The 58,123-nt window shown below is 50.5% G+C and overlaps 3 protein-coding genes, 1 long non-coding RNA gene and 1 other non-coding gene across 5 annotated transcripts in view; 1 reads left to right on the plus strand and 4 right to left on the minus strand.

The window, feature by feature from the left end:
• The window catches only part of ABI3 (ABI family member 3), a 5,492-nt gene extending 4,199 nt beyond the window's left edge, over positions 1–1,293 (minus strand). Inside the window, exon 1 of the mRNA XM_075036385.1 lies at positions 905–1,293. Coding sequence (XP_074892486.1) covers positions 905–1,198 — 294 coding nt within the window. The 5' untranslated portion in view covers positions 1,199–1,293. The remainder of the gene's footprint in view (positions 1–904) is intronic.
• Positions 1,294–2,440: 1,147 nt separating this feature from the next.
• GNGT2 (G protein subunit gamma transducin 2) lies at positions 2,441–4,246 on the plus strand. The gene is made up of 3 exons (XM_075036396.1): positions 2,441–2,484; positions 3,549–3,638; positions 3,940–4,246. The coding sequence occupies exons 2-3, from the start codon at positions 3,555–3,557 to the stop codon at positions 4,063–4,065; spliced, it is 210 nt and encodes a 69-aa protein (XP_074892497.1). The 5' UTR covers positions 2,441–2,484; positions 3,549–3,554; the 3' UTR covers positions 4,066–4,246.
• LOC142034696 (uncharacterized) lies at positions 2,760–6,411 on the minus strand. Its single transcript, XR_012651724.1, has 3 exons — positions 5,653–6,411; positions 4,299–4,379; positions 2,760–3,321 (listed from the first exon to the last, which is right to left on the minus strand). It is a non-coding gene; the product is annotated as an uncharacterized LOC142034696 (long non-coding RNA).
• Positions 6,412–6,771: 360 nt separating this feature from the next.
• TRNAQ-UUG (transfer RNA glutamine (anticodon UUG)) lies at positions 6,772–6,843 on the minus strand. The gene has a single exon. It is a non-coding gene; the product is annotated as a tRNA-Gln (tRNA).
• Positions 6,844–14,103: 7,260 nt separating this feature from the next.
• On the minus strand, positions 14,104–46,704 carry IGF2BP1 (insulin like growth factor 2 mRNA binding protein 1). The gene is made up of 15 exons (XM_075036398.1): positions 46,119–46,704; positions 44,891–44,951; positions 24,353–24,401; positions 23,806–23,857; positions 22,946–23,009; positions 20,998–21,279; positions 20,167–20,301; positions 19,802–19,924; positions 19,138–19,273; positions 18,915–19,037; positions 18,482–18,598; positions 18,184–18,258; positions 17,743–17,874; positions 17,442–17,555; positions 14,104–17,117 (listed from the first exon to the last, which is right to left on the minus strand). Exons 1-15 carry the CDS (start codon positions 46,291–46,293, stop codon positions 17,025–17,027), a joined length of 1,731 nt encoding a protein of 576 aa, XP_074892499.1. The 5' UTR covers positions 46,294–46,704; the 3' UTR covers positions 14,104–17,024.
• Between the last annotated feature and the right edge of the window lie 11,419 nt (positions 46,705–58,123).

The raw sequence follows: 58,123 nt of genomic DNA on the forward strand, positions 1-58,123 counted from the left end.
GCATCAAACTTCCTCCGGCTCCGCCAGGACACACGGGCACCCGTCAGGCAGTGGTGCTCGGCTTTTCCAGCACCAGGGATTCACCGTGATTCCTGCCTGGGATGCTGCCGTTTCGGCAGGTGCCAGAGCCAAGTGCCCAGCTCAGTCTCCGGCCACCCTTGGGGACAGCCGGCCATGCCACCAGCTGTGGTAGGGACAGAGTCTCAGTTCTCTGAATAGTTCAGCACGTTTCCCCTTCAGCTCCGCTCCGGCGGGTCCAATCCCTTGGGAGCAGCCTTGGGTCTGGCTTGAGTCAGCGAAGCCGCTGACACAGATTCTGCAAAGCACCCAGGGAACGGGGGGCCAAGACACCCTCCCCAGCAAAGAGGGCCAGAACGAGCCTTTTCCCTCCTATTTCATCTCAAAAGCTCCTGCCCCCCCCTTCTCTCAGTGGGGGCCAGGCAGGGAGGAGGGACACAGACAGCAGCAGAGCTTCACGCTTGCTCTGCGTGTGCAGGCACCCAGCTCGCCTCTGCCCTGCCAGGAGGCACCTCTGAAACCCTGGGAACAGCCTGGGGGGGGGGAACTGGTGTCCCTGGTCCCCTCCCAGAGCTTCTCTGGACCCCCGGAGGACTCTCCTTTCATCCCAAACCCACCCTGAGAGCTGAGCAGAAAAGCTGCTGTGCAGCAAGCGGGGAAACTGAGGCAGGAAGGGAAAAAAAAACCCCAAACAAACAGCGGCATGCAACGCTCGGTAGGAAGCTACCAGGGATGCTCAGGCTTCCATCTCCGGGTGCAGAGCCTTCATCATCACCCACCAGCCACCCCTCCAGGACCACCATCTCACCAGGGCTCCCAGCTGTCCCCAGCATCACGCCCAGCCCCAAATCCGCAGCTCGTCCTGCGACGTCCCCGTCCCCCTTACCTGCAGGTAGTTGCTCTCGCAGTAGTCGGCGACCCTGTGGAGGTTGCAGTGGTGGTCTCGCAGGACCTGCCGGCCTGCCGGGATGTCACGTTGCTGCAGCTGCTCCAGCTCCGACATGATGCCGGGCTCGGTTCCCACTTCCTCCCCAGCCGCCCCGGCGCTGGGTTTTGAAGCTCGCGGTCGTGCTGACGCAGGGCCCGCGGGCGCCGCAGTGTCCCCGTTCCCCCCAAGGGACACCCCGCAGGCATGGAACCCACCCTGGCCACCTTTACTGGGGGTGGTGAGGAAAACCATCGTGGCCCCAGCTCCACGAAGGAGGCGTTGGGGGGGGGCCAGCCCCTGGCCATGGCTGGTGGTCACCCCACCAGGGCAGGGGCTGAGAGCGGCTGTGACGGTGGAGGATGTGAGTCACGGAGGAACCGGCAGCGCAGGGTGGGGGTGAGCGACTGAAAAAGATCCCAACTCCCCCATCTCTGCCACCCGCGCCCACCCTCCGTGAGCCGCTGCCACCCTCCCGGTGGGTTTGGGGTCGAGCCAGGAGGGCGATTCCCTTCCCTTTGCCTTTATCGGTCAGGCAAGAGATACAGCCAAGGGCAGTGCTTCAACTGCCAGGTCCTCCTCCCTGGAAAAGCCCTGCGCACCCCACGCAGCATCGCTCCGGTCACCCGGATCTCACTCAGCTCAGGGCACAGAGGGATGCGACAAGTGACCCCACGGAGGCACCCATCCTTCCTTTGTCTGGGATAGCGTGTCCTTCTCCGTGCCTTGCTAACAACGTTTCACATCCCCACGGGTGAGGTTGTGTGGAGGGCAGGAAATTCCCACTTTCCCAGTGCTTGGAAATCCCCCTCCACCCTCTCCTCCTCCTCCTCCTCCTCCTTCTCCTCCCCCCGCAGGTGCTTCCTTGGGGTCTCCGGGGCTCCGTCCTCAGCCCCACCGACTTTGCTCTGGCCAGACAGGAGCAAAACCCACGTTAAGGGCTCAGCCCTTCCTGAGCCCGCAGCCCCACCAGCACAAGGACAAGGGAAATGATGAATTTCCTCCAGCACCAGCCCAGCTCCTCATACCCTGAAGGACCAAGAGCCGCCCGAGCTGCTCCCGGCCCCCAACGAGGCTGCGCCAGCCCCCCGAGGTCTCCTCGCCCCAGCTCCCCCCCTCTCCATCCCCTCCAAAACTCAATGAAAGCTGCTCTGATTCTCACAGCGGTCAGTCCCTCTGCCCCAACTGGGCACATATATCAGACACCCATAGCAGGGGCTCAAGGGCTTCCCGGGTGCCCCAGCCACCCAGTCCCACAAAGCACTTCACCTCACACTTCCTCCCCCATCCTCACCCTCCCCACAGCCCCACCACCAATTACCCCTGGCTTTGAGGCTAATTCCCAACACCTGACCAGCTTATTCTCCTGAGTCTATTATCAGCTTAAGGACCAACGACATCTGCTCTCCGCTACCCTCCCAGAGAGCTGAAAGAGTCTTCAAGCCTGGAGCAAGAGAGCAAGGGCTCAGTTGACAGTGTCTCCTCGCGGATGGATCTCTGAACATCTCTACTGCTGAGAGGGGCAGTCCTTCTCCCCAGAGGTAAGTGGCTTTGCTCCCTCCAGGTACAAATGGCATCATGGGGTCCACCTAGTTTAGGAGCCACCTTCTCTGTGGGTCGGTATTACAGCTGTAACAGCTTTCGGCTCCTCGCGCTCTGCCGCGAGCATCTCCTGGGGTTGGCTGTGCCCCAAGGGCATCGATAGGGAGAGGAGCACTGGGCACACATGCCATGAGAGGAGCTGCAGAAAACCAGCAGGGTTTGGGACATGCAAGCCTCATGCCTTCCAAAGCAGGGCCAAGGTACATTTCAGCTTAATCACATTTATTTTTTTTATTTAAAAGGTTGCGGCCAGGCTTTTAAACCCAAGTTTTAACACAGGAACAAATCTCAGCAGCACAGGCCAGCTGTGCAGGAATCTCACATAACCCTTGGATGGGCTTTCATGAAAAAAAGAGCTGGGCTTTTCCAACCCAGGTGGCCCCAAAAACTTTCAGTCCCAACAAGCAATGCCTCTGCGTTCAAATAGGCAAGTTCACAGCAATAAAGGGGCCGTAATCCATGTTATCGCTTACCTGGGGGGGAAGGGACAAGAAGAAAAAAAAAAAAATGCTATTTAGTTCCTTAGAAAACCTGCAAGGACGCTCTTGCCCAGGCACAGGACCCTGATCAGGAAGGTCTAGTTTGCAGACCTGGGCATCCAGGTTCTCCTACAAGGCTGCTGTGCTGATGGCCCCAAGGCAGCGACTTTTCTCAAGGCTCAGCTGGCCACCTCATGTCTTGAGGAAATGGCCTCCGTGGTAGCAAAGTCCTCTTTAAAAACCACGCTGGATCCTCCTCTGCTGCCCTCAAAGTGCATCTGTCGCTCAATGTGCCTGCTGAGAACAAGCAAACAAAAATCTGGTTACAGCAGATGTTAGAAGAAGGGTTTTGAAAGGTGCCTCCTGCCTCGGTTTTCTTTTAGCATCAGCCCATCTCTCACCATGGGGGTAGCTGAGATGTTAGCGGTGTTTGCAATACTATTAGGGCCGAAGCAATAGTCCTAATGTGCCTTAGGAGAAGCCCAGCTATACGCTAATAACGAGCCATTTCCCTGCGGTTACAGGGCAAAATGGCTCAGGACATGACAGAGAAAGAGCTGCTGAAGATGGAGCTGGATCAGCTGAAGAAGGAAGTGAAGAACGAGAGGCAAATGGTGAGTCTTCCACCCAAAATGCAAAGGGGCTATTCCCCAGGGTAACTTTCTGGCCTGACCAGCACGATTGCTGCAAAGGAAAAGCTTTGCCCATGTCCCAGAGTCCAGGGGCTGCAGCCCCGCACCTGGTGAGGTCCCCATATCACCCTGGGGACATCCCATGCTGGGTGGGATGTTCATGGCCATGGTTCCCCTCTCTTGGCTGCACAAATGGGTCTGTAGGCAGCTGACGAGCAGGAGCACAGCTCTGCCATCAGGATTCGATCCCGTAACCCACACAGAGTGTTTCTTTCCTTGGCAGGTCTCCAAGACTGGCAAAGAGATCAAGGAGTACATCGAGTCCATGGCGGGCGAGGACCCGCTGCTGAAAGGAGTCCCCGAGGACAAGAACCCCTTTAAGGAGAAGGGGGGCTGTACGATAAGCTGACCCCCTGCTGCTGTCACCACTGGGCACAGGGATGTTCCTATGTGCAAGCCAAGACTGTCAGAAACCTGCTTTCCCTGTAGTCTGACCTCGGCGCTGGGGAATCCAGAACCAAAGCATAGCGCATGTAAAGGACAGCAAAAGGAAAAGAAAAAAAAAAAGAAGAAAAAAAGAAAAAAAGAGGGGGGGGGGAAGAAAACAAAAGAAAAAAAGAAAAAAAAAGGGAAAAAAATTACCCCGCTGCCACCGGAGATGAGGTTCAGCAGCCAACGCAGTGTGTGCTTTTGTGCTCTCACGGCTGATCTACGTTTGGTTTCCTGCAAGCAAAACTTCTGCATTTTTTAGCAGCCAGCAGCAAATGGGGCTTTAATGAAACCACGGAGCTCTGTCTGGTCCCAGACTTCTCCAAGCAGCCCAACCCCAGAGCCGAGCCCCAGCTTGCAACAGAAAAGCCTCCCAAGCAGGACCTTGCTCAAATCAGTTTCTCTCAGTGCCTGTTTTCCCATCTGGCACAGGAGGGCAATACCCACCCTGCTGCTTTGAGGCTTCCAGGGGTCTGAAGCTTTATTCTCTTCATTCCCATGCATCCCCCTCAGACGGTGACCACTGCTGCCTGCCACTCCTACAGCCTACGCCTCGCACCCACCATGCACCTTGCATCAAGAGCCAGGGAACGGCTAGAGCAGGGCTGGGTGGGCTTCACCCAACACAGGGCAGGGCGTGTGAAGAAGCGAGGCCCCAGGCATCTTGTTTAAACCCTCACCCAGCCTCTCGGTCTAGCTTCCTTCCCTGGAAACCCCCTGGCAGCCATGGGAAAGCAAGCCCAGGACTGTCAGGTCCTGCCTGTGGCTGGGGTAGCTCCAAGCACTGCCTCTGCTTCGTCAGCTCCCGTCTGCTGCTACAACCGAGCCTCATGTGGGCAGAAGGGCTGCGAAGTCTCATCCCACCATGTCCCATGGAGATGGCAATGACTCGGAGCAGGCAGTTTGGGGGGCAGCAGCTCCTTGGAACAAGACAGGACTCCTCAAGCCATAAGCTAGCAATGCCAGGCCATGATCCTCCTGCTCCCAAGGACAGCTTTTCTCCTAGGACAAATTTCATCCCCTGCTTGATAGAAAAAAGCACATCGGCTGGTGCACAGCCAGCTTCTGAGTTCAGGAGGGTGATACTTCAAGGAGGATTTGTGGGGTTTGTTGTTTGGGGGTTTTTTTGAGGGAAGTTTGGGGTTTTTTGTTCTTGTTTGTTTTTTAAATCCATTACAGCTACAGATTATCTTTGGGAAAACTTTTCAAAACTTCCCCAGACAATCAACCCCAAACAGAAGCAGCAGCTCTTTTTATTTCTCGGGTCCTGTCCCCGCCGCAGGCTGTCCACATCCCGCTTCTGCTTCATGCTCACCCACCTCTGACATTGCAGCAGCCCTTGGGGCCCACAGTGAAACACTCCCCTGAGGCTCAGACAGCCTCTGCTCAGAGGTTACACATGTCCCATGGCAGATTTAGACACGGAGAAGACAATGGCTGCAAACTCAAGGCAGGAACAAACCTCTTCCAGCCAGTGTTTGGGAAGAGGCCAGAGTGTAGCAGGTACCTGCTGCATGGTGGGAAGGGTGCGGGGTCTACGGCGACGCTGGTGGCTGCTGCTGGAGCTCCAGAAACGGGCGGAGATGGGCCTGGGATTAGTCTAAATGCTATGCTTGGAGGGAAATTGCTTTTGACCCCACTTGGAGTGGCATCTTCCTGCTTGCCAGGCCATTGCTTGATCTCATCGATGGACCGGCCCTGCTCAGCACTGCATCCGTGGGGCTGAGGGGGTCCCGTGGCACTTCAACCCCAGAGACACCCCAAGCCGGGGGGTTCCCTGGCAGAGCACAGACACAAGGAAAAGAGGCTTTTCCCCACCGCTCCCCTCTGCAATACCTCCCTAGCCAAAAAAAAAAAAGACAAAAAAAAAAAGGTGGTTTTGTTCTCTCTTACAGATGCTAAATAAACCTGCCAGCTCGAGCGTGGCCTCTGTCTTTTCTGCGGCAGCGAGGGGCAGGGTTGCAGGGCCGGTGGCCCTGAGGAAAGCAGCTTCACCGGGGTCCGGCTCCTAGGCCAAAGCAGAGCACCGGAGCTCGGGCTGCCCCTAATCCGGGGCCGATAACCCGGATGCGGCCCGGTTTCCTGCTCCCGGCGGGGATTGACCCCGTTAATCGATGTTAAACGGCTGGAAACCTGCGTCAGAGCCGGCTAAGCCGCTGCCGAGGGGATTCGGGACGCTTCTGGCCCAACAGAGGCTTAAAACCAGGGCCGGGCCTTTGGGGTCGGTCCCCGCCCCGAGGTCCCCTCACGCCGCCCACCCGCCTTGGCGAAACCGCGGCGGCCTCCACACGGTGTCGCGACACTCTATACGCGGCGTGAGGCGGAGCGGAGCGCGCTTCCAGCCAATAGCGGCGCGGGGTGGTAAGAGTGTCAGCCCGCTCGCCCAATCGAAGCTAAGAAAGCGCCCGCCGGCCTCTGCTCCGCCCCGCCGCTCCCGCGCATGCGCCTTGAAGAGCCGGCGCCCCCGCACAAAATGGAGCCCGGCTGGGGCCGGGAGGGCGTTAGGAGTGGCGGAGGGGGGGGGGGACGGTGACACACACCCGGTGTTGCCCGCGGTCCCGGTTGCCGCCGGATATCCCGTCGCTTTACCGGCCACGGCATCGTCGGCGGTGCAAAAAGAACCACGAGGTCCCACCGAGATTTGAACTCGGATCGCTGGATTCAAAGTCCAGAGTGCTAACCATTACACCATGGGACCGCTACGTCCACAGCGCGGCCCCCGCGCCCTCAGTCTACCCCACCGATCACGAGTGGACACCCCCCCACACACACTTCCCCTCACCGGGTCCGGTCCCGCTTCCCCCCCCCACGTCTCACCGTGGCGATGGGGCCCTGCTTCCCCCCGCCTCACCACCGCCTCCGGTACCGCCCGTGCCCGGTTTGGGGGGGGGGGGGCGACACACGCGAGTTTCCCGTGTCCCACCGCCCCCCCCGCGGGTCCACCGGCAGCCTCCGGACCCTCCCGGGAGGCTCAAGGGCACCGAGAGCGACCGAACGGTCGCTCTCGGTGCCCTTGAGCCTCCCGGGAGGGTCCGGAGGCTGCAGGGCGCGGGGGAGCAGCACCAGTTTGGGGGGGGGGTGCAGAGACCCCAATCCCACCTCTCCCAGCACCCCCAGTAAAGCACGATACTGGCCCCGATTGGGGGCTACCGGCCCCGCGGAGTAGCCGTAACATTTTCGGGGATGGCCCCAAGCTTCACCGCTGCCGGCCCCCCCTCCTCGTCCCCAACCCTCAACGCCCCTTTCCTCCCTTTATTTCTCTATTTTTTTTCTCTATTTCCCCCTTTATTTCTCTATTCCCCCCTTTATTTCTCTATTTTTCCCTCATTTCATCTGTTTATTTCTCTATTTACCCCTTTATTTCTCGATTTTTTCCTGATTTCATCCCTTTATTTCACTATTTTTTCTCTATTTCCCCTTTTCTCTATTCCCCCCTTTATTTCTCTCTATTTCCCCCTTTATTTATTGGTCTATTCCCTTTATTTCTCTATTTTTTCCTCATTTCACCTCTTTATTTCACTATTTTTTCTCTTTATTTCACTATTTTTCTCTACTCCCCCTTTATTTCTCTTTTTTCCTCATTTCACCTCTTTTTTCTCTATTCCCCCTTTATTTTGCTATTTTTCTCTGTTCCCCCTTTATTTTGCTATTTTTTCTCTGTTCCCCCATAATTTCGCTATTTTTTTCTCTGTTCCCCCTTTATTTCACTATTTTTTCTCTGTTCCCCCTTTATTTCACGATTTTTTTCTCTATTCCCCCTTTATTTCACGATTTTTTCCTCTATTCCCCCTTTATTTCGCTATTTTTCCTCTAGTCCCTCTTTATTTCGCTATTTTTTCTCTATTCCCCCTTTATTTCGCTATTTTTTCTCTATTCCCCCTTTATTTCACTTTTTTCTCTATTCCCCCTATTTCCACCTTTATTTCTCTATTTTTCCCCATTTCAACTCTTTCTCTATTTTTTCTCACTTCCCTCTTTCTGTTTTGTCTCAATTCCCCCTTTATTTCTCTATTTTTCTCTAGTCCCCCTCTATTTCTCTATTTTTCTCTAGTCCCCCTCTATTTCTCTATTTTTCTCTAGTCCCCCTCTATTTCTCTATTTTTCTCTAGTCCCCCTCTATTTCTCTATTTTTCTCTAGTCCCCCTCTATTTCTCTATTTCCCTCTAGTCCCCCTCTATTTCCCCTCTTTATTTCTCTATTTTTCCTCCCCCCAACTCCATAAAAACACACACACACTTTTTTTTTTTTGCTTGTTTGTTTGTGGTTTTTTTCTCTTTATTTTTTAAAATGAAACAGTGGAGTAAAGCGGTTTGTGGCAAAAAAAAACAAAACAAAAACAAAAACAAAAAAAAAAAAACAAAACACAACCTCGCTGGAAGAGAAATGGAGCCCACGTCCATCCGTAATCCCAACTCCACATCCAAGCCAACAAACTGCCTCACGCGAGGGGACAAGGGAAGAACACGGATTAGAAGAGGCAAGGAGGAGAGGGAGGGGGAAAAAGGTGAAAAGAAACAAATCAGCTGAAAAGAGGAAAAACAATATCTTTACAGGAAAGTACAATTATTTTTTTTTTCTGAATAGTCTGAAATTGTATTGGGGCGGCTGCCGGCAGCAGCAGCACCCTTGGGTGCACCCAGTCAGTGGATGAGGAGGTGCTGGGTGCTCCTGGCGTTGGGGTGCAGAGTGATGCCGCACCCCAAATTCAGCTCGACCACCCCTTGTGCTGCCATCCACCGGCTGCCGCCATCCTGCCCCAAAAAGCCGCTGGAAAAAAAAATAATAATAAAGCATCGCCTGTGATTCCCCCAGCAAAAAATGGGGTTCAGCCCCCGCCGGGCTGGGGAAGCGAGAAGGATGGAGCTGTACTGCTGATGGAAGAAGTAAATATCCAATCCAAGTTCAAAAGGAAAAAAAAAAAAAAGTAATGGAAGATTGAGCATTAAAAAAAAAAAAAAAAATCAGTCACAACCAAACATTTCGGACTGCTGAGGTCTGGAGCTTTTACAACTAATGACCACTTTAAAGTGAAAAGAAAGCCCATAAATTCTATTTTTAAAGAACATTTTTCTTTGGAAAAAGAGAGTAATTTTTATTTTTTTTTCCCCTAAACTACAGCATGTGGAGTTGCCACTACCTAGTTTTTAATCTATTGTCGCTAAGAGGTAGATAAACAAAAATGAATTGGTTATATATAAGGTCGTGCCCCTGGGTTTGATGTGCAGTGAAGCTGAGGGACTCCACGGGCACCGGCCGCTCGGGGCTCCCAGGAAAATCTCGGGCTTCCTGGGGGGGGGTTCGCCTCCTCTGGAGCCATCCTAAAATTTGCTGGGTTCCAATTCGGCCGCAGAGGCCGACGGAGGAGGCAGTGGCACTGGGGGGCAGCCGGGGGGGTCACGGTTTAGAGCCTGATTTCCTCCTGAAGTCAAGGAATTTGATCCCGAGATAAATCCAGAAGCGCTTCAAACGAACCAACGCAATTAACCGCTGCGTAACGAACGCTCGCACCAATTATGGCCATTTTAAGGATTAACTTTCTGCCCTGATTCCAGTCAATCCCATCGATTTCCCGGGATGATCCGCCAACAGCGATGGGAGAGCCCGGCGAGCCCAGCGCTGTTCCTTGCCTCCCGTCCCTGCCGCTGGCGGCTCTGCCGGGGCCGTGCTCTGGATCAGCCCTTCCCCACCCCGAAACATCGGCAAACTCCTTCCCGCTGGACTTAGTGTTGCTTTGCAGAGACCATTTCCCAAACTGGTCCAAAAAAAAAAAAAAAAAAAAAAAAAAAAAAAAAGGCTTCAGTTCTGTCGTACATCCCGACTCCTGGCGCTTAAATTATTAATTTTTATTTTTTTTTTTTTAGCAAAAAAAAAACCTTTTCGGTGTTAGCTCGTGCTGATCTGCAGCACCCAAATACTTTCCACAGTTCATAACCCACTGCTCTGCCGCACCGGCAGGGATGCAGAGCATCCCACCGCTGCTGTGGTCCGGCAAGAGCATCCCACCACCACCGCGGCTGGCAGAGCATCCCACCACCACCGCGGCTGGCAAGAGCATCCCACTGCCACGGTCCGGCAGAGCATCCCACCACCACCGCGGCTGGCAAGAGCATCCCACTGCCGTGGTCCGGCAGAGCATCCCATGACCACTGCGGTCCGGCAGAGCATCCCACCGCCGCGGTCCAGCAGAGCATCCCACTGCCACCGCGCCCCACCGCCGCTCAGAGAGGTATTCGTCTGCAACAAAAAAAACCTCAAGAATTCTGTAACGTACAGTAAAGCAGCAGGGATCAAACACACCCCCGAGTCAGCCCGGGGCTGACTTTTCAAGGGGTCCGACTCGGTTGCTATCCCATCCCCGCTGCCCTCCCAGCATCCTCCAGAGCCTTCCTCATCGGCTCTCCTCTTCCTCCTCCATCACGCAGCTCTCCCTAACAGCCGGGATGCCAAAACTGCCTCCTCGCCAGCCAGGGAGGGTCTCTGCTGAGCTCGGGGAGTGCCGGAGGCCGGATCCTGCCGCGGGGGTCGGTGAGGGACCCTCCCGTCCATCCCAGTCAGCTCTGAGGTAGTTTGCACATGTACGTTTCCAGCTCGCAGCACCTACACAGTCTCCAAAAAAATTCATGATTTAAGAGCCTCTGGCTGGTTTCGCTCTGCTCTGGATCTCACCCACAATTACAAATGAGTTAAAAAAAGAAATAAAATCCAAAAAAAACCCCCCAAACCAAACAAAAATAAGAAAGGCTGATTCAACCGAATGGGGACACATTTCTTCTTCTCCCCCACGCGCTGCCGACGCGGAGCCGCCGTCAGGCATCCCGAATTAATTCTAACCTTGAAGAATTATTGCCAAGCACCCGCTCCCGAGGCTGCATCCCAAGCATCGGATACCCGGCACGTGGCCACGCACCTCCGACCAGCAGATCGAAGCCTCCCTGAGCTCAAGCACCGCTTGTTCCCGCTGCCCCATCCACCGTTCCCGGCTCCGAAAGCAAATCCATAGCCAAATCCTGCACCCTCCGGCTGGGAAAGACCGTAGCTGGACTTGGCACGGCACAGCCCGAGCGGCTGCCGGGAGCCAGCACGTTATGAGGATGCTTAAATATTTCCGTGCCCTCTCAGGAGAATACGCATTTCACAGGATCACACCGATTTCATCCAAACAAAACAAAAAACTACAACGGAAAAAAAGAAATTAGAAACGACTGAAAAAAAAAAAAAATCAGAACCCCCCCTAAAAAAAACCAACCCTCGGTTACTAAATTCTCCGAAAATAAGAAAGTTCCAAAAATATCAAAAGCCTATGTTGTGTGGACCAGCAGGGGACAGGGAGGGAAGACCTACACTGATAAAAAGAAATTAAATTAAAGAAATGTCTTCAACTGTCTTATAGCAAGTCTGCGTTTCTGATCTTTTTTTCAGAGTCTAGAAAATACTCAGAATAGTTGGAGCTAGAAATTTAAAAAGTTTTTTTTTTTCTGGCACTGATTACTATCTGACTAACTTTTACTGCTTTCTTCTTTTTCTTTTTTTTTTTTTTTTATGCACTAAAAAAATAAAAACAAACCCAAAACCTAATGCCCAGGAAACATAAAATGTAGCTTAGAGGCAGTTTCTTTTCAATATTTACAACAGATTTTCCTCTAGTTTGACTCTGCAAAACCATTCCACGCTTGTCAGCCGGGTCAGGCTGCAGGGAAGGAACACGGCCCCGGCATCGCTGCTGAGCCCATGGATGCTCTTAGTGGCCGAGAAAGCATTCAGAGCTTAAAAGAGAAGAAACATTAGCTGGGATTTTGGGATTTGTTTTTTCCTTTTTCTCTCTTTTTCTCCAGCTGAATGGCAAAAGAAGACTCTGATAGCATTAAAATGAGGCGAACCCCCAAATCCAAGTCTCTCCGTAGTGCAGCGGCGGCTCGTTCCGGCGATGCTTTGCACAGGACACGGCACCGAGAAGCACCAAGTGCTTCCAAGACGTGAATTTGTTCATCCTCATAGGATGAGGTAGGAGACCAGCATCACGCCCGGGAAGGGGAAACTGAGGCACGGGGAAATGCTTTGCTCGCTTTCCTTTTTGCCCCCCCCTGGCAAGAAAAGCAGCCAGCGGCACAAGCTCTGCCTACTCGCTGCCTGCAACTCCTCCCCGGCACGACCCAGCAAGTAGAAACCCATTTTACCCTGTTCCCCAATCCTGCCTGGAGATTCCCTATGTCCCCCCTGCCCCAACTTAAAAACTCCGCATCTTGCTTCACCCCACCGACAAGGATGTTTCAGGACAGCAGCGGACACCACCACCCCCCTGCTCCCCGCACGCCCCAGGACTGGGGCTGCTCCTTGCTCATGGGGGCAATTAAAAAAAAAAAAAAAAAAGGAAAAAAACACAAAAAAAAAAAAAAGAAAAAAAGAAAACCAAATTTCTGCTAGGATAAAAACAAGGCAGAAAGGAGCTGACGGCATCACTCACCCCTCCGTGCGGAGGTTTCCCCTAAATTACCTTTTATTCTGGCACAAAGAGAGCAGCTAGAGGAGCTACCGCAGGGCCGGGGATCCTTCCTGCTTGCTTTTGGGGTTCACTAGAGGTTTTTTTTTTTTCCTGCTTATTCATTCCAGGCCTGATCCAGGACTCGCTCGCGTCTCCTGCCACCCATCTCACTGGCCAGCCACGCCAGGGATCCCGGTTTATCCCGCTTTCACTCTTCCCAGCTCAGCTTGGCTCCGGAGAAAGATGGGAGATGCTTGGAGGCGTCTTCCTTACTGCAAATCACTTTATATAAATAAATTCCCTTGGGAAAACAAAGAGATTCCCCCCCCGCCCCCCCGCCAAAAAAAAAAGCACCAATCGCTCCTATGTTACGGCAGTGGGACCGGCTTGGGGGTGGGAAAAAGCATCAAAGGTTTCCCTGAATCATCAGATTTTAGGTCAAGATCTTCTCACTGCAACAACCAGATCAACAGGACTGGGGGTGCTTAGGGTGGGACTTGGGGTTTGTTTTTTTTTTATCCCTCAATGATACAGTTTGAACCAGTTCTCAAAAACGCTTGCTGTTGGAAAAGACAATTATAATCACCGATGTCTGAATACACTGTTCTGTGCAAGGCTGGAAAAAAAAAAGTAGAGAGCCAGAGATTTCAAGTAATAAGAAACCGTTTTTCCTAGGACAAATGCCAGTCCTCCAAAAAAAATTTAAAAAAAAAAAAAAAAAGAGGAAAACCCCACGGAAGCCCCTCTCCCACCACCCCGAGGGGCAGGAGCTGCCGACCAGGCACTGCCAAGCCTTAATTTTTTTGCTCCTTTGACCCCAAATTTATGGGAAAAAAAAAAAGGGTCAGCACTTCCCGTCCGCCAGTGAGGGGTCAGATCCCGCACTCCTCACCCACCCCAAAAATTTTGGGGGGGTGAGGCGCGGGGTGGCGGGATGGGGACAGCAGCACCCGCCACTCCCAAATTCACTTTACCACCACCGAATTCATTATAATTTGTAACTACCATTCAAGCAAGGTTCGTTTTCCTGCGGGTACAGTGAAAAATAGCAAGATGGGACTTAAAAAAAACCTCAACCCTGTGAACCTTTTAGAGCGGGCAGAGATGCTCAAGCCCATCGGTCCTCAGGGTTGGATTCATCCTCTCTCTCCTCGATGTGCGTTTATATAAAAAAAATTGGCTCCCATTAATTTCTCTCTCTCTCCTTCTCACTTTTTTTTTTTTTTTTTTTTTAAAATTGCTTATCCTCGGTAAAACGGAGGCAAATCTCTGTAAAATATTTAACAGCATCATAGTGGAGAAGATGGTTTGACGCTGCCTCCGTGGCAACACAGGAGGCTGATTCGTTTGGGTTCTGGGATATATATAAATATATATATATCTATATATATATGGCTTCCAAGTGTTTGAAAAAAAATCGCCTGAGCTGGTGTGGTTTAAATACCAGCAAACCCCGTATTTGTACCCCACTTTGCATAGTCAACGCTGCCTAGGAGTCCGTCCTCACATCCCCGGGAGTGGAAGATTTCTGATCCCAAAGCTCTTTAATAATTTGATTTCTCGATGGAGCTGGATTGAGAAAGGCCTTTCAGCCAGTGGCAGGTTTTGGTTGGTTTTTTTTTAAATTTAATTAAAAAAAAAAAAGAAAAAAAGAAAGAAATTAAGTTTTTCCAATTAAAAAAGTCGGTGGGCTCCAATTTGTCCAAGGTCTCGAAGAGTCGCGACATCTGACAGCTCTTGTGTTGTGGTGAAACTCATTAACTGGCTTGAAAAGGCCAAAAAAAAAAGAAGCTGCTGCCATCTTTTCCACTATGTCTGAAATTCCTGTCGTTCTCCATAGAGAGCTCATAACACTTGGTTACCTGCACATAACTCCTGGCTCATAAGAAATTATGAAACTTAACTTCTCTTTTCATTAAAAAAATAAAATATTCAAGACTATCAGCTTTTATATAAAATATCAGCAAGCCCAAAAAAAAAAAAAAAAAAAATCAATTGCTGAGGTAACTTCATACCTTGAGGTAGCTTTTTTTTTTCTTTTCTCTTCTTTTTTTTTTTTTTTCTTTTTTTTTCTCTCTCATTGCTCAAACACACAGCAATACCTGGCCTTCCCCCACATCTTCCTGTTGTTGCAATGGTTTAAAGGACAGTAACTGCTGCCGTGTTCCCTTATCAATGAACCACCCGCCTTCCTGATGCTGCACGAGCTGAATTTCAAGCCAGGTTTGGCTTTGGAGGCTGCACCCAGGAAAATGCCTGCTTGGAGCGAGAGGGCTGGTCTCCACTTCAGAAAATAAACAGATAAATGCATCAGTGCGAGGTTTGCTCCAAATTCCCTCCTTTTATGCCCAAATTGCCTCATCTGGGGGTTGCTCCCGTGTCTCCTCCCACCCGGAGAGTGCAGGATCTGGCAACATCCCTCTCCCCCCAGATTAATCCCAATTTTGTTTTTCCACCCTCCCACCCCAATTTGCAGGAAAATCAGTGTAAATCCACATTTCGGCTGGATTTGCAGCAAAAAAACGCGGCGCGGGGGCTGCCCCAGCCCCGCCGTGGAGACAAGACCTTCCCCTGCCTGGAAGAGGCGATGGCGGCAGTTACTGTCCCTTCCAAATACTCAATATTAAAAACAAATCATTAAAATATATCTAAAATATAAAATCCACATAAGAGTGACGGGAATCAGTAACCATATTACATTCGTTTGACGTATATATTTGGTATCGTCTCATGAGAACAGTTATTCTTACTGCAGAAAGGAGGGTGGTGGTTGCGGTTTTCTTTTTTTTAAATAATGAAAAAAATACCTTTACAAACTAATAAAAATGTGCCAAATTTCAAGAATATTTTTTCCCCACCTAGAGAGATTTAGAGGTGGGGGGAATAAGACACAAATAGCCCCAGGGGAGTTCACGTGAACTGGCACCTCCCCAGTTTGCTAATAAAAATATTCCCTGGGTGTTTTCCAGAGGAAAAAAAAAAAAAACCAACTGTATTCCCCCGCGGCTGAGCCCCCGGAGGCTCCAGCAGGATTTTGGGGTGCAAACCTCCCACTCCGGGTGGGGAAACTGAGGCCGAGGGCAGCTGGCAGAGGACGTGGCAATGGAGTCAGGCACAAAACCAGCTCCGGCTCCGCGGCAAAGCCAAGCGCCCTGCGGCTGAGCATCTCTCCGCTGCACCCCGCAACCCCTCCGGTTCCCTCCCCACCTCCCAAACCATTCTGCACACATTTAGTTCCCATAATCTGATTACTAAAGAGATGAAGATTAATTCAATGTTTCCTACCAAGCAGGGGTTTCTTTGCCTTTTTTTTTTTTTTTTTTTTTTTTTTTTTTTTTTTTTGGTGGTGGTTTATTGCTGTTGCTTGAAGGGAGGAGTGAAAAGCAAAAGCCCTTCCCCTCGCCCCTTCCCTTCCCCAGACAGTTTGCCTCGTCTCTAGGACGGGTTGTCACCTCCGCAGCGGAGATCACTGAGTAAAATGGTCGCATGTCCCGCTTCTGCCATTCTTTCATAGGCTTCGGAAAAAAAAAAAAAATTTAAAAAAAAAATTTTTCTTTCTTTAAACTAACTTAAAATGAAAAGAAACATTCAAACAACTGAAAGAAAAAAATCATCCTGGAAAATAGAGGTGCTCTCCTGGCTTCTAAGGCTTTACAAGGCACTGCACTGCAGGCAGCACAGGCAGGAGGAATCCTGCCCTCCCGCACGCCCGCTGGTGGTTCTGAGGCTGGAGCGGTGCAGAGCTCCCAAGGGACCCAAATCCATTTGGTGCTAAGGTGGGGGGTTTATTTTCTTTTTTTTTTTTTTTTTTTTTGCCTACAATGGATCTCATTACCAACAGAGGTTGGTAAGAATCCACTGGAATTTCTCTTAAAAAAAAAAAAAATTAAAATAAGAAAAAAAATCAAAATTAAATGCTCCAAAAGGCTTAACGTCGCTCTGGGAATATCCACCAGCCGCAGGGAGGGAGGGAGCGAGGGGTCGGGGAGACGCAGCCGCCGGGCGCCCCGGCTGGGACGGGACCTCCAGAGGCTACTTAAATGAGAGGGCAAATGCTGCACCCGCGAGAGGGGGACCCAGCACCGCGGTGGCCGCAGCTTCGCCACACCGTCGTCCCCCGGCACCCAGCGCCGCACCAGCCTCGGCGGAGCAGCCGGCTGGCCCGGCGCGTTGCAGCACCTCTCGCTTCATTTAAGTAGCTGTCCTGGCACATGGAGCTAAAAACGGACCCAATTTTCTTTTTTTACCCTAGCCATCTACCTTGGAAGCCAATCAAAACTGCCTTTTAATCTCGATCGGTTAATGAAAAAATTAGCATCTGTCTACGGTAACTGATTCCCAGCCACTCTTAAGCCCGGCATTGGCTTGTTCCGCTTTTCACGTTGGTGTCGGTGCTGCTCTTATTTCCTCCGCGCTTGCGTCTGGCCGCTCTGTCCCTTCTGGTGCTGCTGCTTCACCTGGGCCAGGATGTCTCGGATCTTGCGCTGAGCCATCTGTGGATGTAGAAGAGCAAAGGGAGAAGCTGGGAGGGAACCCCAGGGCCAGCGAAACAGCTTTGCGTGTGGTGAAAAGTGCAACGGCTGGGCAAAATGGCTCCTGGAAATCCATTCCTGCCCTATTTTTTAGCCTGGTTTCCTCCAGAAGTAGGGGTTTGGGAGGTCACACTCTCCGTGCTTCTCCCACCATCACCCACTTCTGCAAACACCACCAGCCAGGCATGGAAAAAACTTCCACAGGAGGCTACACGCACGGACACAACCCCATACGAGCCATCAGAGAATCCACTAGTGCTAGCACGGGAGCTGCCGGAGCCGTACCTGGCTGGCGTAGAAGTGCCCGATGATCTTCACGATGACCTGTTCGTTCTCGTCGGGGGTCTGGTCCCGCGGCACCACCACCTCTGCCGCCGTCAGGTTCTGCAGCTCATTGACCTGCGGGGAAGGGGCAGAGACCACCCCATCGCATCGTGCGGGAAGTGCAAGCTCCTCCGGGAAGTCCCAGCCCGTCACCCGGGGAAATCTGTCCCTGGGATGTCCCCAGGCACTGGTATGAAGTAGCCACCCTCCCAAGGATGTCACCCCCCTCCCAAATTCCCACCCAAGCATCGCTTCTGCTTACAGTTTTGCCCCCTTTGCCGATGACCCTGCCCGCGGCCGAGGCGGGGACTCGGATGTGCGTCTCCAGCTTCACTTCTTCCTTCGGTCCAAAGAAGTTCTCCTCCTTCAGCTTCCCATAAATCCTGCCTTGCGCCTGCGGAGGGGAGGCAGGACGGAATCAGGCATCACCCGAGATGTCCTACCCCCAACACGTCCCCACCACGTGCAGCCGGCTCAGGGGGTCTCCATCCCTGGGACGCGGGATGGGCCAGCATCCCACGAAATCCCAATTCCTCAGGGTTTTTAAACCAGCTCAGCCCCTGGGAGAGCCAATGTTGGGTTAACCCAGCCACAGACTGGGCTCAAAATTGGGGTCACCGCCCTGCTCCTCCCTTCCCGGCTCCATGGGGTGGCGGAGAGGGGCACCCCGAATCCCCCGCGGTGACGGTAGCGCAGGGGGAACCTTAAACTGAGCTTCTGGAGGGCCCGTGATGACAACCATGCGCACTTTGGAGTCCGGCGTCTCCGGAGGGGCAATCTGGAGGGGGGAGAGAGACGGTGGCTGCGGCGGAGAGCGGCACGGCCAAGGTGGCAGCCGTGCCCTCCCTCCCCTGCGCCGCAGGATTGGGCCCCCAGCCCGACTGCCTGGGCTTTTTGGGTGGTTTTCCCAGCCAGAAAGGCCCCCCCGCTCAGGGAGGTGCTGGCAGAGGTGTTTTGGGGGGGGGGGGGTCCGGGGTCTGTCCCCGCTGGGGCAACACTACCTTGATAGAGGCACTTGCGAACCGGGAGAGCTGCTTGATGTGTTGGCCCTTCTTGCCGATGATGGCACCGACCGCCTGCGCGGGGATGAAGACGTGCACCGTCTCCTGCTCCGGAGGCTGCAGGTACAGCGTCACCGTTCAGGGCTCAGCACCACCGTGGGGATCAAGGCTAAGTCTCCTCCCAAGTGACGCCCACGCGTTTCCTAAGGGTGCTGGGCTGAGCCACCCAAACCCTGTGGGGTCTGAGCCCCTTCTCCACCCAGTTTGCAATAATTTACAAGGCCAGATCCTGCACCCACGCTGGACCTGACCTGCCTGCTGACAGCAGGGGATGCTGAAGGCATAACCCTGACCATCGCAAGGGTCTTCTCCACGCAGGGGACAGCCCCGAGGTGGACGAAGGAGCAGTTTGAGCTGCCCGGCGTTCACCTACCATGAAGGAGCTGTACGGTGCAGCCCCGGAGACGCTGCTCGGCGGAGGAGGTACTGCGTTGGAGGAGGCAGGGAAGAGGCCAACCGCAGCCAGGTTAAGGCCAGGGATGAGGTGAGATTGCAACTGAGGGTGAGAGGAAAGAAATGCTCATTGCTTTTATCAGGGCAACCTCCTAGAGAGCTCCCATCAGCCGAGACGCAGGGCAGGACCAAACCCCACTCACGCTCATGGCAGCCACGTCGTTCTCGTAGGCTTCCCTCACTTTCTTCATGATCTCCTGCTCCGCTTTGCAGCAGTTCTCAATGGAGCCCTTCACCGTGATGGTTCTTTCGGGGTTGTATAGAGTCAGGTCCTGCAAGCTGATGGGAAAACCAGCGTCAGCACCGAGACCCCACACGACCAGCGCTACGCCGGGTCCTCTGGTCCTTCTGATGGGTGCCATTGGGGTGCTGGGGACATGGGGTGCCACTGCCACTGTCCACTGGGACTGCCTGGTCCCAGTCAGACCAGGGACCAGCACTACGGTTTCCACGGGGAAGTCCACTCTGCCTTCCCCAAAAACATGGCTTAAGAGTAAAACCCCAGTCCTGGCCATCAAACCAGCCGGTCCTGAGTTCTGCAGCCCTGAAGGGACCCGGAGGGGACACTGAAGGGATGGGGAGGGGACACCAAAGGTATGGGGAGGGGAACACAGAAAATATAAAGCCAAGATTCTTCGAGAGAGCTTTGGGGAGTAAAGAACCCACACCACAGGTTGGCTTCCCACCTGACAGACAGGCATCTCTGCCCACTCTCATCACATCACCCATCTCCTCCTCATCCTCCCCACCCGCCCCAGGCTGAGGAAGGTCTGCCCTGGTTTCCCCAAAGGAAAAGAGGATCCTTACGATGAGATGGTGATTTTTGTCTCTGTGTCCTGCTCCACTTTCTTCAAGTTTCGCCCCTCTTTGCCGATCAGGCGCCCCACAAAGTTGTTATGGGCCAAGATTTTCAGAGGCACTTCGTCAGCTCTTGAGAGAGGAATGGGGGAATAAAACAACATGAAGGATTACCGCAGCCAGAAGAGAAGGGATTTGGTACAGAGGGATGGGGGAAGCTCAAGTCCCCTTGCTTGGAGTCCCTGGGTCCCCCAAACCAAAGCTCCTGCACGCACGGGAGCATGACCCGGCTTTGGGCGTTAGGAGGGTACCACAGCCCAGTGAAAAGCCGCGGACGGGATACGCATGCACAGAAAGGCAGGGGGAAACCTTACGTCTTCGTGTCCTTTGCCTCCTTCTGCATGATCTCCAGAATCATCTTGCAGGCAGCGGAGCAGCCCTCGGGGGTGGAGTGGATGCTGATGGCTTTTTCTGCGGCTCCTGCGTTTTCTTTTCGGTGCACGTCGATCCTGCAAGCACGGGATGGGCGCTGGGGAAGGGGAGCAGCTCTGCGGCTTCCCGGCAGCACGAGTGCCGGCTGCTCCGCTCCCCGTGAACTGCCTGGAGCTCACACTCGACTGTAAGGTTATATGCACCCAGGGAAGGTGAGAGGAGTTAATTCTGGCCTCGATACTCGACATGGATGCAGTGGCTAGAAGCTCAAGTCACAGAAATCCAAATAAGGCATCAGCATCTATTTATTTTAAGCAACAGGAGCGATTAAGTGGTGGAACAAGCACAAGCCTGGGGGACAGGATGGGCTGTCCATCACTTCATGTCTTAGATAAAGCCTTCCTTGGGGGACAAGAGCTGTAGCCAACATAAGCTCAGGGGCCAAGGCAAGAGCAGGCGGGTGAAGCTCAACAAGCTTGTGCTAAATGAGACCGGCTGAAGCAGCGACATCCCCGTGTGCCTGCCTGGGTCTCATCCCAGCCAGGGCAGCCCCGGCAAAGGGAGACACGTAGGGAAGTGCAGCCAGAGAAAACTGGCTGGGACAGGGCATGGGAAAGTGGCTCTTGGACACACTGCCCTGCACAGCAGGAGAGCCGGAGGGGCCTCAAATAGCCGCTTCTCCAAAAATAAAAAAAAATTAAAAAAAAAAATCCAGCCTCAGAAATCACTGCAAACCACGAGGCGCAAACCAGCTCACGGGAGAACAGACTCACTTGGACTGCGTCTGCTTGGTGATGTTCCTGATGGTGGCCCCTTCCTTGCCGATGATGGCACCCACGTACTGGGTGGGCACCAGGAGACGGAGGGGGATATCCACCGGCTGCTGCTTGACCGGTGCCCCGGCAGTGACGGGGGAACCCTGCCTGGGAGCACCGCGTGCCCCGAAGCCGCCTCGCCGCCCGTTCTCTGGCCCTTGCGTGGACTGCTCATCAGGGATGTAGGAGACCTTCAGCGCGTGGTTCTCCAGCTGGTGCCCGTTCAGCTTCATGATGGCTCTGGAAGGAGAGAAGGAATGGGGGGTGAGGGTCCCTCCTGTCACGCTCCCACGCCGAGCGGCAACGCATCAGTTCGGCTCAAAACGGGCCAAGCCCTCCCTGGCGTAACGCCCAGCAAGGGAAGCACTGGGAGCAGGGAAAGGAGACGTCACCGATGCCGCGCGGACCTGGCAGGACTTTCCACCCAGCCTGAATGAGCCAAAGTATTTTAAGGGGAACCTCTCCAGGCACCCAGAGAAAGGACAGGATCGTGCAGGGAGCAATTCCCCCATCTCCTCTGCCTTATGATTTTTGTCCAATATCTCAAATCCCTCTCCCAGCAGGACTTCAGGGACTGCAAGAACTGAAAACTGTCGATAGATGGGGCTGGCAGCAAGAGCAAAGCAACAGCTTTGGCCACCGATCTCCACAGCTCCTTCAAACCTCCCCAGCTTTCTGCGGAGACAACCCAAACTGCAGCTCTCCAGAAAGTGGTCAGTGACTCAACTCTTGCAAAAAAAAAAAAACCCAACAAAACAAAACCCCCAAAAACCTAAAACTGGCTGAACAGAGACTTTCCCTGCTAGCAGCCTCATCCCTGCAGGATGCAAAGGGACCAGAGAAAGATGCTCGATGAAGCCCACGCATTCCCGGAGGAGGAAAAAGCAGGGGAGAAGGGCTGCAGATCTGAGAGCAAAACTACTTGCACAAAATTCTTTTGCTCAGTGCTAAAAGAAACTCAAAATATTTCACTTTATGGGGTGCAAAGCGCATGGTTGGTGCAGATGGACAAGGGACGGGAGGACAAACCAGGAGCGTTCCCCTTGCTGGGCTCCACGGCCAGACCCTGCCCTGTGTTATTACAGAAAGTAAAACGAGACAGCGGTTCCCCCGTGAAGGTTTGCTGCGGCCGCACATGCAACCACAGCAAAGTTGGGTTTGACAGCTGAAGTATTATCGGCCGGGCGGCCCTTTGGAATCCGGCGCTTTGGCAGAGTGACCACAGGGGATGTCCCCGGGGACGGCAGCGTGGCCGCAGTGGCCACATTTGACACGTTCCCACCTTGGTGACAGAAACCTTCCAGGATAAAAACCTATGAATCAATCCCCACGCTCCTCCAGGCTGCTCTCCAAGGAAAGCGCTGATCCTGTCCCTTTCCAAAGCCTTTTGACGGGGCAAAAGGAAAAAGAAATAAACAGCGATGAAAACCCAATTAATTTTCCATTTGCATTTAGTGCAAAGTCTGATCTTCCACAGGCAGGATGGAGAAGGGAGTTGCAAGTCTCTCAATGACACGGCCATCAGCCAGAAAGGACACGTGCTGCCTGACGCCTACCAGCTCCTATGATATTTGATCTCATTATTACTTTTTCTGGAGACCTTACTCCCAAAATCATGCAAATACAAGAAAATCTCCACTTTTCCTTGAGCAAAAAGTTAGGGTTTTACTCTCTGAACTGCCGAGAAAAGCCTAAAAACTTAAACGTCCATCTGAAGGTGAAGGAAAAGAAATCAGAGCTTGGGGAGGGTGTCCTCAAAGACTTGCTGCATTTTTATCCAAAATTCAGGAATTCTGAGGTCATCTGACTCCCAGCACTGCAAATCCTGTTTTCTGCAAGCGGGGAAGGGGCCGGAGCCGCAGCAGGGAGGACAGCCCGAGCTGCCGGGGGTCCACGGGGCACTCACTGCCTGGTCTGCTCCCGGTTGGCGTAGGTGACGTTGACAACGGCCGTCTCGCTGTCCGTGTTCACTGAGAGCAAACAAAGCAGAAATTAGAGAGGCAGCACGAGTGCCTCAGACCAAAGCCCCCCCCCGAAAAGCTGAGACACCCCCTCGGATAAGTCCCTGCTCAGATGAGTCCCCTCCGGCGCTTCCCAGGGATTTGTAAGCATTTTTCTCCTGCAAGGGAGAAGAGTGTCCGAGGGCTCAGGCCACGCTGGGACTCATCCCGGGCAGCACAGTCCCTCCTGCCTTATTTAAAGGATCCCGATATGCCATCGTGCTCTGCACCAAAGCCAACTCCATCCTACCATCCCTCGCCAGAGCCCGGGGACGGTCCCAGGAGCTCCTCTGAGCCCTCCTTTCCATTTCTAGGAGGGTTATGGTAATGCTACTCTCATTAAACATCCCGGGGGCAATATTAAACCTCCTGTCTCAACTGATCACCATTAGAGGCTGAGATAAAATCTGCCAAGTGGAGACAGATAGTCCCCGGCCAGCCTCGGGAGAGCATCCTGCAGCTTCCCCCAAGGCAGCTGCCGGTGGGTACCCAGGAGTGGGGTGGGAATGATGCCGACCTGGCACCCGATGCGAGGACACCCACGTGCGCTGCCGAAAGCCACCGCATGGGATTCGTCTTTTAGCAACAGGGGACAATAAAAAAAAAAAGCCCCAGCGACCGGGCTGAGACCTCTTGACATCTTTAGCTGTGGCTTCTGCTGACAAAGCAAAATCGCGTGTCCGTCCTCACCCTCCTCCCCCCCCAAAAACAGCTGGGGCAGAAAATATCTTCAATAACACAAGTTGGTATCTTTTTTCAGTCCTACCTTGCTCGCAGTTTTCTACGGTGCCATACTGGGCTAGCAAACCATCCAGAACCTGGAGAAGGGAGGAAAAAAACCCCACTTTACACTGGGATTGTCAGGACAGACCAGAGAAATACAATCAATCAATAAAGGCAGCTTTCTAGTCATTAAGATTTCACAAGCAATTAGATGAAGGAAGCTCCTGCCTGCCCCAGGACGCTGGACCATGGGACCTCAGAGCCAAATGAGGGGGGGGAAAATTGTCAGGGAAAAGTCCCAGCAGCCAGCAGGAAGAAAGGATCCATTTTGTTCCTTATACAATAGATAAATCATATAACCCTGTTATTAATGGGGATTTTTTTTGGTGTGGCTTACGTTGCTTCTACCGCTTGAATTTACTCCTGTAACAGAAGAGGAATAACCTACATGGACACAAAAGTCTAGTATAATTAGACCCAATTAATAACAAAGAAAAGGATAAATCAATTTTAACCCAAGTACAGAAACTGGGGAGGGGGGGGGATTAGTCCTTAAATCTGATCTACTCTTCTCTGCTTGCTCCTCTTACCTCCCATCGCAGCTGGGGTGGGATGTTTCGGATTTGAATTTTCCGGCTCCTGAAATAAATGAAAAGCGATTAAAAAGCAAATTTGGTGTCCAAAACACTGCCGTCTTGCATTGAACTGTTGCACGTTGATGTATCTAATCAAGCTTTGCATTTCCATACGCTATCAGGGTTTCTGATGGCTTTTGGCTAATTATACCCAGCCTGGTTGGTGCTGGATTTACGCTGGGAGCTTCACCAAGAACAAGATGCCAAAATCCCCCCAAGCCTTTGGCACTGGTTGGAGCCCTAATGCAGGCACGGCTGGAAAGGCAGAGACTTTTGCCAGATTAAATAGGATTCAAAAGCAAAAAGGGAGCCGTGTGTTCATGTAACCTGCCCTCCTGCACTGGAGGCATGAAGAGACAACCCTTGGGATGCCACCAACCGCTGGCGGGAGCTCCCGGAGCATCACTGCCTCATCCAAAAACCCGGCTAAATATTAACCGGGGAGATCAAGGCACGGGCATCCCAGCTCCACCAACCGAGATGGTCTCAGGCTACTTCTCCACTCACATTTTTGGCTCTTCCTAACCTTACTTTTCCCAAAATAGAAACTCTTTTTTTAATTCCGAAGCCAAATTTGCCCCGGGGGTGCTGTCCCCCCCCATCCCACCCCTCGCCGTGCAGCTGCTGCAAACAGCTGAGAGCAGCCGTGGGCTCGACCGGCAGCTCCAGCACTGGCACACAACCACGCTGCCGGGGCTGCCGGCACCCCGACATGCTGCCAGACCCCCCCAAGACCCCCCACCTAAAGGCAATGACCCCTTTAGGTGCCCAAGGCTTTGAAGGACACAGCTTTGTGGGTGCAACCCACATGCAAACGGTGCCAAACCCCCACGGGTGGCTGGTCCCCCCCATTCGCCTCTGTTTTTCAGGAATGACCAAACCCACTGAATTTTAAGATGCCTGAAGAAAAGGAAAATAAATGCCGCAACCGTGGCAGGCAGCTCAGCACTAAATCGGGTAAATATCCTTGGACCGGCTCATCACAGACCCAGGCTTCAAATTCAAAGTATTTGTGAATGCATGAAATAATCCAAAAAAGGAGAGAAAATGAGATTCCAGATCCTTATCTTCTAATTACACAACTTCAGAAGGTGGCTTAGCTCATTTGTCAATGAGAAGAAATCATCTCAGCATGAAATGGCCCAAAGCCATCAGTATGATTTAGCCACACAGGTAAGGATTCCTCTTCAGCCCCTTCATCCTGCAAGGTAAAAGCAGCTGCCTCAAGCATCCCCTCTGATCCGTGCTGCTGATGCAAACCCCCACACATCAAAATCCCCAAAAGAGCTGGCCTGGTTGGGTGGTTTCAAACAAAACCAGAACTGTTGTTTCCCAAAGTCACCGAAGATTTCCCAAAGATTCAGACCGGAGGAATGGGATGGCCAGATTTGGGGTTGCTGTCCCATCTGAAAGTCAAAATGAAGCACAAAAAAATAAGATTTTCAGAGCTCCTGCCAGCTCAGCCACTGGGAAGGCTCCGAAACACCAAATTTTGTCACTACTACAGATGTAAGCCAGGTGGATGAGGAAAAAGAAACCAACCCAACCCTTAAAATCACAGCATGTTGTGGGGGGCTGCAGGAAGCAAAGTGGGGGGAGCAAGCTCTGAAACCAGATCTCTCGTTTTACGTGCTAATCCGCATCCCAAAATGAATGGGAGAGAGATTAAGAAATTCAGAATGCGAAGAATGTCACAGTCCAGGGAGGGTCAAAAGGATTTGAAGTGATAGAGGAAACCCCGTAGGTCTCCCACCGCCCACCCCTGCCACGGAAACTTGTCCAGATAGCTACAAGCATCTGCACGGGCAGAGCATGTGTTCTGCACATACGTGACCAGAATCGAATGTGCTATGGAGAGAAAAGAGCCATTTATGTCCTCACACCGTAATTCTGCTGGTGGCATCTAATTTTCTCTCCCCACCCACCCCCCAAAAAGAAAAAAAAAAATTAATTAAAATAAGAATCGGATCTCCTTTTCTGAGCTTGCTGGAGCACCTGCCCAGGCAGAGCATCGCCCGCATCCGTGCTGGCTGGGCAAGGTGAAGGGGCTGCTCTGCGCCTCACCAGGGCCACTGTGCTTTTATTAATATGTTAATTAACCAATAATTCCTCCCATCGCGACCACGCCACCAGGATTATTTGCCGCTCCTAACAGCCTCCATCACTGACGGATATTAAAACCCTACGAGGCCACGCTCGGAGGGAGAGATGGGTCTTTTATCAGCCCAGCCAGGTGAGCTGCGCAAAGCAGAGCAAGATCCCACAAAATCCCGGGACGAGCCGGCATCCCGAATACTTGACTCCTGGACCATCTCCACTGGTGCCCATCCTGCCCCAGGGAGGGCAGAATCGGGGCTGCATCCATCACCCTTCAGTGAGGACTGGCTCGACATGGAATTGTCCCACAGCGGGTGGAAACCTCCCCTTCCGATGAACAGCTTTTGCTCGAATCCGGCTCCGTCCGAGCACTCGGCAGCAGCTGTGGTTAGAATTACAGAGGAAGTCATGAATAAATAAACCCCGTTATTTGCTTTGCTAGAAGCAGGTCCTCCTGTATTTAAATCCTCATCGCGAAATGCCGCTCTTCACGCCACCGAATGCGACAGCCCAGTTCTGCCCGTTCCCACCTCCACGCCGAGCAGAGCTCGACTCCAAATAAATAATTCCGCGAGACTGCGATTCCCCGGCTTTTTATTCACAATGTGCCAAAAGCAGGAGCTCCTCCCTCCCGTGCCGCTGAAGGGCTCTTGCAACCTCCGCTCGCCCGACCTCGGCTGCCAGCCAGGACCGGTGCTCATGCCCCTCGGACCAGCTCCGGCATCTCCAGCCGGCGGGAGAAGGCGAGAGCTCTGCCGGACGCTGCTCGTCTTATGCCGAAGGCAAGAGCCTCCCAGATCCTTGGGGATGAGCCGGAGCAGACCGATCGACCTGGTAAATAAATGTCTATTTGCAAATCTGGCCAGTTCCTGTGCATGCTGGTGGCTTTTTTTTTTTTTTTTTTAATTAAAAAAAATAAATTAAAAAAAAGGGGGAGGAAAGAAGAGGGCGAACAGCTGCAGGGCTGTAAGGGGAGAGGAACCGCGAGTCCCAGGGACGGATCGCAGCGTTGCCCTCCTCCTGCTCCACGCCGACGGTGCTATTTGTGATAATGGGATTTTAGCATCCCACTACGTCCATCCTTCAGCCCTCGAAAACCTGCCAAGGTGCCCGGCAGCCCCATACAGAACTGCTGGCTCTCCTGCAGAGCCAGGAGGCAAAGTGAGACATTTGAAATCTCTTGATGCTCTCAGGAAACCCTCCCTGGCCGTGGGTTGGGCTCACTGGGAAAAAAAAAAACCACCCACCCTGATGCAACCAGACTGCAACAGGAGGCTGTGATGGGACCCACATCACGGAGCCACACCACAGATGAGCATCTTGGGTCAGTCCTTCGTTACCCCCAAGCACTGGAAGCACCAAGAGCTGCTCCATCAAAGGCTTTCCTCGGGTTTTCCTTCAACCAGCTCTTTAAAGAGCTCAACACACCAACAGGTTAAACCTCACTGGGGAGGAAAAGCAAAGAGACAAAGCAAAGTGTCGTGGAGCAACCTGGAATGTCCACATACCATGGAGATAGCTCGCCCTCTCACACTGTGCCCATCAATACCGCATGGGTTAAACCCAAAGTGCACCGGGAGGGACCTCTTCTCCAAAAGGGAGAAACTGAGGATAGAACAGGAGAAAGTGGCAGCAAAGAAAAGCCCTGTTCGCTCAGAAAACACCCGCTGCCGGTCAGCCAGACAGCCTCGGAGCCAGCTGGAAACCACTCTGTGTCCCTGACGCACCCAGAGCCCTCCCAGCCCGCACGGCATCGTCGGTTCTCGGTGCCGCGTCGGCAGCCGCATCCTCGGAGCCGCGCGCCCTCGGGTCCCCACAGCACATCGGCAGCATGAACGGACCGGTACCCGCGGCAACCTTTGCAGAAAATCCTGATCACCCAGGGAGGCAGAATCGTCGTTAAGAATCCCAAATTAGGTTTGGAATTATTTTTTGTTTGTTTGTTTGGGTTTTGGTTTTTAAATCTTGCTGGGAAACATCCAAGCACAGATTCAGCTATCAGGATCCCCCTTCTCTTATCCCTGGATACATCCCCAGAGACCACCTTCCAAAGGGTGGCCAGAGCCTCCCACTTAATTAAGAATCTGCTGGTAATTCCCCGGAGTGGACTGGCACGGTGGCAGCAGTGGCAGGGACCCAAGAAAGGGGCACTAGCTAGTTAGGAGCAGACAGCCTGGCCGGGGGCCAGCGGGAGGCTGGGGCTGGCCGTCGCGAGCCGAAGGCAATGGCAAAGCAGCACCGGCACAGCCCAGCCTCGCTCGAGGGTTCCCCTTCCCTTTCGCATGAACCCCGCGTGGTGTTTTTGAGGCAACGCTTTGGACGGGGGGGACAAAGCCGATTCCCGCTGCATCACCAGTATGGGTGCAGCCCTGCCTCCGGTGAGGAGCCCCAGCGAGACTTGCTGTCACGTCCTCCCGATATGGTTTTGACCACAGGTCCCAGCTGAGACCAGAGCTGCTCTTTCCCAGCGCAAAAAGCTAGAGAGACGTTTGGAGAGGAGCATCGCCGCATCCGCAACCACTGAGCGGGTTGGCAGCGGAGCTCGGGATAAAACCTCTGTCTCTCCATCGCAACCGGCGGATGTGCCTCCTTCCCTTGCCCCACAGCACACGGAGCCTCAAGGAGCAGGCAGGGGCTCACCGATGGACTGGGATTATTTTGCCAAAGGGATTTGTCCCCAAGCATCACCTGTGCTGGCAGCTGGAGGGATCGGTGCGGTGGGCGCACGGAGGAGAGGAGTATGGAAGGTGGGGGATGCTCAGGTTACCCCGACTATTGCCTTCTGAGCATTTAGCCCCAAACAACATTCCCTGTGATCCGCAGGGACCAGACACTCACAACCGCCCGTGTTACTGCCGCACGATGCTCTACGAGGCTCATCTTTAGGGAACACCAACAATCCCCATGCACAGGGGTGACCCCAACGAGGAAACCGGCCCCACGGCTTGGCTATCTCCAGCACAGCCAGCCCCACAGATTTCCTTCCTCTTCCCTCACTGGTCCAGTTTTAGTCAGGACAACTTGATTTCTCTTTAACCCCAAAGCAAAGGGCTGATTTAGTGAACGTCTGCTAGAGGAAGGGCCAACCCCGAGCACGCCGGCAGGAGCTGCTGGTCCTCTGTCCCCCATCGCTCTGCGTTAGGGCATCAGCAATAGCTCTGCAGTCACCCCGGAGCCGCAAACACACCAGACATGCTTTCCATGGGACGTTGGCTACAGCGTCACCCTTACATCCAATATCTCCTGGACCTTCTCCATCCCCCACCACATATTTGTCAAAGCAGAGGTGACTAACGGCACCAAGATGCCGAGGGACCAAGCTCTGGGCTCTCACCGACCCCATCCTGGCCATCTCCTACCGAAACCATTTAGGCAGCTCCTCAGGGCAGGAGGAGGACGGCCAAAGCCGGAGACATGGGGGGACCTACTAGAACTGAACAACATTAATGATGGCTTTTCAATCAAATGCAAATGTTATGCAAATTTGGGGGCTGAAAACACAGTGCATCCCTGATTCAATTAACAGCATTTCATTTATCTAGTTAGGCTTTGATTCAGGAAAGCACTTAATCCTGTGCTTAATGTGTTGTTGTTGTTGTTGTTTTTTAATGTTTTAAACATTTTTAAATAGGAAAATGTGGTTGCTAAGACACAAACGTTGCCAGGGGGACTCGGAGAAAAGTTGTAGCAGAAATAACTTGCTTTTCCTTTATAAACTGATAGGCTTTCAATTTGCCGGCATCTCCGTGAAGCAGGAATATTATCCCTAAACATTGACAAGGCAACAAAAGCATAAAAAAAGGAGGTGCCTGCTGGAAGCCCACAGCAGGTCCCTACCACACCTCTGAGCACAACCCAACACCGTCCGTCCACTCGGATGGGATCTGCCTCCAGGCTTTAGCCACTTCACTTGTGATTTGCCATCTTTTGCGCTGCCCTCCAAGTCGCTGTACCTCTTGGCTTCCCCACGTGCCGGTCGGTTGTTGTACTATTAAACCCACTGACACACGAACATCCCAGCAGGACCAGACACACGAGGTCCTCGCTGGAAGCGCTCACACACTGGCAAGGCAGGAAAAAAACCCCACATACCGAATTCACTGAATGATGCTCAAGCAAAGCCAGCAATCCTAATTCCCTCCCCTCAAATGCAGCATTACTAAGGTTTGAGTCATACTTAAGCAGAGACAGATATTTGAATTTGTTTCTGAATCCAGACCTCCCAACCCAATTCCTCACAGAGGTGCAGCAGGTCCAGGCTGAACTTTTGGAGCCTTCGTGGTTTGGAAGAAAAACTTCAATGTGGGAATGGGGAGGAACCATGGAAAAGTCTTCCCCTGAGTTTGCAAAGAGCCTAAACCCAGAGCTCTGAGATTTGAAGGCATCGCATTTGTTTTGAGCATTAGCGCCGCAATGTTAAACATCAAGGATATTCAATTTGAGCACACAAGTAGAAAACCACAGATCTGAGCTAGCATTTCCTAAATGTTGGGGGATGAGCCCCAAATTAAGGGCATTTTTTTTACAGCACTGAATTTTTCTGCCAGAGTTAAGGTCATCACCGCCCTCTCCTGGCCATGTTGCTCCCCATCACCAGTCCCTCCACCACAGCATTGCCCAGGCCCCCTGTACCCGTCTTGTGCCCCTTGCTTCGAAGCCTGGCTTCACCCCTGAAGCTGCTGATTGAGGTAGATTTGGACTACGACCTGGGCTGTGATATGGGGCAGGTTAGGTATTGTCCCACGAAGCGTGAAAAAAAGTGGGAGAACCCCATCAAAAAGCCCCCAGATGTGCTACAGTTGAGCAGGATCCAGGAGGGATGGAATGGGAAAGGAGAAGAGCATCCCTTTTCTTGTCCTGAAAAGGGATTCAGCTTGCAGCCTGCCTAGGAAACACCAATTTAAACAATTGTTTTTCTGTATCTCCCATAAAGAAAAAGCACAGGTCTCGCAGAGAACCACCCCCCTGCCTTCAAAACACCTTCTCTCACCAGACCTCAACTTAATGTCATCAGTGCAACAAGCTCTTAAACTCTAACACCCTTTCTTCTAAAAGCATCTTGTGTTATTCTGAGCTGCTGCCCTCTTTCCTTGCAACCCCAGTGACCTGCTTGCCCTCCTATCCCAAATCTTCATGAAGAAACAACTTCTCTATAACCACACACCAGTGAAAAGCCTCCATGGCCAGTGGTTGCCATTCACTGGGGGACCTGGCCAAGGCGAGAGAGGAGAGTCCCAGCTGCGCCTGTGCGACAGCAAAGCCAGAGCTGCAGGGTGGCTGATGGGAAAGAGATTTGGGGGTGGAATAAAAGGAAGAGGAGGTTGAGAAAGAAATATGCAAATACGTATAATGACAAGATTAAAGCAGCAGTAGCAGAAAGAAAGGCAGAGAGAAAACCGGGCTCATCCCTTGAAGAGAAACGATCCAAGAGGAGATCAGGCCAAGCCAACAAAGGCATTTGGCTTCTTGCAGTTGGAGGGACCCAGAAGTGAACCGGCCATGGGATTTCGGAGAAACACATCATCTAGGCAAGAGTCTCACACGGACCAACTCGTCTTGGCTAGCAGTTATCTCTGGCAAGCAAGCACGACATGATTAATCCTTTCCATCAATCATCTCAGCAACCAGAATTTGATCTTGGGCTAATAAATCTGTCTAATTGGTTTCTCCCCATTAGCTCTTTTTCGGAACCACTTTGTACAGGGAGAATCACACCTAATAATTGATGAGATTTTTTCAGGAAGCTGCCAAGAATGAGTTGTCCATGAGCATCCCTTTGAAAGCCTCGGAGAACTCATTCCTGTTTTTAGAAGAGCTGCTGCATTTCAGGTGCAGAGGGAAGGGACTGGTTGCTGCCCAGAGCCTGGAAAAACACTCTGTCTTATATCCCCTCCTCTATTAAACTGCTGTTCTGCCTTTCCACTCCTCATTTTCCCCACTGATCCCATGTAGATGGTGCTGGCATGGAGCACACGCCACATCCACCCAGCTAAGTGCCAGCCTCTGAGAGGAGCCAATACCTTGGTGCTTCAAAAGATGCAGGAAATCGCAAAGAAATCTCAAAAACCCTTATCTTCAACTTGCCCAGAGGAAGCCTCTAGTCATCCTCCAGACTTCTGCAGTTAGTCTTTACCAAAGTCAATACATCAAATATCTGTGGACAGGACAAGTTTAACAGTAAGTAATAGAGAGGAAAGATGGATGAGTTTTATACAATGCATCCATTTTGCATTATCTTGCCATTCCAATTTGCTGGCGAGTTGCCACGTATCGAAAGGCTCTTTCTGATGCTCTGAACATGCCCCAAAGCCAAGCCCAGCTAAACTCGGTGGGTTCCCACAGCCAGCAACCCAACCCCAAACCTCAGCGGGACACGCTGCCTCTGACAAACGGGTGGCAGGTAACACACCAGTTCCCTCCCAGCCAGCTCCGGCCACGGGGCAGCTCGGTCCCACTGCGACCCAGCAGCCAGCGAGACACATTGAGGAATTTTCTTCCCTTAAGAAAAATCTAAAATTTCAATTCTCAAACTGCCCTTATTAAATCTGACCCCCAAGCTGGCACTGGCTGGACTATGAACACACCAACATGTGTGGTGTTTAAAGGCAAATTTTCTTGCAGATTGTTACACGTGGGGGGGTGGCAGAAGTGGGATTCGTTCCTCGCCCCATCTTTTACCCATGGACCTCAAAGCGCTTCCGAGACCATCACTTCAGAGCACAGCACAACGTAACAAACTCTAAGGTAACTGGGCAAGGGAGCACGCAGCATCATCTGCGTGTCCTCAAAGTGTCGAAGGGAGCACTGCCAACTCCGCACGGCTATTAGCTTCCCTCTATCCCTGACGCTGATATAAAAACCTGAATAAAAGCATATACGAGATAAAGCATATTCTGCATTTTGGCGCATTCTGCACATTTCCGAGCATCTCCCTTCACCCACCGGAGCTGACTTTGAATAGAAAAGGTTCTAAGCGTGGATTCTCACTCAGCCACCGATACAGGAGATGTCTCAGTCCACCAGGTCTCCTGCCATCCTCCCCCAAAGCCGACAACGCACAAAATAAAAGCTCCGATGACGTGAAACCCACAGCATGGCTACACCATCTCCCGCCCTTCATTACTGCCTTCGTTAGGGTGCTGGGAATGGGGTTTCAGCAGGCAGCTGGGTGCCACTCATGAACCTCCCACCCACTTCTTGCCACGAGAGGGCACCTCTGTCCTCCTCCAGTGCCCAAGACACAGTTCTAACTGGTTTCCAGTGGTTCTTGATGGTGCTATGGGCTTGGGGATGCTTTGAGATGAGTTCAGGCTTGGCAAAGCAGCCAAGTGAAGCTTCGGGCAGGTCCCACGCAGCCGGCGTCAGCGAGAACCCCAAACCCTGTCAGCACATGCTCTCGGGTGGGTCTTAGACTGCTTTAATTTCTCAATAATTAAGCATCATTACCAGGGTGATTGACAGGTGTCACTCAGATATGTTTCATAAAATTTTGCCTACAGAAAGTGGCCGGGGACATCTTTTTATTCTGTATTTCCAGCCCCTCCAGACAGCGGGGTATTGGTCTCTTACTGGAGACCTTACAAACCCCACGGGCTCGGAGCGCTTTGAGCAGGGGAAATAAGGACGGACTCGTTAAAGCCGAGGGGAGCTGCAAGGATTCAGGGCCCTGACAACTTCAGATGCACAAGCACATGCCAGCACAAGAAAGGAAGAGGAAACAAAACCGCTTGTGACTTCTGAGGGTTTCTCTGATCAAGGTCTGTGTCGGCAGGAGAAGGAGGAGGAGGACGACGACGAGGCAGCACGGGGACCGGTGGTGTTGAAAGCTGCTCCGCTGTGACGTTACAGTGCTGTTATGGTGCCACGGACACTCGCACCTGGCAGGTACAGATTTGTCAGAAAAGACCAGATCGAAAATCGATATAAGAGAGTCTCCGTGCAGGGCTCTGTGCCAGTGGCACCCAGCCTGTCTGAAGCCAAATCAGGTTGAACCAGTGCAGCGATTGCACGCAGACAAGCCCTCCGAGATCAAAGCAGACTCATAAAGGGAGAATCCAGAAGTTACAACACAGATTATGCTATCTTCTGAGCTTAACTCAAGGGTGGAGACCCTTTTGCCAAAACTCAAGTTAAAACCCGTGATGCCGTACTCAGACCTGCCAGTCCTCCCAGTTTGGGTGGGGAGGTGGCAGAGGGGGTTTCAGACCTCCAGCAGCCCAGGTTGTGAGCAGCAGGCTTGTCCCCATTGTGTCGGGCACAAATCCCAGCTCAGATCCCAGACAGAATCTCCCAAAAGCCCCTTCCAGCCCTGGCAGCAGCATTGGCAGGTCCAGGCAAGGACAACACAAAGATCTGCTGCAGGTTTGGTGTCGCAGCTGGGGCTGGAAAAGAGAAGAGACTAACTAAGATGAAAAAGTACAAGTGAGGCTTTTTTTTTTCTTCTTCTTCTTCATTTCCAGCATAAATTTTAGATAGAACCACCGAGCCAGACCTGCTTTCCTCTTGCATTTCCTCTTCAGAAAGGAAGTGAGGGCAAAGCAAAACTCTTCTAAGGAAATGTGATCTAGCATTTTCATTGAAAAATGAGAAATTAAAAGTTTCTTACACAGAGCCCACAAAATCACCTTTTGGGGGCAAAAGGAAAGATGCCAACGAACCCACCTTGGCCAGCCTGACCGAGAAAGCCAGCGGTGCCCGTGCGGATGCGGCTGTGCTCCTCCTCAGGCATCTACTCGGGTTTGGGAGAGGGATTAAACCCCCCAGCTGCTTCCTTCATCCCGCAGGTGCTGGACCAGCACCAGGGGAGATGTAAAGTTTCCAGATGGAGGAAGACATCCTACATTTGTTAGTTTGGGATTGGGTTTTTTTTAGCAAGGGGGTTGTGAATAAGAGAAGAAAAGGAAAAGGTTGAGGCTCAGGTAGGACAGGGCAGGAGCTGGAAAACAGCAAAGATGGGGCTTTTGTACTCCACTGCCATTCACCTCATTACAGAGTAAATAGCGGTGCAGAAGCAAAGCCATTTAAAGCCCACTACTACTTTGGCACAGGCAACACGAAAAGCCAACCCGACAAACACACACCAAATAAATTCAATGCACCGTTAGGGAAATCCAACATAAAGCTGTCTGAATATCTGATCTGGATTTTTTCCTAAGTGAATTCCCCTCAGTCATGTTCGTGCCCTCTCTCCTGTCTGCCTTCCATAAACATTCACATCGCCAAGTTTTACTGGCGCAAACAGCAGCAGAAAGTAGCTTTCAAAGTTGCATGAGCAAGTATTTGGGGAAACTAAATATAAAATTTGCGCTGTGCAAATGTTCATGCCAGGTATGCAGGGGTGTGCAGACAGTAAGGCACAGGAACAATGTCACGGGGCACATAAAGGCTCACCAGGGGAAGCTCTTCATTCAAGCCATAGCTTTTGAAGTCACAAATATTCTCTCCCCCCAATACGTATCACATATAAAAGTCACAGCCACTTTGCGTCTCTGCCATAAGCAAGAAGAGGCTGCAGACGTCAGAGAAATTTGTTGCATTATTAGTTCAGCTGTAACTGAACGCTAAACAATGACTATATAAAGTTCATATAAAGTCGTATATTTAGGCTCAAATTCAGCATATGCCTCATTTTACCATTGAAGCAGCCCCATTAACTTCAAAAGGACGGCTTCCCTGTTTAAAAGCACATCCATAGGAACCTTGTGAATCCGAGCCCAAAAGCACAACATTTATACGAGGTTCTTGGCTTCTCATGAAATTACACCCGACAAACGACTCCATAAAAGCCTATAGCAGCCACAAGCTCTTTTTCCTCCAAGAAATCACAATTTTCTTTTAGTCTTTGATCAGTTTGTTTGTAAATACTTTTATGCCAGAGGCTTGAACCGCAGGAGATCCCAAGACATGCATGAGTGTCTTCACAGCAAAGAAAACGCATACACTCACATATCTATGTGTGTGTATATATATACACACATGGCTACCCACTCGGGTGATAGAGTCTGCTCGGACGTGACCAGTAATAACCAAGGAATAATTTAGGTAAGATTGATAGTCCTGGTTACAAGGCAGAACCGCAGAGCTCACCCCACCCCAGCAGCATCGCTGTTGAGGACGCACCATTTCCCAACACCTCGCAGGTAAACGCTGCTGCTGCTTGCGATACCTTAATAAAGATAGGTTTTCATTACAGGTAGTTCTCTGCATGCAACACACTCAGAAGGTCCGAACCCCCAGCTTCGGATCGTGCAGGAGTTTAAGCAAAGCCAGTGCTTCGCCGGTAATAAATGCTGGAGAAAACGTGGAGCTAAAAGGGAGAACGGAGCATCTTGGGCATCACTCCATCCCCACCTCGCCGTGCGGCAGCTCTGTGCCCCTTATTCTGCACCTCATCCGCAGCTCCCGACCCCTTGTCCACGCGCACTCCCAAAATTCCCAGTTTGACAAACCTTTCGCCACCACGAGCGCTAAACGCAACGGCTCTCAACGCAGCTGAGAGCTAAAAAGTAGAGGGACAAGTAACTCCTCCGGACCTGCCAGCCTGTGCCCCCCCAGCATCCACCCCCTCCTTTGGGGCAGCAGCCACCTCCGTGGCATCGTGGGGGCAAAGGGGCAGGAGCCGGGGGGGGGGGGGGGGGTCAGTAACTGCTGAAACCTCCCGGGTGTGAGCTGGAGGATCCGAATCTCAAGGAATAAGAAGGAATCCCGACAGTCAGATTTTTCAAGAGCGCTCAGCACATCAGGTGCTAATCGCTTCTGAAAACGGAGCTTTTATTTAGACGCTTAAATGCAAGTTGGAAAAATCTGGCTCCAATTGTGGGTGAAAATCTGGCCCTGAGAGCCTTTTTTTTTTTTTATTCTCTTCCCTTTTATTTGGCTCTAGATCACAATTCTCGTGTCTCTTTTACACTCCAGTCCAGGAGGCTGCTCCCCCAGGATCTCCGCTTTTAACCTTGTAAAAAAGGAAACTGCAGCAGGACCTTCATCGGAGTCAAAACTTTCTCCTTTTTGTGCAAATCAATTTCCCTGTAATCTCAAGTGCTGTTTACACGTCGCAATACCCCCGGACCGTGCGGGATTTGCATCTCGCCGCGCGCTGCATGGAGCCCTGCCAGCTCCCAGCGGTTCCTGGTGCACGGGGCTGCTGCTGCTTTTATTATAGGTGGACCGTGTTCATAGCATCTTAAACTCAACCTGGTGGATTACTCTTAAAAAATAAAGCACGGACCTAGTTCTGCTGAGGATGCCCCATGGATTGGAGTTTTGTTTTCTCAAACTGGTTTGCTCCGTACGGACCAGACAATTACAGTAGCCAGAAAAGTGTGAAATTTCAGCTCTGACCATGTCAGGGCTCCCAAGTGTCAGTTACATTAAAATAAATGACCCATTTCCTGATGGATCACGAGGGGTCCTCCGAGACGGACGGAGAGATTTTTTTATGTTTGTTTATTTTCTCCTTTTTTTTTTTTTTTTTTAACCCCCATGACGGGAAGGCTCCACTGCCCTGCTCTTTCACATCATGAGGTGGGAGCGGAGTAGGGATGCTCTTGCCCCTGTGCCGCTGCCCTAGCAGTGCCCTCCCGGCTGTTCCCATCCCCAACTCCATCCCCACCAACGTCCTCCGCTTCCTCCCCGCCGAGCTTCGCCAGCTCCTGGCCCCTCGCCTCCAGCCAGAATCTCAATAAACTGTCCCTCCCGGTTCTTCGGGTTTTATTAGCCTCCTTGGGGAAGCTCCCATGCAGGAGCTGTAAAGGCTAGCCGGAGCAGGCTCAACCCAAGACAACAGCACAGGCAGGACGAACGGTTTCCCAAAAGCGCTTCCCAACGCACGCAGACCACCCGCGTACCCTAAAGCCTCCACTCTGAAACAGGCACCGGCACCCAAAAGCTGCAGCGATACCAAAAAGACAGCTCGCTTCGCTTCAGATGCTCCTAAAACTAAACTAAACCCCAGGGAAGGGGACAAGAGTCAGGCAGTGTCCCCTACGGGAAGGGCTGGCGGGAGCCAGAAACGGGCTGCAGGACCCCAACCTTCGCGAGACCCTTTCCAGAAAGATCCATCCATTGCTAACTGTCTGGAGGAGAAAACCGAGTGGCTTTCAATTAAAGCCTCATTTTTCTTTTAAATCTAGGTACTTAAAACCATGAAGACCACTCCAGCACCTTCAAGAGCGAGCTATGGACACTGGATATAAACCGATGTGGAACTGGTTTCTGCTCTCCTTCAGCGGGTTACTCCATCAGAAGCAGAAAACGCACGCTGGTTTTAAGAAAACCAGCTTAAAACAACACCTTACGTTAACTTTCCCACTGCTTCCCTGGGGCACTACCAACACACGGGTGGTGTAAAACCTCCAGCCTGCTTTGGTCCGAGACATCTGCCCTCGGCTCAGGGCAGGACTCAGGTGGGGAAGGACCTCCCGAGGTCACCTTGGCCAACCCCAACGTTCCCCTAGCCCGTCCCCTCTGCAGGGACACAGCTCTTGATGCTGCCTGGGTAGAACATCTCACGGTTCACCAAAAAAAACCACACAAGGACAGGGACGGATGGATGGACGGAGATGCACGGACACCCTCCCCAGCATCCCTTGCAGAAACAAGGCAACCCTCCCAGCTCCGCAACTTCCAGGATAAACTTGAAATTTTCAGGTAAACCCCAGCAAAGATTTCTGAACAAAATTCCCCGCAGGGTTTGCACGTTTACTGGTAAAGAGCAGACGACCTGGGAAGGCAGCTGGGCTAAACCACCACACACATCTCTGGAGTGGACAAACCCTGCTGTGGGTCTGGGCTTCTCGTTTCATAAAATATAGGTTAAGAAAAACTTTCCTGGTGAGCAGACTATTCCCTAACTGCCTCTGCAACGCTTCTCGTGCTTCTCCCTGCGGCAGCCAAAAGCCATCCCAAGCGGATGCAGGACATCAGCCCCATCACTGATGCATTTTTCTCCTGTGCAGCTTCTTTTCTTAAATTTTTTAAACTTTGCTGGGCACGTGCATTTTTACCCCCTCCCAGGCACTCAGTGCAGGACCCTCCCAGTTCATTTCCACGTTTCAAACTGACCAGAATAAGAATTTAAAGGTGCACAAAGACTCAAACCCACCAGTCAGCGAGGAGCCTGGCACCAAGGCACCTTGCAAACTAATTCTTCTGCCGGTTCCTCCCCACTATCCCCTGGTTTATTGGGGTCTGTCCAGTGGCTGGGAAACCTTCTCACCCACAAACCCAAAGAGGCAGCTAGCAATGTTGTTCAGAAGTGGAGGATTTCGGAGCGCACATCCTCACTTAAACTTTTAAATGCCTCCAGTCATGGTGAAAATGAGAGTTTTCACCTAAAACTTTTGAAAATCTCTCTGGTGAAGAAAACAAAACAAAACAAAATACAAAAAACCCAGAAAAGTCTCCAAGACCTCTTTAAAAGAGTTTTTTTTCAGAAGAAACCTGCAACACCCACATTTCAGGCTCTTCAATTTTTCTGTTTCCTCCCACTCCCCTCCTTAATTTTTGGGAAGGAGGAGACACCAGCATCCCTACCCATTTGCTTTAGGCTCCCACTTCTCCCCATCAAAACCATTCTATAAAACCAGTGGCATCATTAAAAGCAGCAGGAAAAAAAAACCCAAACCACCTTCTGCCTGTATCAACGGAGGCACCTTCCATCCCTAAATCCAGCAAATCTGGAAGGCAGCAGAAAGGCAGGTGCTGGAGCCGGTGACCCCGGCAGAGGAAAAGGAGCTGGAGATGTTTCCTCCTGCTCCAACCTGGAGCTGCAAACCCTTGGGTCAACCTTAGGCCATCCCAAAGAGCCTGAACTCTCCCCAAAACCCTCCTGGTAATTCTGGAAAACATTAACATCACTGGGGGTTTGGGCTGGGGGGACAGAAATCTCCCTTTTTTTTTTCCCCTTCCCCCCCCCCCTTTTTTTTTTAATTCTGAAAGGTCTCAATTTTCAAAGCGAGTACTTTAACCCCAACTTCCCTTAGCCATATCTCTGTTTGCTTGGTTTTTTTAACCTAAAAGGCAAAGACAGACAGAAATTCAACTGGAGAAGCGGATTCAGTCCTTGCAATTGCCACCAAGGTTCTCCAGGGAACACAATTTATTCTTTACTTCTGAATTTAAAAATCCTCAAACTCTCAACAAAGGGCATCTCCCCAGGATGGGCTCCATCTTCTGTGGGTTCAAAACTTGAAGCTACAAAGTTTACTGTTAAATTGCAATTTCTTGGACATATTTGCCAGTTACGGCTGCTGCATGGAAAGGGGGAAATAAAGGCATTTTCCTCACTTCAGGCTGTAAATTAGTAAATATATTCTTTCTTCCAGATATGTTAAAATCGATTAAATTATCTCAGTTTTAAACATCACAGATGAAATTTAGGGACAAATTATTAATGACTAATTTAATGACAAATTATTTCTAGTTTTTCTAGCTGGAAATCACCAAAATGTGTTAATTTTGAAACGACTACAGTTCTCAGAGGTGTAAAATCAGTAGCAGAGAGCTCTCAGCTCTGAGCTGGGGGCTCACAGAAATAAAGCAAAGAAGAACTCAAGTTTATTACCCTTTTTGGTACTCAAAAAAAGTAGTAACAAACCAAACCCCATTAAACTCGACATCCTCAGAAAGGAGCATTCATCCTGCCTTTCAATTTCCAAGCCCTGCTGTAAACAAGGGTGTTGCTAATTTTTTTTAATGATAATATAACTTGGAAACCAGACCTGTTTTAAGGTGAAGAGAATGGTCTTAAGGCTGGATTAAAAGCATATTTGATCTCAACATTAATGACAGTGTCTTTATTTTACATGGAAAAGAACTACCAAACTTTTTTCAGTTCAATTTTCAGATAATCCAACCACCACGAGGGAGAAAGGCACATTTTTTAGTTAATGCTGACAAACAAAGAAATCGCACTCGCCCTTATCAAAAATTTTAAAATATTTCGTTACGAACAATTAATTGCACAATTATGTACATGCAGACAGAACATTTCTCTGGTGTGAAAACATTAATTTGAAACAAAGACTAGGAAAAAAGCACCAATTTTAAGATTTCTACATCCATTTCTATGCACTACACTAAATCCTCACGTCATTAACAACATTTACTAATTCCCACCTCCACTCGGGAGCACACAGACCCTCTAAACCTACGAGTTGCTTGTGAATGAGCTCAACTTAAAAATACTCTTTTAATTTTAAGTCTGTGCGCTGTTATCAACCCAACTGCCTCTTCCCCCCCCCCAGTTACTTGGTTTCATTCTCTCTGGTCGACTCACTTCCACATTCCTCATATTTGGAATGTCTGCTTGATGGATTCACTTTTTTCCCCCCTCACCCCTCCTCCTCTCTTCATTCATTCATTCTTTCAACCCCATCGACTTTGGGCTTTTCAGCTTCCCAGTTCCAACCCCCCCAAACCAATTCTTCATCTTAAGTAGGAAAACTGAATTATTTGTTTTCCTTAAAGAATCTTTTCTTTTTTAACCTTCTGAAGAATAAAGCATGCAATAATTTTTAAGATTTTTTTTTAAATCCTCTTAAGTTTCTCCAAGTTTTTCTATCAGCAAACTTAAAGAAAAATAACTCCCAAACAGCAACAAGATACTTTAAACAAATCTAAACTAACTTTAAAACTCAGTCTTTTTAATGAAACGACATATTTATCAACACTGACTTTTCTTTGCAGTCTAATACTTCCAAAGTATTTCGTTAAAATGGTTCCCCATGATCATTAACATAATTTGCAGCTTTAAGTGTGATTTGAAGAATCACTGTAATTAAACAACTCTAACTCAGTTTATCCTTCTTGGGTGTTTTGGTACAGCAACTACACACACCAATCGCTCTTTCTTGTGCCATATTAACACATTTAGTATTTTTTAATTAATTTCTATGATGGGTTTAGGGACAGCAGAGATTTTCAAGAAGGGAATACACCAGCAGGAAAGATTTATTTACAACACACGATTTTAAGGCACACCTTCATTTCTAAAAACACCCACATCAGTTTTCCTGAGCATTCCTATTTGCACTTTCAAAGAGAAGAAAACACAACCAAAAACCCCCAACTTTTTGTTGTTTTCTAAATTAGCTAGGAAGCACACCGATGCTCATGACTTGTTTTCCCACATTTCTAAAGGGGAAAAAAAAAAAAATTAATATCAGGTTGGGGGGGGGAGGGGGAGGTTGTTTGGTTTAGATCCCACCAAACCCATCTGATTTTGTCCTCACTGCTCACACTTAATTAACCATTTCCTGTTCTATGTGCCTTTAAACTGGAAAATCCAGTCTTAAAAACAAGCAGAAAGGAAAGAAGAAAAAAGTAAGTCGCCTTTGAGGCACACACCCCCTCCCCAAAATCATCTCAGCCCTTACCCGAGGGTGGGGGGGAAGCAAAATCCACCGAATTACCCCCAAAACCTCTTTTTTGGGGGGAACAACCTGCCAAGTTTACATGCAGCTGCCAAAAAGTTGCCTTTTTCCCACCCAGAAACACAAACTACTTCCCCAAAGTGAGACAAAGTAACCGCAGCCGCTACGAGGGCAGACGGGGACCCCCCCCAAACCACCCCCCCCACCCCGCAACCATCAACAGCCAAAGCGGCTCCTGTCGCTTTAAAAGCAGCACCCGGGGTGGGGGGGGGGGGCTCATTTTACCCCCCCCCGGCCCCTCCAAAAAAGGGGTTTAGCAGCTAAATGCAAGGCGTAGCACATTTTTAGGAGATCCAGGAGCAACGCAAACCAACCTTCCCCCCCCCAGCCCCCAACATTTCTTTGAATTACAGCCGCCAAAGAAATATTCCCATTTTCAGTGAATTTCTCCCCGCGCGCTCTTAGGGGACGAGATCTGCTCCCCCCAACCTATTTATTATCCAACGGCATGACGCAAAAAAAATAATAATAAAGGGGGTTTTTTTGAGTGTCATGATGTTACCCTTCATAAGATAATTTTCTTTCCAATGCCACCCCTTCGCTCATTGAGATTTAAGGCACAGAGTGTCCCCCAGCGCGGAGACTATCGATCACCCCGCCACGAGGAGCTAAAAAATAACTACTCCTAAACAACAAAATCTCAGCTAGGAAATTATTCAACGGATTTAGGGGTTGCCTTTGGGATCATCCCCCCCTCCGCCATCGTCCCAGGGCTGCAAAGTTTTGGCAAGCCCCTCGAAGCGAGGAGAAAAGGGGGTGTGGGGGGGTGACCCCCCAAAAATGGGTTCCCACCGTTCAACCGACGGCAGTGAGGGGGTTTCGTCAAGGGACGAAGGAATTGGGGAGAGTTTGGGGAGGAAGAGTTGGCTTCGCCTCCTCCCTCCGCGCCCGGGCGTTGAAGTAACCGCCTCGTCACGTGGCCGACGCGGGTTTCGGGCTGCGCGATCCAACGTGGACTATTTGGGGTTGGGGACTAACTCGCCCTCAACCCAAGAGGCCTCTCCTTGAGCTGGGGAGGGGGTTTTTAGGGAAAAAGGGGAGGTGTGTCTCTGTAAAAAAAAAAAAAAAAAAATTAAATAATTAAAAATTACTCTATATTTCATCTATAACCCCCAACCGGGGGCTGGGGAACGTGGTGGCCGGGGTTGCTCCGGCGTCCTGCACGCCAACCCAGCGCGCAACAACAAAGGGCCAAGAAGATGGAGAGGGCCGGGCTGGGTAAGGCCGGCGGCGGCGGGCGAAGCCGCTAGGCAGGTAGCTGGAAACAGGCAAAAAAAAAAAAAAAAAAAAAAAAAGGCAGTTCTTGCCCCAAAATAAAAGTTGCCGGTGGGTAGGAGGGTAGGCCAGCGCCCCGCGCTCGCCGGGTTTTAAATCCCTCCCCGGCATGGCACGGTGAGATCAGCTCCATGTTGGTTTGTTGTTTTTTTGTTGTTGTTGTTGGGGTTTTTTTTTTTTCTTTTCTTTAAGTCCTCACCATCGAATCCCAACAAATTTTACCTCTTTTTTTTTTTAATTTTCTTTGTTTTGTTTTTTTTCTTTTTTTTTCATTTTACGGTTCTCTTGGAAAACAAAAGATTTTGCCCATTTCGCAGCAGAGGAGCTGAGCGAGGCTGGGAAATTCTTCCAGTGCCACAAGTTTGAAAATCCCAATCCAAAATGCCTCAGCCATCCATCACCTTGGATAATTGTTTAACCATTTCTTTTAAAAAAACAAAAAAACCCCAAACTTGCTCACAGAGAAAGTTTTCTTTTAAAAAAAAAAGAAAGAAATTAAACATTGATCCTCAAAACTGCTTCTCGCCTCGCTGGGGACGTATCTAAAGCCAAATCACCAACATCTCTAATTTTACATGCACATATTTGGGTATAATTTTTTGCCTCCTTTATCTTAGGTTAATCTTTTTTCCCCCAACAGAAATTAGAAAAAAAAAATTAAAAAAAAGAAATTAAAACACTGTATTACCTTTGCTTTTTAGGTACTGAATGTTCAATCTCTAGCTGTTTTCCATGAAGCTCCACTTTCCCTAAAAACAAAATGTGTCTGTTTTTTAAAATCTGGGTGGAGTGGTCAGAAAGCTTTGGATAACATACTATCACGTGAAACCTCACAATTTAATTCAAATTACGACAAACTACGCACAAATACATTTTCCGATTCCTTTACAAGTGCATTTTATTAAATATAAGACTGGCTTCAAATGGGAAGCGGTGGGAGGGAGTGGTGAGTTAGCTGTCTGGACAATGTTCCTTAGGAATATTTAATTCCTTAGTTCATCCTGCTTTGAGCGAAAGAAAATGAGGAATAATATTTGGAGACCCATTCTTCGCCTTTATTTAATTCCACCTTGTTTAATCCCTGCAAGAAGTCCTTCGGGCAGATTTCTTTCCCCTCCCCATTAAAAGGCTCAAAAATTGTAACTCCATGGCAGAAATGGATTTCTCTTGGAAAATGGAGTGGGTTTCTTTGCTGCTGGGTTATTATGATGAATTGGGGGGGGGGGGCTGGAGGGGGGGGGAAGAGGGGAAGAGCCCGGCGGGAGGAGCCCAGCCCGAGAGGGGGAAGGAAAAAAAAAAAAAAAAAGAAAAAATTTTAAAAATTCAAATATTTTTCAAATTCTCTGCTTCCCGGGGAGCTTTTTTTTTTTTTTTTTTTTTCCTCTCCCTGCGAGCAGCATGGCGACCTTCGCGCTACTCCACACATCACATGCCCCAGGAAACCCAGTTTCAAATCAAAATGGCCAAAGTCCCAACCCACCCCCCACCCACCCCCACCCCCCCCCCACTACCACGACGGGACCCCCGCACCCAGCCCCGCCGGGGCGGCCGCCGGGATTAAGGGGGGAGGGGGGGGGGGAAGATTTGGGTGGGGGGCAACCCCCGGAGGGGGTGTGGGGCTGTTGTTTCTCTCATTTTCTCGCTCCCCAACACCACCACCATGCTGCTGAGGGGGGGGGGTTGGGGGGGGGGGCAGGGAGGGAAAGGGGGGTTCACCACAGCGCCCGCTGAGGCGAGCCCCGACGGGGCGGGAAAGGGGGTGAAGGAAGGGGGGGGGGGCTGTTTTTTAGGGGTGAGGGGGGGGCTTTGAGCGCCGAAACGGGGTGAAGAGGAAGACGAAGGGGGTGCTTAGCCCTGGGGGAAGAGGAAGAGGAGGAAGAAGGAGGGAAGAAGGGAGAGAAGGGGGGGGGGCTTACCCGAAAAAGTTTCGATGGCTTTCATGGCCCACTGCTCGTCGGGGCAGTCCACAAAGGCATACCCGGACTTGACGAGGAACTGCCCGCTGAAGGAGATCTTGTGGTCGTTGAAGACTTTCTCCAAGTCGGCCGGAGTCACGTTCTCGTTTAGGTTCCCGATGTATAGCTTGTTCATGGTGGCGGTGGTGGTGGTGGCGGTGGTAGCGGGAAGGAGGGGGGGGGAGCGCTGGGGCTCGGAGCGCGGCTCCCGGGGGGGCTCCACCGTGCGCCCGCACCGTCGGGCTCCGGCCGCGCTCTACCACCCCACAGCCGACCCTGGGGGGGGGGCTTTTTAGGGTTGATTTTTTTTTTTCCTTCTTTTTTTTTAAACCCCCCTCTTCTTTTTTTTTTATTTTTTTTTTCCAGCCTTTTCTCGGTAGATTTTTTTTTTTTTCCCCCCTTTGGAAAACGGGAAAAAGGGGGGGACGGGGAAAAAAAAAAAAAAATAAAAAAATTGGGGAGGGAAGGAGGGAAAGGGGGGGGGGGTTCTTAGGGGAGGGGGCGGCTCTGGTGGCGCCGGGTAGGGGGGCGGTGGCGCCGGTTTTAGCGGGGGGCCCCCCCCCCCGGTAGTCGGTAAGAGTGGGGCACTGGAAGTGTCACCGGACGCCTCTTAGGGCAGGCGGGCACCGCCTCTAAATAAAACCCGACCTGGAAAAATGAGTGAAAATGTTTGCTGGAGGAAGCCACGTGGTGATGCGGGAGGGCCCGGCCCCCCGGGGGGGAGGGGCCGCGAGAGGAGGAGGAGGAGGAGGAGGGGGGGGGGAAGAAGAAGAAGAAGGAGAAGGGGGGGCCCCACTTATTTATTTATTTTAATTTAAATACTACGGGATTTACCTCCGCGCGCAGCCCGCTTGCTGAGGAGGAGTGTTCATCCCCCCCCCTTTATCCCGTGGAGAGGGGGGGGGGGGGGGGTCCCGTGTGGTTTTTTGTTTTTTTTTTTCTCCCCCCCCCCCTCCTCTCCGCCCAACCCCGTCCCGTCGGAGGCACTTTCCCATCTGCTGCAGCCCCCCGCCCCCACCGCGCCCCTCCCCCCACCGCGCCCCTCCCCCACCCCCTTTCCCCCCCGGTGCCTCAATGGGGATTTTTTTTTTTTTTTCCCTTTTTTTTTTTTTTTTTTTTGCGCTGGGTGTAAAAAACTTCAGCATCAAAGAAGGACCGGGAGGTCCCCTGGCGCCAGGGGATTGAGAATTGGGGGGGGGGGGGGACACCAACCCCTCCCCCCCCCCGGGGCTAACCCAGCCCGGTGGGTTGGGGGACCCCCCCCACGGGGGGGGGGGGGAAGGAAGGGGGGGGTATTGTCCCCGGCATTGTTTTAAGCCCTTCATGTGCAGCCCCGTGGAAGCCTTCGGGGAATGGAGGGGGGGGGGCAAGGGGGGGGCTTCTCCCAGCACAAAAGGGCCCCACGGTGGAGGAGGGTCGTTCCCCGACGGGGCCGGACTGGGAAATGGAGGGGGGGGGGCGCCCCGTCGGTAATTCGGCGTGTGCGGAGTAGCCCCCCCCTCCTCTTCCCTCCCCGCCTGCCTTTTCTGGAGCTTTTTTATTTTTAGGCTCAAGATGGGTTGAAAATAGCAGCGAGCCCCCCCCCCCCCCCCCCAAAAAACAACCTTCCTGTCTCCCCGACGGGGCGGGCGGGGGGAGACCCGGGATGCGTGGAGGGGGGGGGTGGAACAAGGGGACTCAGCCCGGGATGGTGCCGGGCGGGGAGGGGGCGGCTTCGTGGGGGTGGGTGGGTGCCCCCCACCCTTGTGTGTGTCGTCCCCCCCCCCCCCCCGCCAGGTCCCTCCCGCTGCGCTGCAAGTAGAGACACGGTCCGACCCCTCCGCGCCTGTAATTAAATATAACGCTCCCCGGGAAAACTCGCTCCCACCCGCGGGGTGGGGGGTTCCTCTCTACACACCCCCCCCCCCTCCAGGGAAAAATGAAAAAAAATCAAAATTCCCCAACAGAGAATTTTTTTTTATTTTTTTTTTCTGCCCAGGGAGGGAAAGGCTCGGCTGAAGGCTTGCCGGGTGCGGCTCTCCCGCGTAGCTCCGCGCTCCTTTCCGCGGGTGCGCAGCCGGTTCCGCGCCCCCCCCCCTTTTTGGGGTGATCGCGCTGCGGGACCCCAGGCTGAGAAAGGGGGGGGGGGGGGTCGGCCGGGCCCCCCCAGCACTGCTGGTAGATTTGGTTGTTCCCTCGGTGCTACACAGCTGTGCTGCTAAATATTTTTTATTTGTAGCTAAATATTTTTTTATTTTGGTTTTTTTTTTTTTGGTTGTTTTTTTTTCCTGCCGGCTGAGGAAGAGCCACGCGGAGAATTTGTTAGTAAATAAATTGGATATTAGTCAGGAATCAGAAGTTGTGTAAACCTTTAGAAAGAGATGCACATGCCCCAGGACATTTGTATGTGCTCTGTGCTACAGCCTCCTAGGAAACTCATTAAAAAGAATAATAAAAATCCTGGGAAATGGTCATTTCAAGCAAAAAGCCTTTAGCTTTCCCTCCTGTATCCGATCCATTCTGTTATCCCGGGATCTTTGCCTTAAAAACATGTAGATGCTGCTCACCAGGGAAAGTTTGGTTCCCATCCTTCCAGCTGCATTACTTGGCTCTCCTGAAAGTACCAAACCAAATTAGCCAGAGGAGTCTTTGTAGGAGCACTGCTGCGTCCATGTGCGTGTTTTGGAGGTTTCCAGGGTGTAATCCAAGCTCAAAATTCACAGGTGAAAAGAAGAGAGCAATGAAATTGAGAAAGAAATTTCCTGCAGCTCACAAAGTGCACTTCAAGCCTGCCCTGGCTGAAAACTTGAGCGTGCACCTTCCTCCACTGATACGTGTCACCCACAAACACAGCGAAAATAAATGATCCACTATCTGCTTCGGATCTATTTCTAATCTTGACCAGAATACTTTTGTTGTTGCTTTTATTGGTTTAGCCAGTACCTTCCCCATGTAACATAATCCTTTGCAATAATGAAATGAAGGAAACCAACCTAAAAAAAAAAAAAAAAAAAGGAAAAAAAAAGAAAAAAAATCCAAACAAAGAGGGAAGTCTTCAATTTAGATCTGAAACAAGAAAGGCTATCAGTCAACCTCCTTCCCCTCGCTGCAGCATTCCAGATGCAAGGTATTTAGAGAATGCAAACAGCAGAGACTAAATCATTGATCTGCTGGGGGGTAATAGAGCTGCACTCACCCCTGTGCAGGAGCTGGGGGCAGAGAGCTGCCCCCCCCCCAACCCCAAACTGCCCCTGCCCAGGCTGAGCCAGGGCAAAACCAGCTCTGCAAATTCTCCCCCCAAAGGGAAACAGTTCTCCCCTCGCTGATTTAAATGTTACCAGCAACTGCAACAGAAATCCAGTGGGATTGCTGGAGCCAGGAAAGGGCTGAGCAACAGTTTGCACCCGGGCACTGTCACTTCTCTGTGGCCTTTTTCCTCCCCCCAGGATTTTCTTAAATTGGGTTGTAGTTTTAAAAAGCACTCTGAGGAGTTGATTTTTTTTTTTTCTCATGTGAGTTTACAAACATTTTCAAATTTTACTGCCCCGCTCTCCCATCAACGTAAAGCTGCCTCCAATTTAATACATAAAATCTGATGTGGGCAAAAGTTGGGGTTTTTTCAAGATTTCAATCTTTAAATCAGGCAGAAATGGTCTTAATGAATTTTTACAATTTATCTACAAGTTCAAATAGTTATTGGTGCCCCTTAGAAGTTTGGGGAAATTTCTTAAGGGAGAAGGTTGAAGCTGGCTGGTAAATAGTGCAGCTAAGATTTCACTGAAATGGGGGTTTGATACGAAAGGGTGTAATTACTGCAATCTGCTGAAGCATTGTTGATCTGAGGCAGAAAATAACTAAAATAGAAATATTTTTTAATGACAGATGAGCAGTAAACAAGAACAGATTATATTCTGTTCTTTTTCTGCCAGTTATCATTTGAATCTTTCTTTAATTTGTTTTTTGGTGGGGTTTTTTTTGGTGTGGTTTTTTTTTTAATCTCTGGTGCTATCACTAGGATTAGATTTGGACAATATCAAAGATGCACTTAGAAACCCCAAAAACTTTGAAAAAATCTTCATTTTTGAAAGTTTGAAAATATGTATTACTTACTATCTAATAAATATGGGCTAGAAGTTTTCAGTAAAATACACAGGTCACAAAGGAAAAAAAATAAGAATTTTGTTTTCATAGAATCTGTTTCAATCAAATCTCAACTAGCAGAAATAATCTGAATATGGAGCAAGCCTGTCCTTAAAACATAGGTGAGAATTCAACAGAATAAGAGGAGTGAGGGCTACAGTTGGGAAATATTTCCTTTTACTTAAGTGGAATCCCAGTTTAAACCACCTTTTGTTCAGTTTTTATTATGTGGAAAATATTCATGACTGGAAAAAGCAGCTCATATCTAAGAAGATCCAGTTGATTAAAGCTCACGTTGATAAATTTGTTAAGAATCAAACTTGCTATGAAATCAATAGTTTGCTTTAAAACAAAGTTGGGGTTTGAAGTAGATTATTAGTAATCCCCTGGTTCTCTGTGCATTTGAAACACCATCTTGGCATTTAAAGGATGTTTTGTTCAAGCTCAGGAGCAGAGGAGCATCCCCAGCCCCAAGGAAGAGGCTGAGCGATGGGAAATGCCCCTCTGCTCCCTGAAGGGTGGGAGGTTCAGAAGCAGCAGTGTTGAAGATGGAAATGGTTAAACCTGCAATTTGCTCGAAGATCTGCCTATTCCCTAAACATTTTAGTGCTTCAGTTAAAAACAAAGCAAATACTGCAATAAACTCTGGCTTCAAAATCAACTCCCATCCTGAAAAATCCTTTCGTTCTGGTACTAAGGAGCTGGAGTCTCTTTAAAACAAGCCCAACAGAAAACCACAACCAAACAACTATTTGCTTCTCCTCTACATCTGCTGCTTTGCAGTTTCTGGGCTCCCACCAGGGCAGGGTGCTCAGCTCCGCTCAGGACTGGGGCTGGTTGCGCTTCCCAGGTCTCCTGGAGCAACAACCTGAATTCTCCATTGGGATTTGCGAACACGCAGAGGAATGTTCAGATTGCAACCAAAGCAAGCTGCTTTGCACAATTCGTTCCCCCCCCCCCGCACCCCCCAAATGGAAACAGTTCAGTTTGGGGGTTTCTCTCCTTTTCTTTGGGTAAGCGGTAAACTCGAACTGCGAGGAAAGGAAAATGCTTATTGGAAGGAGCCCCGAAACGTTGTTTAGATAGTCCCTTTAATTTTCAACTTTCCCCCCAAATGAATGTGCCACCACTTCTTTAGAGCAGACCTTTCTAACCTGTCAATTTAGTTTTTCTTCCTCAAAAATCACCGTGAGCAGCTGGACAGATAGCTGGAGCAGCCATTTCTCCTACAGATGGCTGGAGCGGTGGGGGAAAGTTTTGGTCTTGGTACAGTGATAAACTAAACTAACGTAGTTGAGACAGCATCGTGGGGGATGAATCCTGCCGTTGCTGAACTCCCCCTGACCTTATTTCAAGTAGGAGCTGCTCTTTTGAACCCCCCTCCAAACATTTGCAGCACTTACAAAGCACAGATTAAATGTTTTCCTTTCAGTAACTGTAGGTATTTGTATCAGATTTCCTCCAGTCTGAAATAAATGCATTTATATCAGATTTATGCTCCGCGAGTACAAATTTGGGGGCCCTATAATTTCGAGTCACCGTTTAAATCCCCCAAAGAACAGCGGGCTCTCCAGCACTCACTGCTTTTCATCCCTCCACTTTTTAAACTCCCTGTAGCAGGAGGCAACGAAAGGCTCAGCCACTAATACCGTTGCATTTATGCCTAATTCTTTATACCCAAAACAAGTGTAACCCGGGAGGTGGGAAGCTGCGCAGCGACGCTTTCTGTTGTGGGTCACTTTAAAAAATATAGGTCATTTCACAATCGAAACCTTGACCCATACCCCACCGCCTGTGCCGGGGCACCCGCACCGCTGGGCTGCCGGAAGGGTGATGTTAGGAGAGCAGCAAGGGCACGAGATAGAAATAATTTCACGTTACTGAACCAGCCACTTGGGCAGGCGCCTTGCCGTGGACCGGGTTGTCTAGTTTCTCGTCCTGCTGGTACATACTTGGGATTTAGCGGGACTGATTATTTCCTCTCCTTTCCTGCAGCTCCACCGCTCTAATCTCCCCAGCTGGTTAGTTCTGGCTCTATCTTTGCTCGAAGGGGGAATAAAGGATGGTTTTCACATTAAGATAGCTGCTGCAAGGTAAAGTGCTAACAGGGTAAAGCACAGGTACTTTGAATGCTAGAGCGAGTCCGGATCATCTCTCCAGCCTCTGGAAGCAGTGACAGTGCTCGCTAGGCAGGGGTAAAAGTTGCAGTTGCGAGATTTTTAGATGCAGCTCGGTGGTCCAAATAAATCTTCCCCACACGGACGTTACAGGTGCTGTGGTGGGCTTTTTGTTACAGCACTTAGTGTCCTGGAGGTCCCTGCTCCTGGGGGTTACAACAAGCATTTAAGAGAAAAGAAATGAGCAGAGCTTGCAACCAGAAGTCCACGCTCTCCGCATTTTGTGGTTCCCATTTTTAGTTGTTGTGGGGTTTTTTTCCCCCCCTGGAGAACTAGCGATCAGGAAGGCTCCGAGACAGCCATCCCAGTGAGCTGAATTAGTCAAGAACAACCGCTGGAGCCTTAAAAGGCCCTAGGGTTTGTTTGCAGTTAAAAGGGAGTATTGGCGTTTAAAAACATATCTGGTATTTTGCCATTGTGAAAAAACCTGTTCCATTCCCGCAAGCACTGGAGGAGGAGGCAGGTCTGAACCCAGAAGAAAGGACAAAGCGGTGTCTGGCGCTCCAAAGATGCCCTATAAATCCACCCAGCCCGTCACTCGCGTCCCCAGCGCAGCTCGACGTGAACGCTGGGCAGGGTTAAGCGCAAGGGATGGGATGAGGAGCCAGGCAAACCCTCGCCGCCTTCAGCTGGAGCCAAAGCTGCTTTCGCCGCGTTTTGCCAAGTCTGAGCTCCCTGGCAGAGTCCTGGCACCCGGGATCGGGCGTGCGGTTTCCCCTCCCGACAGCACCAGCCTTCGCTGCGCGAGATATAGAAGATGCCGTGCGGTAGCCAAGGTGGTAAGCGGGACCCCAGGCAGCCCTGGGAAGGGAAGGGAAAGCTGGACACCGGCTGTGGGGTCAGGGTTTGGGGGAAAGAAGCTCATATTTAGGACTCGTGCTCTGCCAAGGTATAACAGGATGAGCGAGAATAGAGCAGGTAAGAGTTACTGCCTCTGCGAGACTTCAGCAGACCTCCGTTGCTGGTATTCTAGGGAGAGAAATGAGCTCCCCAGAAAAGCTTTGAGCCTCTCTGCCTTTGACAGAAGCAAAGCTGAGTTAAGAACAGAATGGGTCCTGAATCAGGACCGGAGTTTGTATGATACTCCAATGCCTGTGATTCTGGGGAGAGGATGGGGATGAAAAACATAAAAATCCCTCCTTCATCTCTCCCTGTGATTTGAGGAGCAGAGCAAATGCCAATACTGATCTATCAGAGCCGGATACAATTAGGAATCTCAGATCAGCCTAACGTTTCCACGCAAAATGGAGCGGAAAGTGTTATTTTCACCTGGGACATGCAACACCTGAAATCTGTCCCTGGCAGAGCAGAGGTGCCCTGAGCGGTGCCACACCAAAGAGCAGCTGAAGAGCACTGCTCCAGAGGGAAAAGGAAAATCTTGCTCACCACATCCACTGGGAATAGGAGAGAGGTGTAAACCGTGCCACTGAAGGCGAGATGTTAGAGCTAAACACTAAGAAGTTTCTTGGGAAGTTTGCAGCATTTCCATTTCTGAAAACTTTTGGGAATGGATCAGACTCATCCTTTCAGAGAGATTTTAAGCAGAGCTGAAGCTGTCTGGGAGCAGGGGAGGGAATGGATGACCTCTTAAGGTCACTTCAAGCCCTATTTTCCATGATTACAGGGACATCTAATACTTGAAATGCTTTGTAATCAAAGTTGCCCTTGAGATGTTTCGGTGTCTCAAAGCAGAGCAGAAGGACCGTTTCAGTAACGCAGCTGTGATCTTCCCAACACATTCCCGAATTCCTGAAACACCAACTCCTCGAGTCAGGTCTGCTGCGGAGAAGAGCAGAGCTCGCTCACTAAGCGCTGTGTGGATGAACCAGGGCAGCCCCAGCTCTCCTGTTTAATTTGCAGGGAGACAAATGCCACGGCTGGGTGAAACCTAAGCTAAAAGAGTCCTCTGTCCCAAGCTGGGACCCAGCTGAAGCTTGTGAAATGACTTGTTTTATCAGCAAAGGCAGCAGACCACAGATAACGCTACAAGGGTAGCTGAAGCTAAAGAAGAGCAAGGTGTGCATCATCAATAGGACCCCCTGTTACCCTCACGAAAACAGATGCAGGCACTTGGTCCTTCTCTAGGTCAGCACTTCACTCCTCGCCTCTGCACTTCCCAGACCTGAACTGGCACGCAGAGGTTCAGCGTTTTAGGCATCAATATCACACAGACAGAATGAAATGCAGACATTGCCCACCTGTCCTTGGAAATAACTTCTGCATATCTGCGTTTTTTTCGTTCAAAAGATTGCGAGAAATTTTAGAGTGATGCTGCTGTCCAGGCTGCAGCACGAGCAAATGCCCTGAAATAACCAGAACTGCGAACCCTGGGTCAACATTTAATGTTGCTGGATATTTATTTCACTCTATTAACTTTATATCCTACAGAGGCACTTAATGAGAGGAAAACAAATAGGTTGCACTTTGGAGAAACAAGATATCTGAGTTGGCTGGGAGTGAAGTACCCAGAATACATATAATAAAGACACCAGGATAAACTATTCCATTTTATTGATTAGCAACTGTGCTAGGAGTGTAAATTGGTTACTTGTAACTATTATAGTGCACCATTTATTACAGCAGGCACGATGCTCCTGCATGGGTGAAAAGGTTTTGGAGACCCTAGCATGCTTGTGTGCTGCTAGCTAAAGGACTAAGCCACGTGTTAAGTAGTTCCTGTGAAAGTAGTAATTACTCCCTAATAGCACCGAACTCTTAATCTAACCTAACAACGTCCTCCTGAGCCTTTACCTTAATGCAATATAGACGCAACACTTTTTGCTGGAGAGGCTGGTTGTGCCAGGGAGTTGTACAACTATGGAGCAGCAAGAGCTCGTTTCTGCCAGCGCTGGGGTAAGCGAGATGCAGTTCATTCTGCGCTCTGTGGTCTCCTGGTGCAGGAATACAGGTAGCGGTTGGAACCAGCCTGTATCTGACAGCGTATCCCAGCAGCACTCCTCAGAAGACCAGAAAAACCACTTTTTGGAAAGGAACTGCAAAATGGACAGCCTTTACGCGGAGACACGTACCTCATCACGCTGGATTTCTGCACGTGTTTGGGACAAGATACACTGGGGGCACTGTGCCAGCACAGCGAAACCCTCTCCCACGCCGAAACCACCGACACTTCAATTTTGCCATTATTACTGCAATTCCACTAAAGGCTGCTTCTTGCTCAGCTCTGTCAACCAGAAATCCTACTTCGTTCCCACACAAATCCCTGATGTAGCTGAGCCAGCACAAACCTGGGAGAATACACGCAGACACACACATCCCACCTACATCCAGGTGTGCAGGGTTACTGCTCCGAGCAGCTCAGCTAAACTCCACAAAACAAAAAGCAAACCAAAAAAAAAAAAGGCTGGCAGACCTGAGGGGAAGGTTGTAACTTGGATAACCTTCTGCAAAAGTTCAGGCTGCTCGGGGGAACCGAGTCACGGACGGGACTATGCTCTGCAAGCCAGCGCAGTCAGCCACGGGCACGGCTTCGCTTCGGTAACGATGCGAGCTGAGCCCAGCTTGTGGGTTAGGCTAGCACAAACGCAATCCTGCTCTGCTTCTTCAACAGATTGAAGCTGGGTGTGACGGGGATCCTAGAGCAGCAGGTACACACCTAGTAGAAGCCCCTAAACAGGATTTACACGTTAAAATATAATGAGTCCAGTTCTCCCAGAGAGGCTCAGGGAAAGCGGGGCAGGTCAGCCACCAGCGAGAATGCAATTCTTACCGGGCACGCAGTCACAGTAGAGCTGATGAGAAGTGGCTTCACCCCTTGTACTCTGATGGCACAATTAACATCTGCAGAACATCTGCTCTCCTGGATCCAGCTGTGCAAGGGCAGGGCGAGGTGGTGGCCTCACTGACCCACGTCCCCAGCAGCTGCAGAGCCACAGGGAAACACTCCATCACTCAGGACAGAAAAAGCCCAAATGGGTGCTCAGGTCCAGCTGCTACCCCTCACCCTACATAGGCGGCTGCTGTGCCAACACCCTCCACCTCGTTAACCAATGCTGCCTCACCGTTTCCTACTAGTTTCCCGTCTGCCACTCTCCATCCTGAGTTTTCTCCTCTTAGAGTGCACATTTTGGGGGACAGGTGCTGGTTTTGGTATTTGGAGTTTGCGCAAGGGGGTTGCAGACCACAGTTGGGATGCTCAGACTCAATGGTGATGAAAACAACAGTGATGGGAGTTATTGATTTTAGCAAAGTTATTCCTCCTGTAAGAAACAGAAGGAGTAGATTGGATCTCTCCAAGACAGCACTTACACTTGGCAAAAGAAAAGATGGAAAATAAGAAGGTTTTAACTGTGGGATACGTGGAATTAAGCTTTAGACCAATGCCGTATGTATTATGCCCACAATCCATGTTCATTCTTGATTTTGTGATACAGTAATGTTTAATTGCCATTAATGTAAACATATTTTAAAAGGTTATTTTCCTGCTCTGTAGGTCAATGGACCTAATGAAGCAGCTCTAAGTGGGTTTGAATTGCTTCGATTAGGTGCTTGATTTCCTGTTTACCTCATGGAAGTGGGTTTGGTCCTGTACAGCTAACGTATATAAAAGCCCTGAAGGGTCTCTCCTCAGCACCAGAACTAGCTGAAATCCTCCGGGCAGCTTCAGAGAAGGAGAAAGGTAAGCAGCTCTATGTCAGTCTCTCTTTTTAACTTTTTTTACTCTTTTTTTTTCCCCCTAAGATAACAGTGGGAGCGAACAGTGTTTGAGAGTGCCAGGTAGTAGCTGTAGCAGAGCAGGAACAGCCTGGACCTTTGGCTGAGTTTTTCTCAAAGTGGTACAAAACCGGCCGTTTTCTTGGTCGCTTTGGCAGAAAAGACCTGTGGCAGCGTATGTGTTGGGTTGTGAAGGGAAAGACTGTTGTTTCAGAGGAAGATTTGGTACTTGGCAAATATCAGGATGGGATCTGCACCTACACAGGGAAATGAGGAGAAATTGGTTCTTAGTTGCTTTTTGGGACCTCCCAGCTAGGGATAAAACCCTATATTATCCTTCTAATGCTTTTTCCAAAGCAGACAGTATTGCACAGGGGACTGGAAGACCTTCGTGTTGCAAAGATCTCACCAGTTGCTTCTCCTTTTGTAAAAAAGTCAAATCATAGGATCAAAACGATGTAGGGATCACAGCAAACTCCATGCCAGGTGCCACTACTCCAGTTCAGTGTCACACAGGCAAAGGGGTCTTGTATTAATTCAAAATGTTTTTTCAACAGTCTCTGAAAATGTGGACTGCTTTTCTTCCCTGTTTGGGTAAATTCTGCAGAGAAGGAGTACTGCCCTTTCTTAAAATTAAGGCTACAATGCCTTTCCTCTCCTAGCATCGCAAAGAATTACCCTAAGCAGAACAATATTCTTGTACAACTTAGCTGTTTTCAGATCCATTGTCGTACCCACAGCTATATCACCAATATATGAAATTAAAAGTAAATAAGAGGGAAAACTTCAGTTATTTAATCATGACATTTTTTTCTGTTCTTATTTAAAACACTCTTCAGCATTTTGTATAATGGAATTTACTTCTGCTGTTAACACTCTGTAACTATTCGTCTTTTATTGCTTTCAGTCTAAGTATTTTAGGGATTTTGCCAGTGTTCAAAACATTACACCTTTGATTTTAAGAGCATTCCTCAGAACTTGATGTATCTGAGGTAATGT

This window comes from Buteo buteo, chromosome 9 (genome assembly GCF_964188355.1).
Source record: "Buteo buteo chromosome 9, bButBut1.hap1.1, whole genome shotgun sequence".
NCBI classification, from domain to species: Eukaryota; Metazoa; Chordata; class Aves; order Accipitriformes; family Accipitridae; genus Buteo; species Buteo buteo.

Bases quoted from the DNA above. Each gene is read 5' to 3' on its own strand.
- GNGT2 (XM_075036396.1), top strand. From the start codon at position 3,555: ATGGCTCAGGACATGACAGAGAAAGAGCTGCTGAAGATGGAGCTGGAT. The intron at 3,639-3,939 runs GTGAGTCTTCCA...TTTCCTTGGCAG, and splicing joins TGAAGAACGAGAGGCAAATG to GTCTCCAAGACTGGCAAAGA.
- IGF2BP1 (XM_075036398.1), bottom strand. From the start codon at position 46,293: ATGAACAAGCTATACATCGGGAACCTAAACGAGAACGTGACTCCGGCC. The intron at 23,858-24,352 runs GTAAGAGGAGCA...TCCCTTCTCCAG, and splicing joins CACCCCAGCTGCGATGGGAG to GTTCTGGATGGTTTGCTAGC. The intron at 20,302-20,997 runs GTGAGTCTGTTC...CCGTGCTTGCAG, and splicing joins ACCAAGCAGACGCAGTCCAA to GATCGACGTGCACCGAAAAG.